This window comes from Bufo bufo (assembly GCF_905171765.1).
Source record: "Bufo bufo chromosome 8 unlocalized genomic scaffold, aBufBuf1.1 SUPER_8_unloc_1, whole genome shotgun sequence".
Lineage (NCBI taxonomy): Eukaryota > Metazoa > Chordata > Amphibia > Anura > Bufonidae > Bufo > Bufo bufo.
Window position 1 is genome coordinate 429,634 of NW_024400009.1, and position 56,177 is coordinate 485,810.

The 56,177-nt window shown below is 53.9% G+C and overlaps 1 protein-coding gene across 1 annotated transcript; it reads left to right on the forward strand.

Annotated features, from left to right (window-relative positions):
* Window positions 1-9,617: 9,617 nt before the first annotated feature.
* LOC120982980 (MAP/microtubule affinity-regulating kinase 4-like) lies at window positions 9,618-54,788 on the forward strand (the record flags this gene model as incomplete). The annotated part of the gene is given in 14 exon segments (XM_040413084.1): window positions 9,618-9,622; window positions 19,485-19,617; window positions 23,259-23,456; window positions 23,537-23,590; window positions 49,223-49,271; window positions 49,351-49,416; window positions 49,493-49,563; window positions 53,354-53,410; window positions 53,487-53,723; window positions 53,892-53,984; window positions 53,986-54,012; window positions 54,093-54,192; window positions 54,402-54,511; window positions 54,597-54,788. Coding segments are annotated over 13 exon segments (1,296 nt in total), but the record flags the coding sequence as incomplete, so codon positions are not given.
* Window positions 54,789-56,177: the final 1,389 nt, after the last annotated feature.

Consider the following 56,177-nt stretch of genomic DNA (forward strand, 5'->3'; position numbering starts at 1 on the left):
CTTACCGGTAATTGGTTTTCTTGATACCCATGACGGCACCCCTTGCGACCAGGGACCTCCCATCCGGGACACGAAACCTGAGAAGATAAAAGGTTCACACCCCCACCAAGCACCAGTGATAGTAATAAACAGTACTCCGGAGATGAACACACATAAGAAAAGAGAGAGAGATCCAATACGGTACATTATATCTCTTCTGAACGATACTGCTCATTAGGGAGCTTCCCTAAGAATCCTGTCGAGTAGTAGCAGGCTACTCCATATTAAACCTATTAGGGTAACTATAATACCTATAAATCTTTTTTTTTTTTTTTTGGGAAAGGGAAAATTTTGGGGGTGCCGTCATGGGTATCAAGAAAACCAATTACCGGTAAGCAATATTGTTTTCCCTTCACCCATGCAAGATAGACTATTAATAAGGAAATTAGGGAGGGACCACCGCCTGAAGCACCTTCCTACCAAAGGCGGTATCTGCATGAAGTTGGAGCCTGTAATGCTTTCCCCCCTTATTGCTACCCCAAAACTGAATAAGGAGGTTTTCGTCCAACCTCCAGGCCAAGGTAGACTCCAAATAAGCTAACAGACATCTTTTGACGTCCAGGCAATGATACTCCCTTTCTAAATAATTGGAAGGATTTGTGCAGAAAGATGGAAGAATAACATCTTGACTTCTGTGGAAGTCCGTAACCACTTTTGGCTGGAAGGACGGGAGAGGCCTAATAATAACTTTGTCATCTAAGATCTGGGTATACGGTGGAAAAGCCGAGAAGGCTTGAATCTCAGAAATCCTTCTAGCTGAAGTAATGGCCAATAAAAAGGACATTTTAAAGGAGAGCATATCTATGGGGATTTCTGACAGAGGTTCAAAAGGTTTCTGTGACAGGGCCGTCAAGACCGTGTTTAAATCCCAAGGAGGGGACAAAGGTCTTATCGAAGGGTGAATCCTGGAGGCCGCTGAAAGAAACCTCTTAACCCAAGGATGAAGGGCCAGCTGTGTATCGAAAAAGTAACCCAAAGCTGCCACATGCACCCTCAGGGTGGAAGCCTTAAGCCCTTTATCGAGACCAGCTTTAAGAAAATCTAGGACCCTTGAGGCGTTTTGAGGAGAGAAGGGGTCAGGATTGACTCCTAAGAAGGAGGAGAATACCTCCCAGATCTTATTATATTTCCTAGCTGTAGTAGCTTTCCTACTTCCCAGAACGGTGGTCACTACTGATTGGGACAGACCCCGACCTAACCAAATCCCCCTTTCAGTCTCCACACTGCCAGGTGCAAAATTTTTGGATTGGGATGCAGGATTGGGCCTTGATGCAATAGATCCTCCCGGGGAGGCAGAATCCATGGAGGGGCTATCGCTAAGTCTAGGAGGCAGGAGTACCAGGACCTTTTCGGCCACACTGGGGCAACTAGGGTAATTATCGCTTTCTCCCTCTGGACTTTCTTCAGGACCTGCGGAATTAGGGAAAAAAGGAGGGAAGGCATAACCCTCCTCCTGAGACCAGTCCTGTGCCAACCCGTCTAGGGCTGTTGGATTGTCCAAACGATTTAGGGAGAAGAATCTTTCCACTTTCTTGTTCTTCCTGGAGGCAAACAGGTCCACTGTGGGGAGGCCAAATTTCTGAGTTAACTGGGAGAATACCTCTGGGTTTAGACACCAATCTCCCTGTCTTAGCTGGACGTGGCTCAGAAAAATCGGCCACTACATTCTCCTTCCCTTTTATGTGAACTGCCGACAGGGATAGATGTTTCTGTTCTGCTAACTGGAAAATCTGGTGACAGAGTATTGCCAGAGAAGGTACCCTTGTTCCACCTTGATGGTTGACGTATGCGACTGTTGTTGAGTTGTCCGAGTAAAGAATTACTTTCTTGTGGGATATATCCGGAACTATCGCTTTTAACGCCATTTCCACTGCCTTTAGTTCTTTGAAGTTTGAGGTGGCTTTCCTGGTGTTCAAATCCCACCTCCCTTGCCAGCCTTTGTTCTCCGAGTGAGCCCCCCACCCCCATGGGCTGGCATCCGTAGTCATTAGTATCGGATCCCAAAAGGACCAGGGCACCCATGCTGAAAGATTCTCTGGCACTGTCCACCAAAGAAGAGACATCCTCGCTTCCGCGGATAAATGGAAAGACTGGTCTAACGACTGTTTGCAGCCGTCCCATTGGCGCAGGATACATGACTGAAGCTTCCTCGTATGGGCCTGCGCATTTGGGACCGCCGGAATTGTTGCTGTCAGGTGGCCCAGTACCGCCATCGCCCTTCTGAAAGAGCAGAGGTAAGACCTGAAAAGATCCCAGACATGTTCCCTGATGGAGATTATCTTGGTGGACGGGAGGAAAGTTTTTTCTACCCGGGAATCTAACAGGATGCCTAAAAACACACAAGTCTGAGATGGTGACAGGCAAGACTTTTTCCAATTTATTTTCCAGCCCAGGTTTTTCAACAGGGAGCAGGAAACATCGATGTTCTGGATTAACTTTTCTTTGGTCTGGGAAATAAACAGGAAGTCGTCTAGATATGGCAGCAACGGAACCCCTGACAATCTTAGAAAGGAATCCACCTCCGCAATCACTTTTGTAAAGATTCTGGGGGCTTGTGAAACCCCAAAGGGTAGGGCTTTGTACTGCAGGTGTAGACACTCTCCCTGAACCCATACCGCTGTCCTTAAAATTTTTGGGGAGGACACCTGAATTGGCACAAGGTAATATGCGTCCTCTAAGTCCAGAGTCGCCATCCAGCAGTCTCTTGCTAGGAGATCTATGGTTGATCTTATGGTCTCCATGCGAAACTTCTTGTATCTGAGGAACATGTTTAGTTTCTTTAAGTTTAGGATCACTCGGAAGGAGCCATTGTTTTTTTTTTACTAAAAACAGAGGGGAGTAAAATCCCTTGCATCTCTCTCTGCCTGTGGAACCGGGACTACTACCCCCTTTTGTAGAAGAAGCAACACCTCTGACTCTAAGGCCTGTCTCTTGATTTGGTCCTTGGGGCAGTCTGTCTGAACAAATGAATCCCGGGGACGGGTCAGAAACTCCAACCGGAACCCTTCTTCGATCCCTCCCAGGATCCATCCGTTTTTGGTTACTGTCTTCCAGGCTGGGAGAAAAAGAGATAATCTTCCCCCTACCCGGGATTCGGCGTCATTGTTTATCCTTAGGCCTTTGGTCCTGGGGCTTAAAAAGGAAGCCGCCGGATTTTTTATGGAATCTATCTTTTTCCCTTCTGTCATACTGTCTACCTCTTTGTTTTTTATTCTGGTATCTACGAAAAAAGGGGGGGCGTTGAGAAACCGGAAAGCCCTTCTTTTTGTCAGAGGCTTTTTCAAGTATGTCGTCAAGAGATGACCCAAAAAGACTATCACCCTCACAAGGGATGGAGCACAGTCTGGCCTTCGAGCCCTGATCTGCTTTCCAGGCAATGCCGGCCTGTCTGCTCTCCCTCCCTAATGTGCGGCAAGTCTACAGTGATCACGTGGGGCACTTTGAGCATGAAGATAGTGGAGCGCGCGCACGGGAGGGAGAGCAGACAGGCCGGCATTGCGTAATGCGCATGCGCGATTCTCTTACATGATCGCGCTTTTGTCAGCAAGAAACACGGGATCGCGCGGCGAATCAGGAGGACGGCGCATGCGCAGGTTTCAGAAGCGCCGTCCCGGCGACTGAGCCGGCTGTCAGTTAAGGAGCATAGAGGAGGGGTTAGGGCAGGGGCGGTACGGCCAGAGGAGATGGAAGGGCTACCCCCTTGACTGGTTGCATGACTGTTGGAGCACAGAATGTGAAGTTTATAAGACGATTTTTTGAAGTATAAAGAGCCCAGGAAAGCGGCACTAACATGCATAACAACACACTCAAGATAATCTATAAGGTACTGTTGCTAGTTTATAAGGTGAAAATTAGGTGAAAGGTTCGCTTTAAATAAAAATCTGCCTTTTTGTCTAAAGGGTCAGATAGACTACCCAAGTCATCAAATGGTAGAGCAGACTTCTTGGCGATCTTTGCTACCGGGGCGTCTACTGTAGGGTCCTTGTCCCAAATAGCTGCTACTTTCTCATCAAAGGGATATTTCCTTTTAACTGAATTTGGAATAAAAAATTTCCTATCAGGATTTTTCCATTCCTTTCTAATTAATGCTTGTACGTTTTCGTGAATGGTGAAAACCCTATGCTTCCTGGGGCCTAATCCCTGAAAAGCTAGATCTGCTGTTGACTTAGCCTGTTTCACATCCTCTAGCTCCATTGTCGCTCTGACTGCTTTAAGAAGGTTTGGGGTGTCCTCAGGTGAAAAAAAGGGGTCCCCTGCTTCCTCATTCTCCGACGATGTAGCGTCGTCAGAAAATAACTGACCCGCTTCTTTTTCCTCCATGTCGGAGAGGTCTAAATCAGAATCCCTAACTTCCGGGGATTTCTCTGGTGACCTATGGCGGCTTTTATTCAAAGACCTTAAGGAGGCCTTGACTTCGGATCTTATTAAGAACCTCATATTCTTGGAGAGACTCTGAGATTCTTCCGCCACCAATTTATCAATGCACAGCGTGCATAACGGTTTAGAATAAGAGGATGCCAGGGCCACTTTGCATCCTGCACACTCCTTATGTTTCGTCTTTGAAGCTGCTTTTTTGGGGGTCTTTGCCACCTACAACAACCAAACAAATAACACCCCATTAATAAAAAGATCCACCTCACCACTGATCTTTTGTCCCCACTCCTCAGGACTGGTAGGCCTCGAGGGTTCCAGGGGTTCGGCGCGTCCATCTACTGGCTCAGACATCTTGCTGGAAAAAGAGCCTCTTCAGCACAGCACTGTGTGCTACATCAGCTGGCTGGATTCCCCCCGCAGCCACATCTATATTTTAAAAGACGCGCCTAGGCTATTCCGGCGCTCTTCCCTACTTCCGGGTTAAGCCCCGCCCCCCTGCGTCGGAAGCGCATGCGCAGACGCCTCCCTGACGCCGAGTAAGCCGGGCACAGACGCCGAACAGCATGAGGGAAGCCGCCTGAACACGGCCACAGCGGCTCCCTCGGGATCGGCGCCGGAATGCGGGGGAAAGGCAGACTATCGGCAGCGGCCCTGAGAGCCTTCAGACACCTGGGGGAGGCCACCTACCGGATAAAAAACCTGGGCCTCCCCCCAGCTGCAGGTAAGAACCATCTTTTAAGAGTCTTCCCAGGAACTTCCTATCCGGAGGACAGGAAACCTGAACTGGTGCTTGGTGGGGGGTGTGAACCTTTTATCTTTTCCTGTCCCGGATGGGAGGTCCCTGGTCGCATGGGGTGCCGTCATGGGTGAGGGGAAAAGGTGTTATGGTCTGATGAAACCAAGGCTGGACTTTTTGGCCATAGTTCCAAAAGATATGTTTGCGGCAAAAACAACCCTGCACATCACCAGAAGAACCCCATCCCCACAGTGAAGCCTGGTGAGGGCAGCATCATGCCAAGGGGCTGCTCTTCTTCAGCTGGAACTGGGGCCTTAGTCAGTATTGTCAGTCAGTATTGGCCCAAAACCTTCAGGCTTCTGCTAGAAAGCTGAACATGAAGAGGAACTTCATCTTTCAGCATGACAACGACCCAAAGCAGACATCCAAATCAACTAAGGAATGGCTTCACCAGAAGAAGGTGAACGTTTTGGAATGGCCCAGCCAGAGCCCAGACCTGAATCCGATTGACAATCTGTGGGGTGATCTGAAGAGGGCTGTGCCCAGGAGATGCCCTCGCAATCTGTGGGGTGATCTGAAGAGGGCTGTGCCCAGGAGATGCCCTCACAATCTGTGGGGTGATCTGAAGAGGGCTGTGCCCAGGAGATGCCCTCGCAATCTGTGGGGTGATCTGAAGAGGGCCGTGCACAGGAGATGCCCTCACAGTCTGTGGGGTGATCTGAAGAGGGCTGTGCCCAGGAGATGCCCTCACAGTCTGACAGATTTGGAGGGTTTCTGCAAAGAAGAGTCAAAATGTGCCCATGCTGATAGACTCAGACCCAAAAAGACGGAGTGCTGCAATAACATCAAAAGGGGCTTCAACAAAGTATTAGTGTAAAGGTGTGCACACTTATGCAACCAGATTATTTTAATATTTTTTCTTCCCTCCACCTAAAAGATTTCAGTTTGTTTCTCAATTGAGTTGTACAGTTTATAGGTCACATTAAAGGGGGAAAAGTTCTGAAATGATTTATCTTTGTCTCATTTTTTTTACATCACAGAAAACTGACATTTTCACAGGGGCGTGTAGACTTTTTATATCCACTGTGTGTGTGTATATATATATATATATATATATATATATATATATATATATATACACACACATACATATACACACACTGCTCAAAAAAATAAAGGGAACACAAAAATAACACATCCTAGATCTGAGTTAATTAAATATTCTTCTGAAATACTTTGTTCTTTACATAGTTGAATGTGCTGACAACAAAATCACACAAAAAAAAAAAAAATGGAAATCTAATTTTTTAACCCGTGGAGGTCTGGATTTGGAGTCACCCTCAAAATTAAAGTGGAAAAACACACTACAGGCTGATCCAACTTTGATGTAATGTCCTTAAAACAAGTCACAATGAGGCTCAGTAGTGTGTGTGGCCTCCACCTGCCTGTATGACCTCCCTACAACGCCTGTGCATGCTCCTGATGAGGTGGCGGACGGTCTCCTGAGGGATCTCCTCCCAGACCTGGACTAAAGCATCTGCCAACTCCTGGACAGTCTGTGGTGCAACGTGACGTTGGTGGATAGAGCGAGACATGATGTCCCAGATGTGCTCAATTGGATTCAGGTCTGGGGAACGGGCGGCCCAGTCCATAGCATCAATGCCTTCGTCTTGCAGGAACTGCTGACACACTCCAGCCACATGAGGTCTAGCATTGTCTTGCATTAGGAGGAACCCAGGGCCAAGCACACCAGCATATGGTCTCACAAGGGGTCTGAGGATCTCATCTCGGTACCTAATGGCAGTCAGGCTACCTCTGGCGAGCACATGGAGGGCTGTGCGGCCCTCCAAAGAAATGCCACCCCACACCATTACTGACCCAATGCCAAACCGGTCATGCTGGAGGATGTTGCAGGCAGCAGAACGTTCTCCACGGCGTCTCCAGACTCTGTCACGTCTGTCACATGTGCTCAGTGTGAACCTGCTTTCATCTGTGAAGAGCACAGGGCGCCAGTGGCGAATTTGCCAATCTTGGTGTTCTCTGGCAAATGCCAAACGTCCTGCACGGTGTTGGGCTGTAAGCACATCCCCCACCTGTGGACGTCGGGCCCTCATATCAGCCTCATGGAGTCTGTTTCTGACCGTTTGAGCAGACACATGCACATTTGTGGCCTGCTGGAGGTCATTTTGCAGGGCTCTGGCAGTGCTCCTCCTGTTCCTCCTTGCACAAAGGCGGAGGTAGCGGTCCTGCTGCTGGGTTGTTGCCCTCCTACGGCCTCCTCCACGTCTCCTGATGTACTGGCCTGTCTCCTGGTAGCGCCTCCATGCTCTGGACACTACGCTCACAGACACAGCAAACCTTCTTGCCACAGCTCGCATTGATGTGCCATCCTGGATAAGCTGCACTACCTGAGCTACTTGTGAGGGTTGTAGACTCCGTCTCATGCTACCACTAGAGTGAAAGCACCACCAGCATTCAAAAGTGACCAAAACATCAGCCAGGAAGCATAGGAACAGAGAAGTGGTCTGTGGTCACCACCTGCAGAACCACTCCTTTATTGGGGGTGTCTTGCTAATTGCCTATAATTTCCACCTGTTGTCTATCCCATTTGCACAACAGCATGTGAAATTGATTGTCACTCAGTGTTGCTTCCTAAGTGGACAGTTTGATTTCACAGAAGTGCGATTGACTTGGAGTTACATTGTGTTGTTTACGTGTTCCCTTTATTTTTTTGAGCAGTGTACATATATTCCAAGTAAGTATAACGCAGCACTCAGATAAAGTGAAATTTATTCAACACATGTTGATAAAGGCAACGTTTCAGCTCTCACACACAGAGCCATTCTCAAGCCAAGTGTCTCTGAGCTGAAACGTTGCCTTTATCAACATGTGTTGAATAAATATCCCACGTTTTATCTAAGGAGCGCTGCGTTATACTTATTTGGATTGGGTTTGGAGCTTAGGACCAAGGTCAATACGCTGGCACCTACATCATCTGAAGCTGGGAGGGCTGCCCTGTGATTTTTGGGACATATATATATATGATCGATAGAGGACACATACAGGGGCGTGTAGACTTTTTATATCCACTGTATCTATTTGCCATTACCATCTGTACATCATTACCTCTACACTGTAAGAAGACGTATCTGCCACCACCATCCGCCTTATATGAAACAGACTCTTTATTATGCAGTAATATAGAGACTCCCCGTGAATGTGATGAAGGATCGGAAGCTCCATCCTTTATCTAAGCCGTTCTTCATCCGCACCCGTTTCCTGACGCCAGATGATGGCCGGTAAGCACCTCCCCAACCAGTCAAAAAAGGCAAATCTTTTCAACCTTTCTCTTAACCCACGAACAATAATAGAAATAATTTGTATCATTTAGATAAGAAAAAAAAAAAAATCCCAACCTCTGTCTCTCCCAGGAAAACAAACCCCTCCCCCCCACCAATCCCCCATTTTGCTCCCCATTCTATACAGAGAGCCCCATTCACATGCACAGATACTCCGTGCACCTCCCCCATCTCCATAATATGCTATTACTTTTCACGCAGGCGCTTTAAATCTGCTTCTTTAGGGACTTGCATAGAATTTTATCCCGATCTACCACACGAAGTGTAGATGGAAAAAGCAAACTGTATTTCGCCCGCCTCATTAGAACTTTTCCTTAGAGCGCTAGTAGCCCCCCCGAGACATCCGGGTTCTCTCTTATTTGTGTCCCATCAATCTGGAACGTCTCAGAGGCTTTAACCTCTTCCCAGACCGCCTCACGTTCTCTGTAGGATACAAACTCGGTCAATATCGTTGTAGGATATTCCCTCAGGTTTCTCCGTTGAGTGGGGACTCTACGTGGTCTCCATTATCCACCTTCCCAGACCGCATCACGGTCTCTGTAGGGTACAAACTCGGTCAATATCGTTGTAGGATATTCCCTCGGGTTTCTCCGTTGAGTGGGGACTCTACGTGGTCTCCATTATCCACCTTCCCAGACCGCCTCACGGTCTCTGTAGGGTACAAACTCGGTCAATATCGTTGTAGGATATTCCCTCGGGTTTCTCCGTTGAGTGGGGACTCTACGTGGTCTCCATTATCCACCTTCCCAGACCGCATCACGGTCTCTGTAGGGTACAAACTCGGTCAATATCGTTGTAGGATATTCCCTCGGGTTTCTCTGTTGAGTGGGGACTCTACATGCTCTCCACTATCCACCTTCCCATTAAGCCGCCACGGTCCGAACCTTCCTTTCCCTCAGGTATTCCCACCCATTTTAGATTTTTTCTTCTTGCGCGATCTTCGTCTGTTAACTTGTTCTCCATAAGTGCGTCAATTTGTTCTAGAGATATTAACTCTTTCCCCAATTTGGTTAGTGAATCCCCCACCGGTAACAATCGGCTTTCCAGATCTTGGATACGATCCCTCACCCAGTGTCACGTCTGTTTCAATGCCCCCAATTTGTATCCTCCCCTCGTACTTTCTAACCTCGTCACCGCATAAAGGATTTCCTTCACCATTTTGGGCTCAGAACCACCTTTCCCCTCCACACCGGCGTCTACCCTCTCCCTGCATCACTCTAAGGGTTGGAGAGGACGAGGCGTCAGGTATTTACTTCCGATACAGCGCCCTCGGCTGAACGCCTCTTAGTATTAGTTCCATGTTGATCCTCCCTTTTTTGGGGGCATTTTCAACAAAGGTAGTTAGACAGAAGCCAGATCTGTTCGTATGTAAACCGGTTAAGGGTTTGTGGGTCCAGAGTTGGTTCACCAATAGTGAGAGTATAGGGGGGGGGTTCACCCTCCCGAATCTGCGGTCACATGGGGTGTTACACTATAAACGGTGGGGATTCGCTCTGGCAGTTAGGACTCGCGGACGTGGTATGGAGGCAAAGTGCACAGTCCTTGAATCAAACAGCGGTGTTTATTCACATTGGAGTATAAGGTACATTCACACCAGCGCTATTCTTCTCCGGCACCGAGATCAGTCACAGGGGCTCAGTACCGGAAAAGGAATGATCAGGCATATCCCCGTGCATTCTGAATGGAGAGCGATCCGATCAGGAAGCATCAGGATGTCTTCAGTTCAGTCACTGAATGGCGTTTGGGACGGAGAAAATACTGCAGCATGCTACAATATTACCTCCGTCCAAAATTCCAGATCATTCGCCGCCTCTCTCCTATGACTGACTGCTGCCCTCGTCACCTCTAACCTATGACTGACTGCTGCCCTCGTCACCTCTCACCTATGACTGACTGCTGCCCTCGTCACCTCTCACCTATGACTGCCTGCTGCCCTCGTCACCTCTCACCTATGACTGACTGCTGCCCTCGTCACCTCTCACCTATGACTGACTGCTGCCCTCGTCACCTCTCACCTATGACTGACTGCTGCCCTCGCCACCTCTCACCTATGACTGACTGCTGCCCTCGCCACCTCTCACCTATGACTGACTGCTGCCCTCGTCACCTCTCACCTATGACTGACTGCTGCCCTCGCCACCTCTCTCCCATTACCGTCTGCCGCCCTCGCCGCCTCTCTCCCATTACTGACTGCCGCCCTCGCCACCTCTCTCCTATTACTGTCTGCTGCCCTCGCCGCCTCTCTCCTATTACTGACTGCTGCACTCGCCACCTCTCACCTATGACTGACTGCTGCCTCGCCACCTCTCTCCTATGACTGACTGCTGCCCTCGCCACCTCTCTCCTATTACCGACTGCCGCCCTCGCCGCCTCTCACCTATGACTGACTGCCGCCTCTCTCCTATGACTGACTGCTGCCCTCGCCGCCTTTCTCCTATGACTGACTGCTGCCCTTGCCACCTCTCACCTATGACTGACTGCTGCCCTCACCACCTCTCACCCATTACTGACTGCTGCCTCGCCACCTCTCTCCTATGACTGACTGCTGCCCTCGCCGCCTTTCTCCTATGACTGACTGCTGCCCTCGCCACCTCCCTCCCATTACTGACTGCTGCCCTCGCCACCTCTCTCCTATGACTGACTGCTGCCCTCGCTGCCTTTCTCCTATGACTGACTGCTGCCCTCGCCACCTCTCTCCCATTACTGACTGCTGCCCTCACCGCCTCTCACCTATGACTGACTGCTGCCTCGCCACCTCTCTCCTATGACTGACTGCTGCCCTCGCCACCTCTCTCCTATTACCGACTGCTGCCCTCGCCGCCTTTCTCCTATGACTGACTGCTGCCCTCGCCACCTATGACTGACTGCTGCCCTCACCACCTCTCACCCATTACTGACTGCTGCCTCGCTACCTCTCTCCTATGACTGACTGCTGCCCTCGCCGCCTTTCTCCTATGACTGACTGCTGCCCTCGCCACCTCTCTCCCATTACCGACTGCTGCCCTCACCGCCTCTCACCTATGACTGACTGCTGCCCTCGCCGCCTCTCTCCTATGACTGACTGCTGCCCTCGCCGCCTCTCTCCTATGACTGACTGCCGCCTCTCTCCTATGACTGACTGCTGCCCTCGCCGCCTCTCTCCTATGACTGACTGCTTCCCTCGCCGCCTCTCTCCTATGACTGACTGCTTCCCTCGCCGCCTCTCTCCTATGACTGACTGCTGCCCTCGCCGCCTCTCTCCTATGACTGACTGCTGCCCTCGCCGCCTTTCTCCTATGACTGACTGCTGCCCTCGCCACCTCTCTCCCATTACTGACTGCTGCCCTCTCTCCTATGACTGACTGCTGCCCTCGCCGCCTTTCTCCTATTACCGACTGCCGCCCTCGCTGCCTCTCTCCTATGACTGACTGCTGCCCTCGCCGCCTTTCTCCTATGACTGACTGCTGCCCTCGCCACCTCTCACCTATGACTGACTGCTGCCCTCACCACCTCTCACCCATTACTGACTGCTGCCTCGCCACCTCTCTCCTATGACTGACTGCTGCCCTCGCCACCTCTCTCCTATGACTGACTGCTGCCCTCGCCGCCTTTCTCCTATGACTGACTGCTGCCCTCGCCGCCTCTCTCCTATGACTGACTGCCGCCTCTCTCCTATGACTGACTGCTGCCCTCGTCGCCTCTCTCCTATGACTGACTGCTGCCCTCGCCGCCTCTCTCCTATGACTGACTGCAGCCCTCGTCACCTCTCTCCTATGACTGACTGCTGCCCTCGCCGCCTCTCTCCTATGACTGACTGCTGCCCTCGCCACCTCTCTCCCATTACCGTCTGCCGCCTCTCTCCTATGACTGACTGCTGCCCTCGCCACCTCTCTCCTATGACTGACTGCTGCCCTCGCCGCCTCTCACCTATGACTGACTGCTGCCCTCGCCACCTCTCTCCTATGACTGACTGCTGCCCTCGCCGCCTCTCTCCTATGACTGACTGCTGCCCTCGCCGCCTCTCTCCTATGACTGACTGCTGCCCTCGCCGCCTCTCTCCTATGACTGACTGCTGCCCTCGCCGTCTCTCTCCTATGACTGACTGCTGCCCTCGCCGCCTCTCTCCTATGACTGACTGCTGCCCTCGCCGCCTCTCTCCTATGACTGACTGCTGCCCTCGCCACCTCTCTCCTATGACTGACTGCTGCCCTCGCCACCTCTCTCCTATGACTGACTGCTGCCCTCGCCGCCTCTCTCCTATGACTGCCTGCTGCCCTCGCCACCTCTCTCCTATGACTGACTGCTGCCCTCGCCGCCTCTCTCCTATGACTGACTGCTGCCCTCCCCACCTCTCTCCTATGACTGACTGCCGCCCTCGCCGCCTCTCTCCTATGACTGACTGCTGCCCTCGCCACCTCTCTCCTATGACTGACTGCCGCCCTCGCCGCCTCTCTCCTATGACTGACTGCTGCCCTCGCCACCTCTCTCCTATGACTGACTGCCGCCCTCGCCGCCTCTCTCCTATTACTGACTCATACAGGACGACCGAGGCGCAGGATCAGTGGTCAGAGTGGTGAGCATTTGCTGACAACCTCTCTATGCTTCCCCTGCACCATACTCCAGTGAACCCTGAGGAGTGGGTGGTTTCTGGCGCCTCCCCGATCCCTGCTCCCCGCTCTGATGACGCTCCTTGCGCTGCTCCTGCTCCCCGCTCTGATGACGCTCCTTGCGCTGCTCCTGCTCCCCGCTCTGATGACGCTCCTTGCGCTGCTCCTGCTCCCCGCTCTGATGACGCTCTCTGCGCTGCTCCTGCTCCCCGCTTTGATGACGCTCCCTGCGCTGCTCCTGCTCCCCGCTCTGATGACGCTCCCTGCGCTGCTCCTGCTCCCCGCTTTGATGACGCTCCCTGCGCTGCTCCTGCTCCCCGCTTTGATGACGCTCCCTGCGCTGCTCCTGCTCCCCGCTCTGATGACGCTCCCTGCGCTGCTCCTGCTCCCCGCTCTGATGACGCTCCCTGCGCTGCTCCTGCTCCCCGCTCTGATGACGCTCCCTGTGCTGCTCCTGCTCCCCGCTCTGATGACGCTCCCTGCGCTGCTCCTGCTCCCCGCTCTGATGACGCTCCTTGCGCTGCTCCTGCTCCCCGCTCTGATGACGCTCCTTGCGCTGCTCCTGCTCCCTGCTCTGATGACGCTCCTTGCGCTGCTCCTGCTCCTGGGGGGAGGGGGGTTTGCCTAAGGCAGGCGGGGACGGGGACTCCCTACTATCGCGGGTGACGCTGGGGGCATTTCCAACCACGGATAACCCTTTAAGAGCCTCCAGAAGATGGCACAGGAAGGAGCGGCACCCACCCCAAGGCACAAATGGCAGACACAGCCATGTACCACACGGGACAGGATGAGATACGACAGACTGTACCACACACGGGACAGGAGGAGATACGGCAGACTGTACCACACACGGACAGGAGGAGATACGGCAGACTGTACCACACACTGGACAGGAGGAGATACGGCAGACTGTACCACACACTGGACAGGAGGAGATACGGCAGACTGTACCACACACGGGACAGGAGGAGATACGGCAGACTGTACCACACACGGGACAGGAGGAGATACGGCAGACTGTACCACACACTGGACAGGAGGAGATACGGCAGACTGTACCACACACGGGACAGGAGGAGATACGGCAGACTGTACCACACACGGGACAGGAGGAGATACGGCAGACTGTACCACACACGGGACAGGAGGAGATACGGCAGACTGTACCACACACGGACAGGAGGAGCTACGGCAGACTGTACCACACACGGGACAGGAGGAGATACGGCAGACTGTACCACACACTGGACAGGAGGAGATACGGCAGACTGTACCACACACTGGACAGGAGGAGATACGGCAGACTGTACCACACACTGGACAGGAGGAGATACGGCAGACTGTACCACACACTGGACAGGAGGAGATACGGCAGACTGTACCACACACTGGACAGGAGGAGATACGGCAGACTGTACCACACACTGGACAGGAGGAGATACGGCAGACTGTACCACACACTGGACAGGAGGAGATACGGCAGACTGTACCACACACGGGACAGGAGGACATACGGCAGACTGTACCACACACGGGACAGGAGGAGATACGGTAGACTGTACCACACGGGACAGGATGAGATACGGCAGACTGTACCACACACTGGACAGGAGGAGATACGGCAGACTGTACCACACACGGGACAGGAGGAGATACGGCAGACTGTACCACACACTGGACAGGAGGAGATACGGCAGACTGTACCACACACTGGACAGGAGGAGATACGGCAGACTGTACCACACACTGGACAGGAGGAGATACGGCAGACTGTACCACACACGGGACAGGAGGACATACGGCAGACTGTACCACACACGGGACAGGAGGAGATACGGTAGACTGTACCACACGGGACAGGATGAGATACGGCAGACTGTACCACACACTGGACAGGAGGAGATACGGCAGACTGTACCACACACGGGACAGGAGGAGATACGGCAGACTGTACCACACACGGGACAGGAGGAGATACGGCAGACTGTACCACACACGGGACAGGAGGAGATACGGCAGACTGTACCACACACGGGACAGGAGGAGATACGGCAGACTGTACCACACACGGGACAGGAGGAGATACGGCAGACTGTACCACACACGGGACAGGAGGAGATACGGCAGACTGTACCACACACGGGACAGGAGGAGATACGGCAGACTGTACCACACACGGACAGGAGGAGATACGGCAGACTGTACCACACACGGACAGGAGGAGATACGGCAGACTGTACCACACACGGACAGGAGGAGATACGGCAGACTGTACCACACACGGGACAGGAGGAGATACGGCAGACTGTACCACACACTGGACAGGAGGAGATACGGCAGACTGTACCACACACGGGACAGGAGGAGATACGGCAGACTGTACCACACACGGGACAGGAGGAGATACGGCAGACTGTACCACACACTGGACAGGAGGAGATACGGCAGACTGTACCACACACGAGACAGGAGAAGATACGGCAGACTGTAACATTTAGGGAGCATTCACACGACCGTGTTTTTCTTCCGCGTACGTTCCGCAACTTTTCGCGGACAATGCACGGACCCATTCATTTCTACGGGTCCGCAAAAATTGCGGAATGCCTTTCAATGTCATCCGTGTGCTGTCTGTTCCTTTTATTTTAGAACATGTCCTATACTTGGCCGCAAATTGCGGTCCGTGGCCCCATAGAAAGTCAACGCGTCCGTAAAAAACGGCTAGCACGCGTATGTCATCCTATTTTTGCAGACCCCTGGAATGAAAACATTCTAGGAAACCCCATTTCAGTTTTTTGCGGACCGTGAAAAACAGATGACACACGGAAGCACCACGTCCGTATTATACAGACTTACGGAAACGGAAAGATAACTGAAGACATACGGAACACACAGATCCGTGATTTGCGGACCGCAAAACCAACACGGTCGTGTGAATGCTCCCTTATACACAGGTAATGGCGGTGACCGGACGCTCACACCTTCCCAGGGGGCGCTGCACCCCCCTCTCTCATGGTATCTCCCGCACTGCTCCCTCTTTCCCGACGCTCCTTGCACCCCCCTCTCATGGTATCTCCCGCATTGCTCCCTCTTTCCCAATTACCGGATCTTCTGCCGCGCCCCTTGCACCCCCCTCCCCGTTCTCTCATGGTATCTCCCGCACTGCTTCCTCTTTCCCGGCGCTCCTTGCACCCCCCTCCCCGTTCTCTCATGGTATCTCCCGCATTGCTCCCTCTTTCCCGGCTCTACCGCGCTCCTTGCACCCCCCTCTCTCATGGTATCTCCCGCATTGCTCCCTCTTTCCCGGCTCTGCCGCGATCCTTGCACCCCCCTGCCCGATCTCTCATGGTATCTCCCGCATTGCTCCCTCTTTCCCAATTACCGGATCTTCTGCCGCGCTCCTTGCGGCCGGTACCATGAGGTTTATATGTATTCAAACATAACCCCTCCCTGTGGGCGGAGCCAGGAGATGTCACTCACTAGTTTAAGAATTATTTAGTCCCGCCTGCTGCCGTTGATTGGGTCAAAGGCTGTCGCTAAGACTCTCTGTTCACCAATCACAGACTCCGACTCTTTAGCACCTCCCACTTAATGATGACTTCACGGGACCAGATGCACCTCATTAACCCCTCCTGTGCCAGAACCCCATGGGCAGACCCATTAACCCCTCCTGTGCCAGAACCCCATGGGCAGACCCATTAACCCCTCCTGTGCCAGAACCCCATGGGCAGACCCATTAACCCCTCCTGTGCCAGAACCCCATGGGCAGACCCATTAACCCCTCCTGTGCCAGGACCCATGGGCAGACCCATTAACCCCTCCTGTGCCAGGACCCCATGTGCAGACCCATTAACCCCTCCTGTGCCAGAACCCCATGGGCAGACCCATTAACCCCTCCTGTGCCAGAACCCCATGTGCAGACCCATTAACCCCTCCTGTGCCAGAACCCCATGTGCAGACCCATTAACCCCTCCTGTGCCAGAACCCCATGTGCAGACCCATTAACCCCTCCTGTGCCAGAACCCCATGTGCAGACCCATTAACCCCTCCTGTGCCAGAACCCCATGTGCAGACCCATTAACCCCTCCTGTGCCAGGACCCATGTGCAGACCCATTAACCCCTCCTGTGCCAGGACCCATGTGCAGACCCATTAACCCCTCCTGTGCCAGGACCCATGGGCAGACCCATTAACCCCTCCTGTGCCAGGACCCATGGGCAGACCCATTAACCCCCCCTGTGCCAGGACCCATGTGAAGACCCATTAACCCCTCCTGTGCCAGGACCCATGTGAAGACCCATTAACCCCTCCTTAGCCAGGACCCATGTGAAGACCCATTAACCCCTCCTGTGCCAGGACCTATGGGCAGACACATTAACCCCTCCTGTGCCAGGACCCATGGGCAGACCATTAACCCCTCCTGTGCCAGGACCCATGTGCAGATACATTAACCCCTCCTGTGCCAGGACCCATGGGCAGACCCATTAACCCCTCCTGTGCCAGGACCCATGGGCAGACCCATTAACCCCCCCTGTGCCAGGACCCATGTGAAGACCCATTAACCCCTCCTGTGCCAGGACCCATTAACCCCTCCTGTGCCAGGACCCATTAACCCCTCCTGTGCCAGGACCCATTAACCCCTCCTGTGCCAGGACCCATGGGCAGACACATTAACCCCTCCTGTGCCAGGACCCATTAACCCCTCCTGTGCCAGGACACATTAACCCCTCCTGTGCCAGGACCCATGGGCAGACACATTAACCCCTCCTGTGCCAGGACCCATGGGCAGACCCATTAACCCCTCCTGTGCCAGGACCCGTGTGCAGACCCATTAACCCCTCCTGTGCTAGGACACATTAACCCCTCCTGTGCCAGGACCCATTAACCCCTCCTGTGCCAGGACACATTAACCCCTCCTGTGCCAGGACCCATGGGCAGACACATTAACCCCTCCTGTGCCAGGACCCATGGGCAGACACATTAACCCCTCCTGTGCCAGGACCCATGTGCAGACCCATTAACCCCTCCTGTGCCAGGACCCATGTGCAGACACATTAACCCCTCCTGTGCCAGGACCCATGGGCAGACCCATTAACCCCTCCTGTGCCAGGACCCATGGGCAGACCCATTAACCCCTCCTGTGCCAGGACCCATGGGCAGACACATTAACCCCTCCTGTGCCAGGACCCATGTGCAGACACATTAACCCCTCCTGTGCCAGGACCCATGGGCAGACCCATTAACCCCTCCTGTGCCAGGACCCATGTGCAGACCCATTAACCCCTCCTGTGCCAGGACCCATGGGCAGACCCATTAACCCCTCCTGTGCCAGGACCCATGGGCAGACACATTAACCCCTCCTGTGCCAGGACCCATGGGCAGACCCATTAACCCCTCCTGTGCCAGGACCCATGTGCAGATACATTAACCCCTCCTGTGCCAGGACCCATGGGCAGACCCATTAACCCCTCCTGTGACAGGACCCATGGGCAGACCCATTAACCCCCCCTGTGCCAGGACCCATGTGAAGACCCATTAACCCCTCCTGTGCCAGGACACATTAACCCCTCCTGTGCCAGGACCCATTAACCCCTCCTGTGCCAGGACACATTAACCCCTCCTGTGCCAGGACCCATGGGCAGACACATTAACCCCTCCTGTGCCAGGACCCATGGGCAGACACATTAACCCCTCCTGTGCCAGGACCCATTAACCCCTCCTGTGCCAGGACACATTAACCCCTCCTGTGCCAGGACCCATGGGCAGACACATTAACCCCTCCTGTGCCAGGACCCATGTGCAGACCCATTAACCCCTCCTGTGCCAGGACCCGTGTGCAGACCCATTAACCCCTCCTGTGCCAGGACACATTAACCTCTCCTGTGCCAGGACCCATTAACCCCTCCTGTGCCAGGACACATTAACCCCTCCTGTGCCAGGACCCATGGGCAGACACATTAACCCCTCCTGTGCCAGGACCCATGTGCAGACCCATTAACCCCTCCTGTGCCAGGACCCATGGGCAGACCCATTAACCCCTCCTGTGCCAGGACCCGTGGGCAGACCCATTAACCCCTCCTGTGCCAGGACCCGTGGGCAGACCCATTAACCCCTCCTGTGCCTCGCCTCCGGCTCTCTCTCCTCCTCCTCTCCGGCCTCTCATTCATTGTCATTGATGTTGGGACTGTCTGTTTAAGAGGCAGGAGGGGGAGGGGGCAGCTCACCCCGCCCAGAGAGACAGCTGCCAGGGCACCATGGAGAGACATCTAGAGACAGCCAGGGACTGAGTGTTCAGGAAGGAGAGCTCAGGCCTCGGAGACATCCCTGACAGAGACATGAAAAGACTGCAGGGCCGGAGCGGATGATGGGGAGAGCGGCCTGCTGCTGAGAGAAGACCACCCCCATCTCCCCCATCTCCCCCCATCCTGCTCTCAGCCCCCCCCGGAGTGCAGAGGAATGCTGTGAGACCCCGCGGCGGCCCGACCATGTCTCGTGCGTCCACCGGCAGCGAGAGGGTCAATGACTCGGTGAGTGCAGAGGGGGTGTCACATTCTGGGTGTCGGGGAGGTCTCTCATCCCAGGGTGTCACATTCTGGGTGTCGGGGAGGTCTCTCATCCCAGGGTGTCACATTCTGGGTGTCGGGGAGGTCTCTCATCCGGGGGGTCACATTCTGGGTGTCGGGGAGGTCTCTCGTCCCTGAGTGTCACATTCTGAGTGTCGGGGAGGTCTCTCGTCCCTGAGTGTCACATTCTGAGTGTCGGGGAGGTCTCTCGTCCCTGAGTGTCACATTCTGGGTGTCGGGGAGGTCTCTCATCCGGGGGGTCACATTCTGGGTGTCGGGGAGGTCTCTCATCCCGGGGTGTCACATTCTGGGTGTCGGGGAGGTCTCTCATCCCTGAGTGTCACATTATGGGTGTCGGGGAGGTCTCTCATCTCGGGGTGTCACATTCTGGGTGTCGGGGAGGTCTCTCGCCCCTGAGTGTCACATTCTGGGTGTCGGGGAGGTCTCTCGTCCCGGGGTGTCACATTCTGGGTGTCGGGGAGGTCTCTCGTCCCTGAGTGTCACATTCTGGGTGTCGGGGAGGTCTCTCGTCCCTGAGTGTCACATTCTGGGTGTCGGGGAGGTCTCTCATCCGGGGGGTCACATTCTGGGTGTCGGGGAGGTCTCTCATCCCGGGGTGTCACATTCTGGGTGTCGGGGAGGTCTCTCATCCCTGAGTGTCACATTCTGGGTGTCGGGGAGGTCTCTCGTCTCGGGGTGTCACATTCTGGGTGTCGGGGAGGTCTCTCGCCCCTGAGTGTCACATTCTGGGTGTCGGGGAGGTCTCTCGTTCCGGGGGGGTCACTTTGTGGGTGTCGGGGAGGTCTCTCGTTCCGGGGGGGTCACTTTGTGGGTGTCGGGGAGGTCTCTCACCCCGGGGTGTCACTTTGTGGGTGTCGGGGAGGTCTCTCGTTCCGGGGGGGTCACTTTGTGGGTGTCGGGGAGGTCTCTCATCCCGGGGTGTCACATTCTGGGTGTCGGGGAGGTCTCTCATCCCTGAGTGTCACATTATGGGTGTCGGGGAGGTCTCTCATCTCGGGGTGTCACATTCTGGGTGTCGGGGAGGTCTCTCATCCCGGGGTGTCACATTCTGGGTGTCGGGGAGGTCTCTCATCCCTGAGTGTCACATTATGGGTGTCGGGGAGGTCTCTCATCTCGGGGTGTCACATTCTGGGTGTCGGGGAGGTCTCTCGCCCCTGAGTGTCACATTCTGGGTGTCGGGGAGGTCTCTCGTCCCGGGGTGTCACATTCTGGGTGTCGGGGAGGTCTCTCGTCCCTGAGTGTCACATTCTGGGTGTCGGGGAGGTCTCTCGTCCCTGAGTGTCACATTCTGGGTGTCGGGGAGGTCTCTCATCCGGGGGGTCACATTCTGGGTGTCGGGGAGGTCTCTCATCCCGGGGTGTCACATTCTGGGTGTCGGGGAGGTCTCTCATCCCTGAGTGTCACATTCTGGGTGTCGGGGAGGTCTCTCGTCTCGGGGTGTCACATTCTGGGTGTCGGGGAGGTCTCTCGCCCCTGAGTGTCACATTCTGGGTGTCGGGGAGGTCTCTCGTTCCGGGGGGGTCACTTTGTGGGTGTCGGGGAGGTCTCTCGTTCCGGGGGGGTCACTTTGTGGGTGTCGGGGAGGTCTCTCACCCCGGGGTGTCACTTTGTGGGTGTCGGGGAGGTCTCTCGTTCCGGGGGGGTCACTTTGTGGGTGTCGGGGCGGTCTCTCGTTCGGGGGGGTCACTTTGTGGGTGTCGGGGAGGTCTCTCGTTCCGGGGGGTCACTTTGTGGGTGTCGGGGAGGTCTCTCGTTCCGGGGGGTCACTTTGTGGGTGTCGGGGGGGGGGTCACTTTGTGGGTGTCGGGGAGGTCTCTCGTTCCGGGGGGTCACTTTGTGGGTGTCGGGGGGGTCACTTTGTGGGTGTCGGGGAGGTCTCTCACCCCGGGGTGTCACTTTGTGGGTGTCGGGGAGGTCTCTCGTTCCGGGGAGGTCTCTCGTTCCGGGGGGGTCACTTTGTGGGTGTCGGGGAGGTCTCTCTTTCCGGGGGGGGTCACTTTGTGGGTGTCGGGGCGGTCTCTCGTCCCGGGGGGGTCACTTTGTGGGTGTCGGGGCGGTCTCTCGTTCCGGGGAGGTCTCTCGTTCCGGGGGGTCACTTTGTGGGTGTTGGGGAGGTCTCTCGTTCCGGGGAGGTCTCTCGTTCCGGGGGGGTCACATTGTGGGTGTTGGGGAGGTCTCTCGTTCCGGGGAGGTCTCTCGTTCCGGGGGGGTCACATTGTGGGTGTCGGGGCGGTCTCTCGTTCTGGGGGGGGGTCACTTTGTGGGTGTTGGGGAGGTCTCTCGTTCCGGGGAGGTCTCTCGTTCCGGGGGGTCACTTTGTGGGTGTTGGGGAGGTCTCTCGTTCCGGGGAGGTCTCTCGTTCCGGGGGGGTCACATTGTGGGTGTCGGGGCGGTCTCTCGTTCTGGGGGGGGGTCACTTTGTGGGTGTCGGGGCGGTCTCTCGTCCCGGGGGGGTCACTTTGTGGGTGTCGGGGCGGTCTCTCGTTCTGGGGGGGGGTCACTTTGTGGGTGTCGGGGCGGTCTCTCGTCCCGGGGGGGTCACTTTGTGGGTGTCGGGGAGGTCTCTCGTTCCGGGGGGTCACTTTGTGGGTGTCGGGGGGGGTCACTTTGTGGGTGTCGGGGAGGTCTCTCGTTCCGGGGGGTCACTTTGTGGGTGTCGGGGGGGTCACTTTGTGGGTGTCGGGGAGGTCTCTCACCCCGGGGTGTCACTTTGTGGGTGTCGGGGAGGTCTCTCGTTCCGGGGAGGTCTCTCGTTCCGGGGGGGTCACTTTGTGGGTGTCGGGGAGGTCTCTCTTTCCGGGGGGGGTCACTTTGTGGGTGTCGGGGCGGTCTCTCGTCCCGGGGGGGTCACTTTGTGGGTGTCGGGGCGGTCTCTCGTTCCGGGGAGGTCTCTCGTTCCGGGGGGTCACTTTGTGGGTGTTGGGGAGGTCTCTCGTTCCGGGGAGGTCTCTCGTTCCGGGGGGGTCACATTGTGGGTGTTGGGGAGGTCTCTCGTTCCGGGGAGGTCTCTCGTTCCGGGGGGGTCACATTGTGGGTGTCGGGGCGGTCTCTCGTTCTGGGGGGGGTCACTTTGTGGGTGTTGGGGAGGTCTCTCGTTCCGGGGAGGTCTCTCGTTCCGGGGGGTCACTTTGTGGGTGTTGGGGAGGTCTCTCGTTCCGGGGAGGTCTCTCGTTCCGGGGGGGTCACATTGTGGGTGTCGGGGCGGTCTCTCGTTCTGGGGGGGGGTCACTTTGTGGGTGTCGGGGCGGTCTCTCGTCCCGGGGGGGTCACTTTGTGGGTGTCGGGGCGGTCTCTCGTTCTGGGGGGGGGTCACTTTGTGGGTGTCGGGGCGGTCTCTCGTCCCGGGGGGGTCACTTTGTGGGTGTGATCACAGATGTTGCTGGTTCCCAGTTGGCGTTTTGTGGTCCTGGATGTTTTTCCCGGTGCCTGTCCCTTTAATTAGAGCGGGGGGCTTAGTCCACACGGGGTCTGTATGTTGTACCCCGCTGACAGGTGGATGGAGGCCGGCGATGCCTGCTCAGGGGCCCTCATGCTGGGCACAACGCCGTGGCCCCCACGCACCTAACGCCTTATGTCTCTTTCAGACTGGCTCTGCCCGCTCCGAAAAAGGCTCAACCACCTCCTCCTCCTCTGTCTCTTGGCCGTCCCGCCCCCCAGGAGCCCGGTCCCGGAGCTCCGCCCCCGATGAGCCACATGTGGGCAATTACAGGCTCCTGAGGACCATTGGGAAGGGAAACTTTGCTAAAGTGAAGCTGGGAAGACATGTCCTAACCGGGAGAGAGGTGAGCGTCCTGGCGTGTGCGGCAGTCTACACGTGTGCTTAGCGTGTCACTCATCATGCTTCCTCTTTCCTCACTTTCAGGTCGCTATAAAGATAATTGATAAAACTCAGCTGAACCCCAGCAGCCTCCAAAAGGTGAGACATGTGCGCTGGTGGCCCCGGGGGGTGGGGGGGTGATATAACGTCCAGAGGGGACGGTGGAGGGTCCTGGTACCTGCCCCTCGTCGGGACACTGACCAGACGGGCAAGAGACTGTTCACACTGCAGCCTGAGGGAGGCAGACCTCTATGTACCGCGCCGATGTCTAGAACATAGATACTATAGCTGCCATACAGGAGACGACTGCCCTATAGATACCGTACAGGAGACGACTGCCCTATAGATACCGTACAGGAGACGACCGCCCTATAGATGCCGTACAGGAGACGACCGCCCTATAGATACCGTACAGGAGACGACTGCTCTATAGCTGCCGTACAGGAGACGACCGCCCTATAGATGCCGTACAGGAGACGACTGCCCTATAGATGCCGTACAGGAGACGACCGCCCTATAGCTGCCATACAGGAGACGACTGCCCTATAGATGCCGTACAGGAGACGACTGCCCTATAGCTGCCATACAGGAGACGACTGCCCTATAGATGCCGTACAGGAGACGACTGCCCTATAGAAGCCGTACAGGAGACGACTGCCCTATAGAAGCCGTACAGGAGACGACTGCCCTATAGATACCGTACAGGAGACGACTGCCCTATAGATACCGTACAGGAGACGACTGCCCTATAGATACCGTACAGGAGACGACTGCCCTATAGATACCGTACAGGAGACGACTGCCCTATAGATGCCGTACAGGAGACGACTGCCCTATAGATGCCGTACAGGAGACGACTGCCCTATAGATGCCGTACAGGAGACGACTGCCCTATAGATGCCTATAGATACCGTACAGGAGACGACTGCCCTATAGATACCATACAGGAGACGACTGCCCTATAGATACCGTACAGGAGACGACTGCCCTATAGATACCGTACAGGAGACGACTGCCCTATAGATACCGTACAGGAGACGACTGCCCTATAGATGCCGTACAGGAGACGACTGCCCTATAGATACCGTACAGGAGACGACCGCCCTATAGATACCGTACAGGAGACGACCGCCCTATAGAGGCCGTACAGGAGACGACCGCCCTATAGAGGCCGTACAGGAGACGACCGCCCTATAGAGGCCGTACAGGAGACGACCGCCCTATAGATGCCGTACAGGAGACGACCGCCCTATAGATACCGTACAGGAGACGACCGCCCTATAGATGCCGTACAGGAGACGACCGCCCTATAGATGCCGTACAGGAGACGACCGCCCTATAGATGCCGTACAGGAGACGACCGCCCTATAGATGGCGTACAGGAGACGACCGCCCTATAGATGCCGTACAGGAGACGACCGCCCTATAGATGCCGTACAGGAGACGACCGCCCTATAGATGCCGTACAGGAGACGACCGCCCTATAGATGCCGTACAGGAGACGACCGCCCTATAGATGCCGTACAGGAGACGACCGCCCTATAGATGCCGTACAGGAGACGACCGCCCTATAGATGCCGTACAGGAGACGACCGCCCTATAGATGCCGTACAGGAGACGACTGCCTTATAGATGCCGTACAGGAGACGACCGCCCTATAGATGCCGTACAGGAGACGACCGCCCTATAGATGCCGTACAGGAGACGACCGCCCTATAGATGCCGTACAGGAGACGACTGCCCTATAGATGCCGTACAGGAGACGACCGCCCTATAGATACCGTACAGGAGACGACTGCCCTATAGATACCGTACAGGAGACGACTGCCCTATAGATACGGTACAGGAGACGACCGCCCTATAGATGCCGTACAGGAGACGACCGCCCTATAGATACCGTACAGTAGACGACCGCCCTATAGATGCCGTACAGGAGACGACCGCCCTATAGAAGCCGTACAGGAGACGACTGCCCTATAGATACCGTACAGGAGACGACTGCCCTATAGATGCCGTACAGGAGACGACCGCCCTATAGATGCCGTACAGGAGACGACCGCCCTATAGATGCCGTACAGGAGACGACCGCCCTATAGATGCCGTACAGGAGACGACTGCCCTATAGATGCCGTACAGGAGACGACTGCCCTATAGATGCCGTACAGGAGACGACCGCCCTATAGATGCCGTACAGGTCTATTTCTCCCGGAGCTTCTTCCTGTCCTGCAGATATTGTTAATGATATTTCTCTAGAACAGAGTCTATCAACTAGATGTGGCTCTCGGGCCCCTGCATGTGGCCCCCCAGCTGTTGGTAATGTTCTGTAGGAGAGACGTGGCGCTGAGGTTTGGCACAAGGTGTGACCCCCTCCTCTGGACAGCGCCCGGGTGCACCCAGCCAACCAGAACCTATAGAATTCCTGGAACCTGATATACGGGTAAAAGGTTGTCCGCACGATGGAGACCCCAGAGGCCTCAGTCTGGAGCCCCCCAATGTTATCTCAATGAGGATAAACAACCAAGAAGCCAGAGAGCTTAGAAAACCGTAATGAGTCGCATGTCCCGGAGATGGAGAACCAGTAAAGCCCGTTTATTGGACGGGGCGAACATACAAGCGCTGTAAAGACTGTATGGAGTGAACAATGTGGCGGTATAGGCGAGACCGACACGGAGCCCACCGTGGTCCCCAGACCAGACACGTGCCGGCATCTATAAATAATAATGTAGCATCAAGAAGGCTTCCTGCAGAGGACGGCGAGCAGTAGTCTGGGCCTACGTCCACGGCATCCTGAGGGGTAACGGCCTGTAATTAGGTACCAGAAGATGTATAGACATTAGATGAGAGAGCGAGGGGGTGCGCCCGGCGTCCGAGGGCCGGAAGTGACATGGGCCATAGAAACGGAGATTATAGAACATAATAAACATAAGAAAATATCAAATGCATCATAACACAGGAATAATAATGTAACTACTATCTGGTGGATGATGGAGGTGCTGGTTGTGATGATGGTGACAGGTGGATGATGGAGGTGCTGGTAGTGATGATGGTGACAGGTGGATGATGGAGGTGCTGGTTGTGATGATGGTGACAGGTGGATGATGGAGGTGCTGGTTGTGATGATAGTGTCAGGTGGATGATGGAGGTGCTGGTAGTGATGATGGTGACAGGTGGATGATGGAGGTGCTGGTTGTGATGCTGGTGGCAGGTGGATGATGGAGGTGCTGGTTGTGATGATGGTGACAGGTGGATGATGGAGGTGCTGGTTGTGATGATAGTGTCAGGTGGATGATGGAGGTGCTGGTATTGATGATGGTGTCAGGTGGATGATGGAGGTGCTGGTATTGATGATGGTGTCAGGTGGATGATGGAGGTGCTGGTAGTGATGATGGTGACAGGTGGATGATGGAGGTGCTGGTTGTGATGATGGTGACAGGTGGATGATGGAGGTGCTGGTTGTGATGATGGTGTCAGGTGGATGATGGAGGTGCTGGTTGTGATGATAGTGTCAGGTGGATGATGGAGGTGCTGGTAGTGATGATGGTGACAGGTGGATGATGGAGGTGCTGGTTGTGATGATGGTGACAGGTGGATGATGGAGGTGCTGGTTGTGATGATAGTGTCAGGTGGATGATGGAGGTGCTGGTATTGATGATGGTGTCAGGTGGATGATGGAGGTGCTGGTGACAGGTGGATGATGGAGGTGCTGGTTGTGATAATGGTGACAGGTGGATGATGGAGGTGCTGGTAGTGATGCTGGTGACAGGTGGATGATGGAGGTGCTGGTAGTGATGCTGGTGTCAGGTGGATGATGGAGGTGCTGGTTGTGATGATGGTGACAGGTGGATGATGGAGGTGCTGGTATTGATGATGGTGTCAGGTGGATGATGGAGGTGCTGGTGACAGGTGGATGATGGAGGTGCTGGTTGTGATGATGGTGACAGGTGGATGATGGAGGTGCTGGTTGTGATGATGGTGACAGGTGGATGATGGAGGTGCTGGTAGTGATGATGGTGACAGGTGGATGATGGAGGTGCTGGTAGTGATGATGGTGACAGGTGGATGATGGAGGTGCTGGTAGTGATGCTGGTGACAGGTGGATGATGGAGGTGCTGGTTGTGATGATGGTGACAGGTGGATGATGGAGGTGCTGGTATTGATGATGGTGACAGGTGGATGATGGAGGTGCTGGTAGTGATGCTGGTGACAGGTGGATGATGGAGGTACTGGTTGTGTAGCTGGTGACAGGTGGATGATGGAGGTGCTGGTAGTGATGCTGGTGACAGGTGGATGATGGAGGTGCTGGTAGTGATGCTGGTGACAGGTGGATGATGGAGGTGCTGGTTGTGTAGCTGGTGACAGGTGGATGATGGAGGTGCTGGTTGTGTAGCTGGTGACAGGTGGATGATGGAGGTGCTGGTAGTGATAATGGTGACAGGTGGATGATGGAGGTGCTGGTAGTGATGCTGGTGTCAGGTGGATGATGGAGGTGCTGGTAGTGTTGCTGGTGACAGGTGGATGATGGAGGTGCTGGTAGTGATGCTGGTGACAGGTGGATGATGGAGGTGCTGGTAGTGATGCTGGTGGCAGGTGGATGATGGAGGTAGTGGTTGTGTATCTGGTGACAGGTGGATGATGGAGGTGCTGGTAGTGATGATGGTGACAGGTGGATGATGGAGGTGCTGGTAGTGTTGCTGGTGACAGGTGGATGATGGAGGTGCTGGTAGTGTTGCTGGTGACAGGTGGATGATGGAGGTGCTGGTTGTGTAGCTGGTGACAGGTGGATGATGGAGGTGCTGGTAGTGATGCTGGTGACAGGTGGATGATGGAGGTGCTGGTTGTGATGATGGTGACAGGTGGATGATGGAGGTGCTGGTAGTGATGATGGTGACAGGTGGATGATGGAGGTGCTGGTAGTGATGCTGGTGTCAGGTGGATGATGGAGGTGCTGGTAGTGATGCTGGTGACAGGTGGATGATGGAGGTGCTGGTAGTGATGCTGGTGACAGGTGGATGATGGAGGTGCTGGTAGTGATGCTGGTGACAGGTGGATGATGGAGGTGCTGGTAGTGATGCTGGTGTCAGGTGGATGATGGAGGTGCTGGTTGTGTAGCTGGTGACAGGTGGATGATGGAGGTGCTGGTAGTGATGCTGGTGACAGGTGGATGATGGAGGTGCTGGTAGTGATGCTGGTGACAGGTGGATGATGGAGGTGCTGGTAGTGATGCTGGTGACAGGTGGATGATGGAGGTGCTGGTAGTGATGCTGGTGGCAGGTGGATGATGGAGGTGCTGGTTGTGTAGCTGGTGACAGGTGGATGATGGAGGTGCTGGTAGTGATTCTGGTGTCAGGTGGATGATGGAGGTGCTGGTAGTGATGCTGGTGACAGGTGGATGATGGAGGTGCTGGTAGTGATGCTGGTGTCAGGTGAATGATGGAGGTGCTGGTAGTGATGCTGGTGGCAGGTGGATGATGGAGGTAGTGGTTGTGTATCTGGTGGCAGGTGGATAATGGAGGTAGTGGTTGTGTAACTGGTGGCAGGTGAATGATGGAGATGCTGGTGGCAGGTGGATGATGGAGGTGCTGGTTGTGATGATGGTGACAGGTGGATGATGGAGGTGCTGGTTGTGATGATGGTGACAGGTGGATGATGGAGGTGCTGGTAGTGATGCTGGTGACAGGTGGATGATGGAGGTGCTGGTAGTGTTGCTGGTGACAGGTGGATGATGGAGGTGCTGGTAGTGATGCTGGTGGCAGGTGGATGATGGAAGTAGTGGTTGTGTATCTGGTGACAGGTGGATGATGGAGGTAGTGGTTGTGTATCTGGTGACAGGTGGATTATGGAGGTAGTGGTTGTGTATCTGGTGACAGGTGGATGATGGAGGTGCTGGTAGTGATAATGGTGACAGGTGGATGATGGAGGTGCTGGTAGTGATGCTGGTGACAGGTGGATGATGGAGGTGCTGGTAGTGTTGCTGGTGACAGGTGGATGATGGAGGTGCTGGTAGTGATGCTGGTGGCAGGTGGATGATGGAAGTAGTGGTTGTGTATCTGGTGACAGGTGGATGATGGAGGTAGTGGTTGTGTATCTGGTGACAGGTGGATTATGGAGGTGCTGGTTGTGTAGCTGGTGACAGGTGGATGATGGAGGTGCTGGTAGTGATGCTGGTGTCAGGTGGATGATGGAGGTGCTGGTAGTGTTGCTGGTGGCAGGTGGATGATGGAGGTGCTGGTAGTGATGCTGGTGACAGGTGGATGATGGAGGTGCTGGTTGTGTAGCTGGTGACAGGTGGATGATGGAGGTGCTGGTAGTGATAATGGTGACAGGTGGATGATGGAGGTGCTGGTAGTGTTGCTGGTGGCAGGTGGATGATGGAGGTGCTGGTAGTGATGCTGGTGACAGGTGGATGATGGAGGTGCTGGTAGTGATGCTGGTGACAGGTGGATGATGGAGGTGATGGTTGTGTAGCTCACAAGTCAGTGAGCAGCTGTGCCGGGGGCCGCCATGCATCCTGTCCGCATGGGGGTCCAGGCAGTTACTAATGTGCTGGATTCTGTGTCCTGTTTGGTGTTTTGGTTCCATTCATGGTTTCCAGTTTGCTGTGGTGTGGACTGGTCGTCTGCCTTCCAGCAGCCGCAGCAGGTAAGTGGCCAAGTATTGCAGTGTTCTTGTGCCAGTGGTTATTCTTCACACTGGACTCTTACCTGCTGATCCAGTTTGCTTCTCACTGTCCTCTCTCTATGTGAGCGCGGTGTCTTACCCTTGTGGTGTAAGGTTCTAGGGGTCAGGTGGACCCGTTTTAGGACATGACAGTAAGTTTTGTTTGTTGTCACTGGTAACGAGGCCTTAAGGAGATGCTTGTTCATTCATCTGGGAAGGAACAGGTCGTTCCTAGTCCTGACATTACTTCCAGGTATCTTTAGGGTTAGTAGGGCCCAAGGTTCCTGTGTATGAGCCTCCTACCTTCTGGGTTTGCTCATACGGTTAGGAGTCAGGGATAGGATTAGGATGGCATTAGGAGGTGACCTGCTCCCTGTCCCCAGTGTCCAGGCCTAGTTTCTGTTCCCGCTCTCTTATCGTTTTTCGGTAGGCGTTTCCCCCCACTCCCCACCGTGACAGGTGGTTGATGGAGGTGCTGGTTGTAAGGCTGGTGACAGGTGAATGATGGAGGTTCTGGTAGTGATGCTGGTGACAGGTGGATGATGGAGGTGCTGGTAGTGATGCGGGTGACAGGTGGATGATGGAGGTGCAGGTTGTGAGGCTGGTGGCAGTTAGATGATGGAGGTTCTGGTTGTGAGGATGGTGACAGGTGTACGATGGAGGAGCAAGTTGTGAGGCTGGTGGCAGGTGGATGATGGAGGTGCTGGTTGTGTAGCTGGTGGAAGGTGGATGATGGAGGTGATGGTTGAGAAGCTGGTGGGTGATGGATGATGGAGGTGTTGTCTCTTAGCAGGTGGCAATTGGATGATGGAAGTGCTGGTAGTGAGGCTTTTGGCAGGTGAATGATGGAGGTGCTGGTTGTGATTCTGGTGGCAGTTAGATAATGGAGGTTCTGGATGTGAGGATGGTGACAGATGGATGATGGAGGTGCAAGTTGTGTAGGTGGTGGGTGATGGATGATGGAGGTGCAAGTTGTGTAGGTGGTGGGTGATGGATGATGGAGGTGCAAGTTGTGTAGGTGGTGGGTGATGGATGATGGAGGTGCAAGTTGTGTAGCAGGTGGATGATGGAGGTGCAGGTTGTGAGGTTGGTGGCAGGTGGATTATGGAGGTGGTGGTTGTGTAGCTGGTGGCAGGTGGATGATGGCGGTGCTGGTGGAAGTTGGATGATGGAGGTGCTGGTTGTGTTGCTAGTTGCTGGTGGATGATGGAGGTACTGGTTGTGATGTTGGTGACAGGTAAATGATGGAGGTGCTGTTTTTGATGCAGGTGGATGATGGAGGTGCTGTTTTTTTAGCTGGTGGCAGGTGGATAATGGAGGTCCTGATAGTGTGGCAGGTGGATGATAGAGGTGCTGGTTGTGATTCTGGTGGCAGGTGAATGAAGGAGATGCTGGTTGTGATGCTGGTGGCAGGAGGATGATGGAGGTGCTGGTTGTGAGGCTGGTGACAGGTAGATGATGGAGGTGCTGGTGACAGGTGGATGATGGAGGTCCTGGTTGTGATGCTGGTGGCAGGTGGATGATGGAGGTGCTGGTTGTGTAGCTGTTGGCAGGAGGATGATGGAGGTGCTGGTGGCAGGAGGATGATGGAGGTCCTGGTTGTGATTCTGGTGGCAGGAGGATGATGGAGGTGCTGGTTGTGAGGCTGGTGGCAGGAGGATGATGGAGGTGCCGGTTGTGTAGCTGTTGGCAGGAGGATGATGGAGGTCCTGGTTGTGATTCTGGTGGCAGGAGGATGATGGTGCTGGTTGTGAGGCTGTTGACAGGTGGATGATGGAGGTAGTGGTTGTGTAACTGGTGGCAGGTGAATGATGGAGATGCTGGTGGCAGGTGGATGATGGAGGTGCTGGTTGTGATGATGGTGACAGGTGGATGATGGAGGTGCTGGTTGTGATGATGGTGACAGGTGGATGATGGAGGTGCTGGTAGTGATGCTGGTGACAGGTGGATGATGGAGGTGCTGGTAGTGATGCTGGTGGCAGGTGGATGATGGAAGTAGTGGTTGTGTATCTGGTGACAGGTGGATGATGGAGGTAGTGGTTGTGTATCTGGTGACAGGTGGATTATGGAGGTAGTGGTTGTGTATCTGGTGGCAGGTGGATAATGGAGGTAGTGGTTGTGTAACTGGTGGCAGGTGAATGATGGAGGTGCTGGTTGTGATGATGGTGACAGGTGGATGATGGAGGTGCTGGTTGTGATGATGGTGACAGGTGGATGATGGAGGTGCTGGTAGTGATGCTGGTGACAGGTGGATGATGGAGGTGCTGGTAGTGTTGCTGGTGACAGGTGGATGATGGAGGTGCTGGTAGTGATGCTGGTGGCAGGTGGATGATGGAAGTAGTGGTTGTGTATCTGGTGACAGGTGGATGATGGAGGTAGTGGTTGTGTATCTGGTGACAGGTGGATTATGGAGGTAGTGGTTGTGTATCTGGTGACAGGTGGATGATGGAGGTGCTGGTTGTGTAGCTGGTGACAGGTGGATGATGGAGGTGCTGGTAGTGATAATGGTGACAGGTGGATGATGGAGGTGCTGGTAGTGATGCTGGTGACAGGTGGATGATGGAGGTGCTGGTAGTGATGCTGGTGACAGGTGGATGATGGAGGTGCTGGTAGTGTTGCTGGTGACAGGTGGATGATGGAGGTGCTGGTAGTGATGCTGGTGGCAGGTGGATGATGGAAGTAGTGGTTGTGTATCTGGTGACAGGTGGATGATGGAGGTAGTGGTTGTGTATCTGGTGACAGGTGGATTATGGAGGTAGTGGTTGTGTATCTGGTGACAGGTGGATGATGGAGGTGCTGGTTGTGTAGCTGGTGACAGGTGGATGATGGAGGTGCTGGTTGTGTAGCTGGTGACAGGTGGATGATGGAGGTGCTGGTAGTGATAATGGTGACAGGTGGATGATGGAGGTGCTGGTAGTGATAATGGTGACAGGTGGATGATGGAGGTGCTGGTAGTGATGCTGGTGTCAGGTGGATGATGGAGGTGCTGGTAGTGATGATGGTGACAGGTGGATGATGGAGGTGCTGGTAGTGATGCTGGTGGCAGGTGGATGATGGAGGTAGTGGTTGTGTATCTGGTGGCAGGTGGATGATGGAGGTGCTGGTAGTGATGATGGTGGCAGGTGGATGATGGAGGTGCTGGTTGTGTATCTGGTGGCAGGTGGATAATGGAGGTAGTGGTTGTGTAACTGGTGGCAGGTGAATGATGGAGATGCTGGTGACAGGTGGATGATGGAGGTGCTGGTAGTGATGCTGGTGACAGGTGGATGATGGAGGTGCTGGTAGTGTTGCTGGTGACAGGTGGATGATGGAGGTGCTGGTAGTGATGCTGGTGGCAGGTGGATGATGGAAGTAGTGGTTGTGTATCTGGTGACAGGTGGATGATGGAGGTAGTGGTTGTGTATCTGGTGACAGGTGGATTATGGAGGTAGTGGTTGTGTATCTGGTGACAGGTGGATGATGGAGGTGCTGGTTGTGTAGCTGGTGACAGGTGGATGATGGAGGTGCTGGTTGTGTAGCTGGTGACAGGTGAATGATGGAGGTGCTGGTAGTGATAATGGTGACAGGTGGATGATGGAGGTGCTGGTAGTGATGCTGGTGTCAGGTGGATGATGGAGGTGCTGGTAGTGATGATGGTGACAGGTGGATGATGGAGGTGCTGGTAGTGTTGCTGGTGACAGGTGGATGATGGAGGTGCTGGTTGTGTAGCTGGTGACAGGTGGATGATGGAGGTGCTGGTAGTGATAATGGTGACAGGTGGATGATGGAGGTGCTGGTAGTGTTGCTGGTGGCAGGTGGATGATGGAGGTGCTGGTAGTGATGCTGGTGACAGGTGGATGATGGAGGTGCTGGTAGTGATGCTGGTGACAGGTGGATGATGGAGGTGCTGATAGTCATGCTCGTTGCAGGTGGATGATGGAGGTGCTGGTAGTGATGCTGGTGGCCGGTGGATGATGGAGGTGCTGGTTGTGTAGCTGGTGACAGGTGGATGATGGAGGTGCTGGTAGTGATGCTGGTGTCAGGTGGATGATGGAGGTGCTGGTAGTGATGATGGTGACAGGTGGATGATGGAGGTGCTGGTAGTGTTGCTGGTGGCAGGTGGATGATGGAGGTGCTGGTAGTGATGCTGGTGTCAGGTGGATGATGGAGGTGCTGGTAGTGATGATGGTGACAGGTGGATGATGGAGGTGCTGGTAGTGTTGCTGGTGACAGGTGGATGATGGAGGTGCTGGTTGTGTAGCTGGTGACAGGTGGATGATGGAGGTGCTGGTAGTGTTGCTGGTGGCAGGTGGATGATGGAGGTGCTGGTAGTGATGCTGGTGACAGGTGGATGATGGAGGTGCTGGTTGTGTAGCTGGTGACAGGTGGATGATGGAGGTGCTGGTAGTGATAATGGTGACAGGTGGATGATGGAGGTGCTGGTAGTGTTGCTGGTGGCAGGTGGATGATGGAGGTGCTGGTAGTGATGCTGGTGACAGGTGGATGATGGAGGTGCTGGTAGTGATGCTGGTGACAGGTGGATGATGGAGGTGATGGTTGTGTAGCTCACAAGTCAGTGAGCAGCTGTGCCGGGGGCCGCCATGCATCCTGTCCGCATGGGGGTCCAGGCAGTTACTAATGTGCTGGATTCTGTGTCCTGTTTGGTGTTTTGGTTCCATTCATGGTTTCCAGTTTGCTGTGGTGTGGACTGGTCGTCTGCCTTCCAGCAGCCGCAGCAGGTAAGTGGCCAAGTATTGCGGTGTTCTTGTGCCAGTGGTTATTCTTGACACTGGACTCTTACCTGCTGATCCAGTTTGCTTCTCACTGTCCTCTCTCTATGTGAGCGCGGTGTCTTACCCTTGTGGTGTAAGGTTCTAGGGGTCAGGTGGACCCGTTTTAGGACATGACAGTAAGTTTTGTTTGTTGTCACTGGTAACGAGGCCTTAAGGAGATGCTTGTTCATTCATCTGGGAAGGAACAGGTCGTTCCTAGTCCTGACATTACTTCCAGGTATCTTTAGGGTTAGTAGGGCCCAAGGTTCCTGTGTATGAGCCTCCTACCTTCTGGGTTTGCTCATACGGTTAGGAGTCAGGGATAGGATTAGGATGGCATTAGGAGGTGACCTGCTCCCTGTCCCCAGTGTCCAGGCCTAGTTTCTGTTCCCGCTCTCTTATCGTTTTTCGGTAGGCGTTTCCCCCCACTCCCCACCGTGACAGGTGGTTGATGGAGGTGCTGGTTGTAAGGCTGGTGACAGGTGAATGATGGAGGTTCTGGTAGTGATGCTGGTGACAGGTGGATGATGGAGGTGCTGGTAGTGATGCGGGTGACAGGTGGATGATGGAGGTGCAGGTTGTGAGGCTGGTGGCAGTTAGATGATGGAGGTTCTGGTTGTGAGGATGGTGACAGGTGTACGATGGAGGAGCAAGTTGTGAGGCTGGTGGCAGGTGGATGATGGAGGTGCTGGTTGTGTAGCTGGTGGAAGGTGGATGATGGAGGTGATGGTTGAGAAGCTGGTGGGTGATGGATGATGGAGGTGTTGTCTCTTAGCAGGTGGCAATTGGATGATGGAAGTGCTGGTAGTGAGGCTTTTGGCAGGTGAATGATGGAGGTGCTGGTTGTGATTCTGGTGGCAGTTAGATAATGGAGGTTCTGGATGTGAGGATGGTGACAGATGGATGATGGAGGTGCAAGTTGTGTAGGTGGTGGGTGATGGATGATGGAGGTGCAAGTTGTGTAGGTGGTGGGTGATGGATGATGGAGGTGCAAGTTGTGTAGGTGGTGGGTGATGGATGATGGAGGTGCAAGTTGTGTAGCAGGTGGATGATGGAGGTGCAGGTTGTGAGGTTGGTGGCAGGTGGATTATGGAGGTGGTGGTTGTGTAGCTGGTGGCAGGTGGATGATGGCGGTGCTGGTGGAAGTTGGATGATGGAGGTGCTGGTTGTGTTGCTAGTTGCTGGTGGATGATGGAGGTACTGGTTGTGATGTTGGTGACAGGTAAATGATGGAGGTGCTGTTTTTGATGCAGGTGGATGATGGAGGTGCTGTTTTTTTAGCTGGTGGCAGGTGGATAATGGAGGTCCTGATAGTGTGGCAGGTGGATGATAGAGGTGCTGGTTGTGATTCTGGTGGCAGGTGAATGAAGGAGATGCTGGTTGTGATGCTGGTGGCAGGAGGATGATGGAGGTGCTGGTTGTGAGGCTGGTGACAGGTAGATGATGGAGGTGCTGGTGACAGGTGGATGATGGAGGTCCTGGTTGTGATGCTGGTGGCAGGTGGATGATGGAGGTGCTGGTTGTGTAGCTGTTGGCAGGAGGATGATGGAGGTGCTGGTGGCAGGAGGATGATGGAGATCCTGGTTGTGATTCTGGTGGCAGGAGGATGATGGAGGTGCTGGTTGTGAGGCTGGTGGCAGGAGGATGATGGAGGTGCCGGTTGTGTAGCTGTTGGCAGGAGGATGATGGAGGTCCTGGTTGTGATTCTGGTGGCAGGAGGATGATGGTGCTGGTTGTGAGGCTGTTGACAGGTGGATGATGGAGGTGCTGGTTGTGTAACTGAAATTTCCTGCTCCAGAATTTCATGGCCTGTGTCTCTCGTGTGCTTGTTCCGGACCTCATCTGCTTTATTGACCATCACTGGTAAATATCTGGGATGTGTTCCAGATCTGTAGGACATCAAGGTCACGGTCTTCTGCTGTGTGATCAGATTGTGGGACCTCGTGATGTGTCTGAGCGGGACTCGTGTCTCGTGTACAGCAGTGGGGTGACCCTCAGCCCCCCGAGATGCCCTATTACTGACTGCATAGAGTGCTGTCACAGGGCCTTGTGGCAGTATTCACCCCCCGTGGAGGTTTTCTGTTTTATTGCATTAAATGGATTTTGGGGTCTGCACCAGGTCACACCGCCGACCGCTGAAGGTGTCAAGTATTATTATGGTGACAAAAACTGTAATTTAGACAAAATATCAGAACTTCAATGTGCGTAAGTATTCATGCCCTGTAAGAAATTACTTTCTGAACCCCGTCTAGTGGGGTACGTCTATAGCGCCGCATATCTAGACCCTGGGATCTGTGCCCGTTCTAGTGGATGTTGTGTCCAGCAGTCTCTCGGGATATGTCTCTATAGTTCAGGACATCTAGACCCCGGGATCTGTGCCTGTTCTGGTAGATGTTGTGTCCAGCAGTCCTTCAGGGATGTCTCTATAGCTCAGGACATCTAGACTCTGGGATCTGTGCCCGTTCTGGTAGATGTTGTGTACAACAGTCTCTCGGGGTATGTCTCTATAGCTCAGCACATCCAGGCCCCAGGATCTGAGCCCGTTCTGGTAGATGTTGTTTCCAGCATTCTCTTGGGGTATGTCTCTATAGCTCAGGACATCTAGACCCCAGGATCTGTGCCCGCCCTAGTAGATGTTGTGTCCAGCAGTCTCTCTGGGATGTCTCTATAGCTCAGGACATCTAGACTCTGGGATCTGTGCCCTTTCTGGTAGATGTTGTGTCCAACAGTCTCTTGGGGTATGTCTCTATAGCTCAGGACATCTAGACCTCGGGATCTGCGCCCGTTCTGGTTGATGTTGTGTCCAGCAGTCTCTATAGCTCAGGACATCTAGACCCCGGGATCTGTGCCCGTTCTGGTGGATATTGTGTCCAGCAGTCTCTCCAGGGTATGTCTCTACAGCTCAGGACATCTAGACCCCGGGATCTGTGCCCGTTCTTTTGGATGTTGTGTCCAGCAGTCTCTCAGGGTATGTCTCTATATCTCAGGACATGTAGACCTCTGGATCTGTACCCGTTCTGGTAGATGTTGTGTCCAGGAGTCTCTCGGGGTATGTCTCTATATCTCAGGACATCTAGACCCGGGATCTGTGCCTGTTCTGGTGGATGTTGTGTCCAGCAGTCTCTCAGGGTATGTCTCTATAGCTCAGGACATCTAGACCCCGGGATCTTTGCCCGTTCTGGTAGATGTTGTGTCCAGCATTCTCTCGGGGTATGTCTCTATAGCTCAGGACATCTAGACCCCAGGATCTGTGCCCGCCCTAGTAGATGTTCTGTCCAGCAGTCTCTCGGGGATGTCTCTATAGCTCAGGACATCTAGACCCCGGGATCTGTGCCCGTTCTGGTGGATATTGTGTCCAGCAGTCTCTCAGGGATGTCTCTATAGCTCAGGACATCTAGACCCCGGGATCTGTGCCCGTTCTGGTAGATATTGTGTCCAGCAGTTTCTCAGTGATGTCTCTATAGCTCAGGACATCTAGACCCCGGGATCTGTGCCCGTTCTGGTGGATATTGTGTCCAGCAGTCTCTCGGGGATGTCTCTATAGCTCAGGACATCTAGATTCGGAATCTGTGCCAGTTGTGGTGGATGTTGTGTCCAGCAGTCTCTCGAGGGATGTCTCTATAGCTCAGGACATCTAGACCCCGGGATCTGTGTGCGTTCTGGTAGATGTTGTGTCCAGCAGTCTCTCGGGGGATGTCTCTATAGCTCAGGACATCTAGACCTCTGGATCTGTGCCCGTTCTGGTAGATGTTGTGTCCAGCAGTCTCTCAGGCTATGTCTCTATAGCTCAGGACATCTAGACCTCGGGATCTGTGCCTGTTCTGGTGGATGTTGTGTCCAGCAGTCTCTCGGGGTATGTCTCTATAGCTCAGGACATCTAGACCCCGGGATCTATGCCCATTCTGGTGGATGTTGTGTCCAGCAGTCCTTCAGGGATGTCTCTATAGCTCAGGACATCTAGACCCCAGGATCTGTACCCGTTCTGGTAGATGTTTGTCCAGCAGTCTCTCAGGGTATGTCTCTGTAGCTCAGGACATCTAGACCTCGGGATCTCTGTCCGTTCTGGTGGATGTTGTATCCAGCAGTCTCTCGGGGTATGTCTCTATACCTCAGCACATCTAGACTCTGGGATCTGTGCCCGTTCTGGTGGATGTTGTTGTGTCCAGCAGTCTCTCGGGGATGTCTCTATAGCTCAGGACATCTAGACCCCGGGATCTGTACCCGTTCTGGTAGATATTGTGTCCAGCAGTCTCGGGGTATGTCTCTATAGCTCAGGACATCTAGACCCCGGGATCTGTGCCCGTTCTGGTAGATGTTGTGTCCAGTAGTCTCTCGGGGATGTCTCTATAGCTCAGGACATCTAGACTCTGGGATCTGTGCCCTTTCTGGTAGATGTTGTGTCCAACAGTCTCTTGGGGTATGTCTCTATAGCTCAGGACATCTAGACCTCAGGATCTGCGCCCGTTCTGGTGGATATTGTGTCCAGCAGTCTCTCAGGGTATGTCTCTATATCTCAGGACATGTAGACCTCTGGATCTGTGTCCGTTCTGGTAGATGTTGTGTCCAGGAGTCTCTCGGGGTATGTCTCTATAGCTCAGCACATCTAGACCCCAGGATCTGTGCCCGTTCTGGTAGATGTTGTGCCCGTTCTGGTAGATGTTGTGTCCAGCAGTCTCTCGGGGATGTCTCTATAGCTCAGGACATCTAGACCCCGGGATCTGTGCCCGTTCTGGTGGATGTTGTGTCCAGCAGTCTCTCAGGGTATGTCTATATAGCTCAGCACATCTAGACTCCAGGATCTGTGCCCGTTCTGGTAGATGTTGTGCCCGTTCTGGTAGATGTTGTGTCCAGCAGTCTCTCGGGGATGTCTCTATAGCTCAGGACATCTAGATCCCGGGATCTGTGCCCGTTCTGGTAGATGTTGTGTACAACAGTCTCTCGGGGTATGTCTCTATAGCTCAGGACATCTAGACCCCAGGATCTGTGCCCGTTCTGATAGATGTTGTGTCCAGCAGTCCTTCAGGGATGTCTCTATAGCTCAGGACATCTAGACCTCGGGATCTGCGCCCGTTCTGGTTGATGTTGTGTCCAGCAGTCTCTATAGCTCAGGACATCTAGACCCGGGATCTGTGCCCGTTCTGGTGGATATTGTGTCCAGCAGTCTCTCAGGGTATGTCTCTACAGCTCAGGACATCTAGACCCCGGGATCTGTGCCCGTTCTTTTGGATGTTGTGTCCAGCAGTCTCTCAGGGTATGTCTCTATATCTCAGGACATGTAGACCTCTGGATCTGTGTCCGTTCTGGTAGATGTTGTGTCCAGGAGTCTCTCGGGGTATGTCTCTATAGCTCAGCACATCTAGGCCCCAGGATCTGAGCCCGTTCTGGTAGATGTTGTTTCCAGCATTCCCTCGGGGTATGTCTCTATAGCTCAGGACATCTAGACCCCAGGATCTGTGCCCGCCCTAGTAGATGTTCTGTCCAGCAGTCTCTCGGGGATGTCTCTATAGCTCAGGACATCTAGATCCCGGGATCTGTGCCCGTTCTGGTAGATGTTGTGTACAACAGTCTCTCGGGGTATGTCTCTATAGCTCAGCACATCCAGGCCCCAGGATCTGAGCCCGTTCTGGTAGATGTTGTTTCCAGCATTCTCTTGGGGTATGTCTCTATAGCTCAGGACATCTAGACCCCAGGATCTGTGCCCGCCCTAGTAGATGTTGTGTCCAGCAGTCTCTCTGGGATGTCTCTATAGCTCAGGACATCTAGATCCCGGGATCTGTGCCCGTTCTTTTAGATGTTGTGTCCAGCAGTCTCGGGGATGTCTCTATAGCTCAGGACATCTAGACCCCAGGATCTGTGCCCGTTCTGGTAGATGTTGTGTCCAGCAGTCCTTCAGGGATGTCTCTATAGCTCAGGACATCTAGACTCTGGGATCTGTGCCCTTTCTGGTAGATGTTGTGTCCAACAGTCTCTTGGGGTATGTCTCTATAGCTCAGGACATCTAGACCCCGGGATCTGTGCCCGTTCTTTTGGATGTTGTGTCCAGCAGTCTCTCAGGGTATGTCTCTATATCTCAGGACATGTAGACCTCTGGATCTGTGTCCGTTCTGGTAGATGTTGTGTCCAGGAGTCTCTCGGGGTATGTCTCTATAGCTCAGCACATCTAGACCCCAGGATCTGTGCCCGTTCTGGTAGATGTTGTGCCCGTTCTGGTAGATGTTGTGTCCAGCAGTCTCTCGGGCATGTCTCTATAGCTCAGGACATCTAGATCCCGGGATCTGTACCCGTTCTGGTAGATATTGTGTCCAGCAGTCTCAGGGTATGTCTCTATAGCTCAGGACATCTAGACCCCGGGATCTGTGCCCGTTCTGGTAGATATTGTGTCCAGGAGTCTCTCGGGGATGTTTCTATAGCTCAGGACATCTAGACCCCGGATCTGCGCCCGTTCTGGTAGATGTTGTGTCCAGCAGTCTCTCAGGGTATGTCTCTGTAGCTCAGGACATCTAGACCTCGGGATCTCTGTCCGTTCTGGTGGATGTTGTATCCAGCAGTCTCTCGGGGTATGTCTCTATAGCTCAGCACATCCAGTCCCCGGGATCTGTGCCCGTTCTGGTAGATGTTGTTGTGTCCAGCAGTCTCTCGGGGATGTCTCTATAGCTCAGGACATCTAGACCCCGGGATCTGTACCCGTTCTGGTAGATATTGTGTCCAGCAGTCTCGGGGTATGTCTCTATAGCTCAGGACATCTAGACCCCGGGATCTGTGCCCGTTCTGGTAGATGTTGTGTCCAGTAGTCTCTCGGGGATGTCTCTATAGCTCAGGACATCTAGACCCCGGGATCTGTGCCCGTTCTGGTAGATTTTGTGTCCAGCAGTCTCTCGGGGATGTCTCTATAGCTCAGGACATCTAGACCCCGGGATCTGTGCCCGTTCTGGTGGATGTTGTGTCCAGCAGTCTCTCAGGGTATGTCTATATAGCTCAGCACATGTAGACCCCAGGATCTGTGCCCGTTCTGGTAGATGTTGTGCCCGTTCTGGTAGATGTTGTCTCCAGCAGTCTCTCGGGGATGTCTCTATAGCTCAGGACATCTAGATCCCGGGATCTGTGCCCGTTCTGGTAGATGTTGTGTACAACAGTCTCTCGGGGTATGTCTCTATAGCTCAGGACATCTAGACCCCGGGATCTGTGCCCGTTCTGGTAGATGTTGTGTCCAGCAATCTCTCGGGGATGTTTCTATAGCTCAGGACATCTAGACCCCGGATCTGCGCCCGTTCTGGTAGATGTTGTGTCCAGCAGTCTCTCAGGGTATGTCTCTGTAGCTCAGGACATCTAGACCTCGGGATCTCTGTCCGTTCTGGTGGATGTTGTATCCAGCAGTCTCTCGGGGTATGTCTCTATAGCTCAGCACATCCAGTCCCCGGGATCTGTGCCCGTTCTGGTAGATGTTGTGTACAACAGTCTCTCGGGGTATGTCTCTATAGCTCAGGACATCTAGACCCCGGGATCTGTGCCCGTTCTGGTAGATGTTGTTGTGTCCAGCAGTCTCTCGGGGATGTCTCTATAGCTCAGGACATCTAGACCCCGGGATCTGTGCCCGTTCTGGTAGATATTGTGTCCAGCAGTTTCTCAGTGATGTCTCTATAGCTCAGGACATCTAGACCCCGGGATCTGTGCCCGTTCTGGTAGATGTTGTGTCCAGCAGTCTCTCAGGGTATGTCTCTACAGCTCAGGACATCTAGACCCCGGGATCTGTGCCCGTTCTTTTGGATGTTGTGTCCAGCAGTCTCTCAGGGTATTTCTCTATATCTCATGACATGTAGACCTCTGGATCTGTGTCCGTTCTGGTAGATGTTGTGTCCAGGAGTCTCTCGGGGTATGTCTCTATAGCTCAGCACATCTAGACCCCAGGATCTGTGCCCGTTCTGGTAGATGTTGTGCCCGTTCTGGTAGATGTTGTGTCCAGCAGTCTCTCGGGGATGTCTCTATAGCTCAGGACATCTAGATCCCGGGATCTGTACCCGTTCTGGTAGATATTGTGTCCAGCAGTCTCAGGGTATGTCTCTATAGCTCAGGACATCTAGACCCCGGGATCTGTGCCCGTTCTGGTAGATGTTGTGTCCAGTAGTCTCTCGGGGATGTCTCTATAGCTCAGCACATCCAGTCCCCGGGATCTGTGCCCGTTCTGGTAGATGTTGTTGTGTCCAGCAGTCTCTCTGGGATGTCTCTATAGCTCAGGACATCTAGACCCCGGGATCTGTACCCGTTCTGGTAGATATTGTGTCCAGCAGTCTCGGGGTATGTCTCTATAGCTCAGGACATCTAGACCCCGGGATCTGTGCCCGTTCTGGTAGATGTTGTGTCCAGTAGTCTCTCGGGGATGTCTCTATAGCTCAGGACATCTAGACCCCGGGATCTGTGCCCGTTCTGGTAGATTTTGTGTCCAGCAGTCTCTCGGGGATGTCTCTATAGCTCAGGACATCTAGACCCCGGGATCTGTGCCCGTTCTGGTGGATGTTGTGTCCAGCAGTCTCTCAGGGTATGTCTATATAGGTCAGCACATCTAGACCCCAGGATCTGTGCCCGTTCTGGTAGATGTTGTGCCCGTTCTGGTAGGTGTTGTGTCCAGCAGTCTCTCGGGGATGTCTCTATAGCTCAGGACATCTAGATCCCGGGATCTGTGCCCGTTCTGGTAGATGTTGTGTACAACAGTCTCTCGGGGTATGTCTCTATAGCTCAGCACATCTAGACCCCAGGATCTGTGCCCGTTCTGGTAGATGTTGTGCCCCTTCTGGTAGATGTTGTGTCCAGCAGTCTCTCGGGGATGTCTCTATAGCTCAGGACATCTAGATCCCGGGATCTGTACCCGTTCTGGTAGATATTGTGTCCAGCAGTCTCAGGGTATGTCTCTATAGCTCAGGACATCTAGACCCCGGGATCTGTGCCCGTTCTGGTAGATGTTGTGTCCAGCAATCTCTCGGGGATGTTTCTATAGCTCAGGACATCTAGACCCCGGATCTGCGCCCGTTCTGGTAGATGTTGTGTTCAGCAGTCTCTCAGGGATGTCTCTATAGCTCAGGACATCTAGACCCCGGGATCTGTACCCGTTCTGGTAGATATTGTGTCCAGCAGTCTCGGGGTATGTCTCTATAGCTCAGGACATCTAGACCCCGGATCTGTGCCCGTTCTGGTAGATGTTGTTGTGTCCAGCAGTCTCTCGGGGATGTCTCTATAGCTCAGGACATCTAGACCCCGGGATCTGTACCCGTTCTGGTAGATATTGTGTCCAGCAGTCTCGGGGTATGTCTCTATAGCTCAGGACATCTAGACCCCGGGATCCGTGCCCGTTCTGGTAGATGTTGTGTCCAGCAGTATCTCAGGGATGTCTCTATAGCTCAGGACTTCTAGACCCCGGGATCTGCGCCCTGTCTGGTAGATGTTGTGTTCAGCAGTCTCTCAGGGATATCTCTATAGCTCAGGACATCTGGACCATGGGATCTGTGTCCGTTCTGGTAGATGTTGTGTCCAACAGTCTCTTGGGGTATGTCTCTATAGCTCAGGACATCTAGACCCCGGGATCTGTGCCCGTTCTGGTGGATGTTGTGTCCAGCAGTCTCTCAGGGTATGTCGCTATATCTCAGGACATGTAGACCTCTGGATCTGTGTCCGTTCTGGTAGATGTTGTGTCCAGGAGTCTCTCAGGGATGTCTCTATAGCTCAGGACATCTAGACCCCGGGATCTGCACCTGTTCTGGTAGATGTTCTTTCCAGCAGTCTCTCGGGGTATGTCTATATAGCTCAGGACATCTAGACTCTGGGATCTGTGCCCGTTCTGGTAGATGTTGTGTCCAGCAGTCCTTCAGGGGTGTCCAACAGTCTCTTGGGGTATGTCTCTATAGCTCAGGACATCTAGACCTCGGGATCTGCGCCCGTTCTGGTTGATGTTTTGTCCAGCAGTCTCTATAGCTCAGGACATCTAGACCCCGGGATCTGTGCCCGTTCTGGTGGATATTGTGTCCAGCAGTCTCTCAGGGTATGTCTCTACAGCTCAGGACATCTAGACCCCGGGATCTGTGCCCGTTCTTTTGGATGTTGTGTCCAGCAGTCTCTCAGGGTATGTCTCTATATCTCAGGACATGTAGACCTCTGGATCTGTGTCCGTTCTGGTAGATGTTGTGTCCAGGAGTCTCTCGGGGTATGTCTATATAGCTCAGGACATCTAGACCCCGGGATCTTTGCCCGTTCTGGTAGATGTTGTTTCCAGCATTCTCTCGGGGTATGTCTCTATAGCTCAGGACATCTAGACCCCGGGATCTGTGCCTGTTCTGGTGGATATTGTGTCCAGCAGTCTCTCAGGGATGTCTCTATAGCTCAGGACATCTAGACCCCGGGATCTGTGCCCTTTCTGGTAGATATTGTGTCCAGCAGTTTCTCAGTGATGTCTCTATAGCTCAGGACATCTAGACCCCGGGATCTGTGCCCGTTCTGGTAGATGTTGTGTCCAGCAGTCCTTCAGGGGTGTCCAACAGTCTCTTGGGGTATGTCTCTATAGCTCAGGACATCTAGACCTCGGGATCTGCGCCCGTTCTGGTTGATGTTTTGTCCAGCAGTCTCTATAGCTCAGGACATCTAGACCCCGGGATCTGTGCCCGTTCTGGTGGATATTGTGTCCAGCAGTCTCTCAGGGTATGTCTCTACAGCTCAGGACATCTAGACCCCGGGATCTGTGCCCGTTCTTTTGGATGTTGTGTCCAGCAGTCTCTCAGGGTATGTCTCTATATCTCAGGACATGTAGACCTCTGGATCTGTGTCCGTTCTGGTAGATGTTGTGTCCAGGAGTCTCTCGGGGTATGTCTATATAGCTCAGGACATCTAGACCCCGGGATCTTTGCCCGTTCTGGTAGATGTTGTTTCCAGCATTCTCTCGGGGTATGTCTCTATAGCTCAGGACATCTAGACCCCGGGATCTGTGCCTGTTCTGGTGGATATTGTGTCCAGCAGTCTCTCAGGGATGTCTCTATAGCTCAGGACATCTAGACCCCGGGATCTGTGCCCTTTCTGGTAGATATTGTGTCCAGCAGTTTCTCAGTGATGTCTCTATAGCTCAGGACATCTAGACCCCGGGATCTGTGCCCGTTCTGGTAGATGTTGTGTCCAGCAGTCTCTCAGGGTATGTCTCTGTAGCTCAGGACATCTAGACCTCGGGATCTCTGTCCGTTCTGGTGGATGTTGTATCCAGCAGTCTCTCAGGGTATGTCTATATAGCTCAGCACATCTAGACCCCAGGATCTGTGCCCGTTCTGGTAGATGTTGTGCCCGTTCTGGTAGATGTTGTGTCCAGCAGTCTCTCGGGGATGTCTCTATAGCTCAGGACATCTAGATCCCGGGATCTGTGCCCGTTCTGGTAGATGTTGTGTACAACAGTCTCTCGGGGTATGTCTATATAGCTCAGCACATCTAGACCTCTGGATCTGTGTCCGTTCTGGTAGATGTTGTGTCCAGGAGTCTCTCGGGGTATGTCTCTATAGCTCAGCACATCTAGACCCCAGGATCTGTGCCCGTTCTGGTAGATGTTGTGCCCGTTCTGGTAGATGTTGTGTCCAGCAGTCTCTCGGGGATGTCTCTATAGCTCAGGACATCTAGACCCCGGATCTGCGCCCGTTCTGGTAGATGTTGTGTTCAGCAGTCTCTCAGGGATGTCTCTATAGCTCAGGACATCTAGACCCGGGGATCTGTACCCGTTCTGGTAGATATTGTGTCCAGCAGTCTCGGGGTATGTCTCTATAGCTCAGGACATCTAGACCCCGGATCTGTGCCCGTTCTGGTAGATGTTGTTGTGTCCAGCAGTCTCTCGGGGATGTCTCTATAGCTCAGGACATCTAGACCCCGGGATCTGTGCCCGTTCTGGTAGATGTTGTGTCCAGCAATCTCTCGGGGATGTTTCTATAGCTCAGGACATCTAGACCCCGGATCTGCGCCCGTTCTGGTAGATGTTGTGTTCAGCAGTCTCTCAGGGATGTCTCTATAGCTCAGGACATCTAGACCCCGGGATCTGTACCCGTTCTGGTAGATATTGTGTCCAGCAGTCTCGGGGTATGTCTCTATAGCTCAGGACATCTAGACCCCGGATCTGTGCCCGTTCTGGTAGATGTTGTTGTGTCCAGCAGTCTCTCGGGGATGTCTCTATAGCTCAGGACATCTAGACCCCGGGATCTGTACCCGTTCTGGTAGATATTGTGTCCAGCAGTCTCGGGGTATGTCTCTATAGCTCAGGACATCTAGACCCCGGGATCCGTGCCCGTTCTGGTAGATGTTGTGTCCAGCAATCTCTCGGGGATATCTCTATAGCTCAGGACATCTAGACCCCGGATCTGCGCCCGTTCTGGTAGATGTTGTGTTCAGCAGTCTCTCAGGGATGTCTCTATAGCTCAGGACTTCTAGACCCCGGGATCTGCGCCCTGTCTGGTAGATGTTGTGTTCAGCAGTCTCTCAGGGATATCTCTATAGCTCAGGACATCTGGACCATGGGATCTGTGTCCGTTCTGGTAGATGTTGTGTCCAACAGTCTCTTGGGGTATGTCTCTATAGCTCAGGACATCTAGACCCCGGGATCTGTGCCCGTTCTGGTGGATGTTGTGTCCAGCAGTCTCTCAGGGTATGTCGCTATATCTCAGGACATGTAGACCTCTGGATCTGTGTCCGTTCTGGTAGATGTTGTGTCCAGGAGTCTCTCAGGGATGTCTCTATAGCTCAGGACATCTAGACCCCGGGATCTGCACCTGTTCTGGTAGATGTTCTTTTCTGCAGTCTCTCGGGGTATGTCTATATAGCTCAGGACATCTAGACTCTGGGATCTGTGCCCGTTCTGGTGGATATTGTGTTCAGCTGTCTCTCGGGTATGTCTCTATAGCTCAGGACATCTAGACCTCGGGATCTGTGCCCGTTCTGGTGGATATTGTATCCAGCAGTCTCTCAGGGATTTCTCTATATCTTAGGACATGTAGACCTTTGGATCTGTGTGCGTTCTGGTAGATGTTGTGTCCAGGAGTCTCTCGGGGATGTCTCTATAGCTCAGGACATCTAGATCCCAGCATCTGTGCCCGTTCTGGTAGATGTTGTGTCCAACAGTCTCTCGGGGTATGTCTCTATAGCTCAGGGCATCTAGACCTCGGGATCTGTGCCCGTTCTGGTTGATGTTGTGTCCAGCAGTCTCTATAGCTCAGGACATCTAAACTCCGGGATCTGTGCCCGTTCTGGTAGATGTTGTGTCCAGCAGTCTCTCAGGGTATGTCTCTATAACTCAGGACATCTAGACCCCGGGATCTGTGCCCGTTCTGGTGGATGTTGTGTCCAGCAGTCTCTCGGGGTATGTCTCTATAGCTCAGGACATCTAGACCCCAGGATCTGAGCCCGTTCTGGTAGATGTTGTGTCCAGCAGTCTCTCGGGGTATGTCTCTATAGCTCAGGACATCTAGACCCCGGGATCTGTGCCTGTTCTGGTGGATGTTGTGTCCAGCAGTCTTCAGGCCATAGATTCTCCATTGGATTGAGGTCTGGGCTGTGACTCGGCCGCTCCCATAAATTAGACCCTTAAGTCCAGTTTCTGCCGTATCTTTAGAATCATTGTCCTCCTGGAAGGTGAACCTCCTCCACAGTCTCACATCTACATCACCGGTATTTACTGCCTTCCATCTTCCCTTCACTCCTGACCCCACATGATGCCCCCTTTACCATGTTTCACTCTGGGAATGTCACTTGTGATAGGAAGTTTTGGTTTGTGCCACAGCCAGCTTTTCCCATGATGGTCTCCTCCAACCAGAGAACCTTCTTCCTTCGGTCTGGGCTCTGCCTCAACCTGTTCTCTTATGTTCTTCTTGTTTTTATTCTGGCCGCTCGTTCGTGAAGCCTCACTCTGTGGAAGGTACGGCTTATAGCACCTCTTATAGGAGACCATGGACGTGGAGTACGGCCTCTTATAGGAGACCATGGACGTGGAGTACGGCCTCTTATAGGAGACCATGGACGTGGAGTCCGGCCTCTTATAGGAGACCATGGACGTGGAGTCCGGCCTCTTATAGTAGATCGTGGACGTGGAGTCTGGCCTCTTATAGTAGATCGTGGACGTGGAGTCTGGCCTCTTATAGTAGATCGTGGACGTGGAGTCCGGCCTCTTATAGTAGATCGTGGACGTGGAGTCCGGCCTCTTATAGTAGATCGTGGACGTGGAGTCCGGCCTCTTATAGGAGATCGTGGACGTGGAGTCCGGCCTCTTATAGGAGATCGTGGACGTGGAGTCCAGCCATCATAAATGTGAATTGTGTCTTTTCAGCTTTTCCGTGAAGTTCGGATCATGAAGGGCCTGAACCACCCGAATATTGGTGAGTCAGCGTGAGGATGGGGTGCGGCCTCCAGCCTCCATGTATTTCTTCCACTCACTGTCTTCACTCTTTCTCACAGTGAAGCTCTTTGAAGTGATTGAGACAGAGAAGACCCTCTACCTGATCATGGAGTACGCCAGTGGAGGTACAGCCCCTCATTGAATGTCACCCCAACCCCCTCCAGACACCCCCAGTATATAACCATCCTCTTGCACTCTCAGGTGAAGTGTTTGATTACCTGGTGTCTCACGGGCGGATGAAGGAGAAAGAAGCCCGTGCCAAATTCCGTCAGGTAAGCCCGTGCCTCATGTCTCCTCCAGGGCTGTGGAGTCGGAGTCGAGGAGTCGGAGTCGGGGGAAACTTTGGGTACCTGGAGTCGGAGTCGGCAAACAATGCACCGACTCCGACTCCTACTAAATTTAGATTGGAATAAAAAAAAAAAAGCAAGTTTAAATGTCCCAATTCACAAAAAGTTATAATTAATGACTTCTCTACTGTAAGAATAAAGACCAATGCACGCAGTGCGTCACGTAACCGCAAAACGAACACGTTAAGTGACCGTGAAGAAGCTTTTCATCTGCTTCACTATATGGCACGCAACGCACAGTTAGGAGCGGCGATACTTCTACTTTCCATAGTGTTGTGTTCTGCTTTTACAGGGAACGCAGCGTCCATGTGTAACCTCGCCGCTCACTGATAAGGGGTTAAATAGAGAGTGAGACACTGGTATCAGTGAAGGGAATGGAGGGCCAATAGCTCAAGACTGAAGCTGTGAACCATCGGGAAAACTGCTGTCATTCAGCTAAGGCCATAAAACCTTGTAAACTCCGATTGTAGCTTAAACTACATGACTGTGGGATTCTCCTAGGGAAATCAGGTTGTACAATAAATGCCCCGTCCTGGATCCCCCCACTGCCCGGTCTTCAGCAGAAGATCCGCACACAAAGGCCCCTTTCACACGAGCGTGACAGATTTGGTCCGGATGCGTTCAGGATGCGTTCAGTGAAGCTCACACTATTTTGCAAGCAAGTTCAGTCAGTTTTGTCTGTGATTGCGTTCAGTTGTTCAGTTTTTTCCGCGCGGGTGCGATGCGTTTTGATGCGTTTTTCACGCGCGTGATAAAAAACTGAAGGTTTACAAACAACATCTCTTAGCAACCATCAGTGAAAAACGCATCGCACCCCGCACTTGCTTGCGGATGCAATGCGTTTTTCACGCAGCCCCATTCACTTCTATGGGGCCAGGGCTGCGTGAAAAACGCAGAATATAGAACATGCTGCGATTTTCACGCAACGCAGAACTGATGCGGGAAAAACAACGCTCATGTACACAGACCCATAGAAATGAATGGGTCAGGATTCAGTGCGGGTGCAATGTGTTCACGTCACGCATTGTACCCGCACGGAAAACTCTCTCGCGTGAAATGGGGCCAAAGGAGAAAGCAGCTTCCCAGCCAGTAGTCCTGTGGTCGGTGGCGTTTCTTTACCTCAAGGAATGTATAAAATACAGTCACATATTAATACAGAGGAGTCGGAGTCGGAACATTTATCTACCGACTCCACAGCCCTGGTCTCCTCACCACTGTTTATATGGCTTAGTGCTAACTCTTCCCGTCCCTCCCAGTCAGACCCAGTCCTATCGTCCTTCCCTCCCAGTCAGACCCAGTCCTATCCTCCTTCCCTCCCAGTCAGACCCAGTCCTATCCTCCTTCCCTCCCAGTCAGACCCAGTCCTATCCCCCTTCCCTCCCAGTCAGACCCAGTCCTATCCTCCTTCCCTCACAGTCAGACCCAGTCCTATCCTCCTTCCCTCCCAGTCAGACCCAGTCCTATCCTCCTTCCCTCCCAGTCAGACCCAGTCCTATCCTCCTTCCCTCCCAGTCAGACCCAGTCCTACCCTCCTTCCCTCCCAGTCAGACCCAGTCCTATCGTCCTTCCCTCCCAGTCAGACCCAGTCCTATCCTCCTTCCCTCCCAGTCAGACCCAGTCCTATCCTCCTTCCCTCCCAGTCAGACCCAGTCCTATCCTCCTTCCCTCCCAGTCAGACCCAGTCCTATCCTCCGTCCCGCCCAGTCAGACCCAGTCCTATCCTCCTTCCCTCCCAGTCAGACCCAGTCCTATCCTCCTTCCCTCCCAGTCAGACCCAGTCCTATCCTCCTTCCCTCCCAGTCAGACCCAGTCCTATCCTCCTTCCCTCCCAGTCAGACCCAGTCCTATCCTCCTTCCCTCCCAGTCAGACCCAGTCCTATCCTCCTTCCCTCCCAGTCAGACCCAGTCCTATCCTCCTTCCCGCCCAGTCAGACCGAGTCCTATCCTCCTTCCCTCCCAGTCAGACCCAGTCCTATCCTCCTTCCCGCCCAGTCAGACCCAGTCCTATCCTCCTTCCCTCCCAGTCAGACCCAGTCCTATCCTCCTTCCCTCCCAGTCAGACCCAGTCCTATCCTCCTTCCCTCCCAGTCAGACGCAGTCCTATCGTCCTTCCCTCCCAGTCAGACCCAGTCCTATCGTCCTTCCCTCCCAGTCAGACCCAGTCCTATCCTCCTTCCCTCCCAGTCAGACCCAGTCCTATCGTCCTTCCCTCCCAGTCAGACCCAGTCCTATCGTCCTTCCCTCCCAGTCAGACCCAGTCCTATCGTCCTTCCCTCCCAGTCAGACCCAGTCCTATCGTCCTTCCCTCCCAGTCAGACCCAGTCCTATCGTCCTTCCCTCCCAGTCAGACCCAGTCCTATCGTCCTTCCCTCCCAGTCAGACCCAGTCCTATCGTCCTTCCCTCCCAGTCAGACCCAGTCCTATCGTCCTTCCCTCCCAGTCAGACCCAGTCCTATCGTCCTTCCCTCCCAGTCAGACCCAGTCCTATCGTCCTTCCCTCCCAGTCAGACCCAGTCCTATCCTCCTTCCCTCCCAGTCAGACCCAGTCCTATCCTCCTTCCCTCCCAGTCAGACCCAGTCCTATCCTCCTTCCCTCCCAGTCAGACCCAGTCCTATCCTCCTTCCCTCCCAGTCAGACCCAGTCCTATCCTCCTTCCCTCCCAGTCAGACCCAGTCCTATCCTCCTTCCCTCCCAGTCAGACCCAGTCCTATCCTCCTTCCCTCCCAGTCAGACCCAGTCCTATCCTCCTTCCCTCCCAGTCAGACCCAGTCCTATCCTCCTTCCCTCCCAGTCAGACCAGTCCTACCCTCCTTCCCTCCCAGTCAGACCCAGTCCTACCCTCCTTCCCTCCCAGTCAGACCCAGTCCTATCCTCCTTCCCTCCCAGTCAGACCCAGTCCTATCCTCCTTCCCTCCCAGTCAGACCCAGTCCTATCCTCCTTCCCTCCAGTCAGACCCAGTCCTATCCTCCTTCCCTCCCAGTCAGACCCAGTCCTATCCTCCTTCCCTCCCAGTCAGACCCAGTCCTATCCTCCTTCCCTCCCAGTCAGACCCAGTCCTATCCTCCTTCCCTCCCAGTCAGACCCAGTCCTATCCTCCTTCCCTCCCAGTCAGACCCAGTCCTATCCTCCTTCCCTCCCAGTCAGACCCAGTCCTATCCTCCTTCCCTCCCAGTCAGACCCAGTCCTATCCTCCTTCCCTCCCAGTCAGACCCAGTCCTATCCTCCTTCCCTCCCAGTCAGACCCAGTCCTATCCTCCTTCCCTCCCAGTCAGACCCAGTCCTATCCTCCTTCCCTCCCAGTCAGGACCCAGTCCTATCCTCCTTCCCTCCCAGTCAGACCCAGTCCTATCCTCCTCCCCTCCCAGTCAGACCCAGTCCTATCTTCCTCCCCTCCCAGTCAGACCCAGTCCTATCCTCCTTCCCTCCCAGTCAGACCCAGTCCTATCCTCCTTCCCTCCCAGTCAGACCCAGTCCCACACACCTTCCTCCCAGTCAGACCCAGTCCTATCCTCCTTCCCTCCAGTCAGACCCAGTCCTATCCTCCTTCCCTCCCAGTCAGACCCAGTCCTATCCTCCTTCCCTCCCAGTCAGACCCAGTCCTATCCTCCTCCCCTCCCAGTCAGACCCAGTCTGTGCTGGAGATGAGGTCAGGAGCTCCTCTGCAGTGTTGTATGGGGAGGAGGCTTCGGTGACCATGTCTCTTCTCCTTACAGATTGTATCCGCCGTTCACTACTGTCACCAGAAGAACATTGTCCACCGGGATCTTAAGGTGAGCAGGCTCATGGCGCACAGCCTGCTCTTGGTTGTGTGATGTCCCTCTGGTCCCATCTTGCTTCTTCTTTCAGGCTGAGAACCTCCTGCTCGACGCTGAGGCTAATATTAAGATTGCTGACTTTGGGTTCAGTAATGAATTTACTCCTGGTGGAAAGCTGGACACATTCTGCGGGAGTCCCCCGTATGCCGCTCCTGAATTGTTCCAAGGAAAGAGGTACAATGGTCCTGAAGTGGACGTGTGGAGCCTGGGGGTCATACTCTACACTCTGGTCAGCGGCTCCTTGCCATTTGATGGACAGAACCTCAAGGTAAGGCTGTGATGAGGTCCTGCCTGGAGCTCAGTGTCTCCTGGGTGGTAGACATTGGTCTCCTGGGGCATGGCTCGGTGGTCTCTTGGGTGGTGCATGGTTGTCCCTTGGGGGTACATAATGGTCTTGCTGGACCAGAAAGTGATGATTTCTTTTCTTCTTCGCCAGGAGCTGAGGGAACGTGTTCTTCGTGGTAAATACAGAGTCCCCTTCTACATGAGCACAGACTGTGAGAGTGTCCTGCGCAGGTTTCTGGTGCTGAAACCCCACCAAGCGCTGCACTCTAGAGGTGACCCCACAATCACCGCCTCTCACCCCAGGCCCCTGGGTCCAGCTGCCGTCTCCTCAATTTCTTTGTTTTTTTCTCAGCAAATAATGAATGACAAATGGATGAATATCGGGTACGACAGTGACGATCTGAAGCCATACAAGGAGCCGGAGGAAGACCACGCTGACCCGAAGCGCATCGGTGAGATACCACCAGACTACTCCTCCATTATCTTGTCTCAGATGTCTGCTTAGTGATTACATCATTGTTTCAGACACATGGTGACCCCCTGAGTGGACCCCAAGTCTTTGTCTGGGTGGGCTGATTTGTTGGTTCCCCGGCATCCACTGAACTTCTAGAACTTTCCATGGGGGTGTGCGGAAGCCTTCAGTGTCTCTTGTCTTCCTCAGAGGTCATGCTGGAGATGGGATATTCCAGGGAGGAGATTAAAGACGCTTTGAACTCTAATAAGTACAATGAGGTTATGGCCACCTACCTGCTGCTGGGGCGGAAAGCTGAGGTGAGGCCAGACACAGGCGCCACGCTGCTGCTTCCTGTCTCTGCCACATGAGACGGCGCTGACCTGTCCCCTCTGTCTCCTGCAGAATGAAGCAGGGGAGTCTCGATCAGACAGCACGCTCTCCCTCTCTCGCAGTCGAGTCACCTCTGATGTCACCAATGGCGCCAGCAAGTCATCGTCCACCCACAGCAAGAACCAGCGGGGGTACCAGAGGCAGAGGAGGCACAGCGACTTCTGTGAGTCCTGGGCACCCAGAGGAAGGCGCTCAGCACTGGGGGTACTGGGTAGTGACACCGGGGGTACTGGGTAGTGACACCGGGGGTACAGGAGAATGACACTCGGGGGTACAGGAGAATGACACTCGGGGTACAGGAGAATGACACTCGGGGTACAGGAGAATGACACTCGGGGTACAGGAGAATGACACTCGGGGTACAGGAGAATGACACTCGGGGTACAGGAGAATGACACTCGGGGTACAGGAGAATGACACTGACACTTGGGGTACAGGATAATGACACTTGGGGTACAGAATGACACTTGGGGTACAGAATAATGACACTGACACTCGGGGGTACAGGATAATGACACTGACACTCGGGGTACAGGATAATGACACTGACACTCGGGGTACAGGATGATGACACTGACACTCGGGGTACAGGATAATGACGCTGACACTCGGGGTACAGGATAATGACGCTGACACTCGGGGTACAGGATAATGACGCTGACACTCGGGGTGCAGGATAATGACACTGACACTCGGGGTACAGGATAATGACGCTGACACTCGGGGTACAGGATAATGACGCTGACACTCGGGGTACAGGATAATGACACTGACACTCGGGGTGCAGGATAATGACACTGACACTCGGGGTACAGGATAATGACACTGACACTCGGGGTACAGGATAATGACACTGACACTCGGGGTACAGGATAATGACGCTGACACTCGGGGTACAGGAGAATGACACTCGGGGTACAGGAGAATGACACTCGGGGTACAGGAGAATGACACTGACACTCGGGGGTACAGGATAATGACGCTGACACTCGGGGTACAGGATAATGACACTGACACTCGGGGTACAGGAGAATGACACTCGGGGTACAGGAGAATGACACTCGGGGTACAGGAGAATGACACTCGGGGTACAGGAGAATGACACTCGGGGTACAGGATAATGACACTCGGGGTACAGGAGAATGACACTCGGGGTACAGGATAATGACGCTGACACTCGGGGGTACAGGATAATGACACTGACACTCGGGGTACAGGATAATGACGCTGACACTGGGGGTACAGGATAATGACACTCGGGGTACAGGATAATGACACTGACACTCGGGGTACAGGATAATGACACTGACACTCGGGGTACAGGATAATGACGCTGACACTGGGGGTACAGGATAATGACACTCGGGGTACAGGATAATGACACTGACACTCGGGGTACAGGATAATGACACTGACACTCGGGGTACAGGATAATGACGCTGACACTGGGGGTACAGGATAATGACACTGACACTGGGGGTACAGATATATATTTATATATACAGGTATAGGTATAGTCTGTGGTGACCAATCAGATAACAAGTGTCAGTGGGAGGAGCCTACTTTCTGATGATGTCATTTCTCCTCCACAGG